This window comes from Vanellus vanellus (assembly GCF_965231255.1).
Source record: "Vanellus vanellus genome assembly, chromosome: 12".
In the NCBI taxonomy this organism is placed as follows: Eukaryota; Metazoa; Chordata; class Aves; order Charadriiformes; family Charadriidae; genus Vanellus; species Vanellus vanellus.
The window spans coordinates 1,995,053-2,066,595 of NC_138917.1; the positions used below are offsets into that span (position 1 = coordinate 1,995,053).

General features: G+C 44.5%; 1 protein-coding gene across 1 annotated transcript; it reads right to left on the reverse strand.

Moving 5' to 3' along the window:
- Positions 1-584: 584 nt before the first annotated feature.
- Positions 585-31,793, reverse strand: CDH5 (cadherin 5). The gene is made up of 12 exons (XM_082489466.1): positions 31,651-31,793; positions 14,324-14,525; positions 11,739-12,027; positions 11,533-11,649; positions 10,622-10,786; positions 10,026-10,213; positions 7,122-7,375; positions 6,398-6,540; positions 5,780-5,904; positions 4,601-4,709; positions 4,067-4,312; positions 585-3,252 (listed from the first exon to the last, which is right to left on the reverse strand). Exons 2-12 carry the CDS (start codon positions 14,510-14,512, stop codon positions 2,759-2,761), a joined length of 2,319 nt encoding a protein of 772 aa, XP_082345592.1. The 5' UTR covers positions 14,513-14,525; positions 31,651-31,793; the 3' UTR covers positions 585-2,758.
- Between the last annotated feature and the right edge of the window lie 39,750 nt (positions 31,794-71,543).

Genomic DNA, 71,543 nt, shown 5'->3' on the forward strand with positions numbered 1-71,543 from the left:
TGAGGGGAGCAGCAGGGCACAGGGTAGGATCGGGCAGTGGTGCTGGGCTGTCGGGCTTTCCTCCTGCAGAGTGAACGCTGATGGACCGCTCTAGCGGTGGGCACATGTGGAGGTGCCCCGCAGGCGGGTGGTCTGCGCTGGCCCAGGGGTTAGTACTTTCTGTTCTGCAAAGTGCTTTCCCATTCCAGAGGAGTACTCTTCCAGTAGGAAGAAAGGGCAGGGTCTCAGTAAAAACGGTGGTTCAAAATCACCCTGATGCCTGGCTGCTAAAATACCAAACATCTGCTGGGAAATGGGATGCATCCTGTAGCACTGGCAGGCACGAGTCCCCCAAAGTCGGGGCGTTCAACCTTGTCAGCTGCTGGAACCAGACAGCACTGCTGGGGCTTTCCCTTACCCAGGAACGTTACTGACAGCTTCCCAAAGACTGGGAGAAAACTGCTTTTACAGAAAGTCCTTTGGTGAATTTGTGTCTAGTCTGAATTTGCTTAGAGCGCAGATACCAGTGTTTTTATGGTTGAGTTCTCTGTGCTACAAAGCCTGGTGTTGTCTTGTGTGAGAAACTCATTAATGCACAGAACATCCAAACTTGAGATTGGCTTTTATGTAGTAAAAAAAAAAAAATACAGTACAGCAATATAAAAAGAAACTATCCAGTGCAAACATCTTTATACAGTGGAAATTGATACAGCATTCTTTAAAATAGCTTTATAAAACAGGCTTAAAAATAACGGTTACAGGTAATACTATCTGGATGATGCTTACCAAAGTACTTTACTTACTGCACTAAATAATTTCATAACTAACTTTACCTGTTGATAGCCAATACCTAGTTACTGATGAAAACCTTAAACTGTAAGTATTATTAGTTAGCAGTCTTTATAATATACTAACAAGTGGAACCTCAATAGCATACACTGTTGACTGGATTAAGCAAAATGGAAGAAAACGAACATATTAAAAATAAAACCAAGGCCGTCATCCCAAAACATAGTTCTTTTATAAAGGATGTGATCCAAAGCTGATTTGACTAATGGGCACAATTCTACTTAGTTTTCCTTTAGTTCATATTTGAAAATTTGAGTGATTGCGTTATTGACGATAGTAGGCATTAGTCTCCAGCTAAGTTATGTATTGGGCACCTTTTTATAGTTGTGAGGTCTAATATGAGACTATATTACAGTGCATTGCTATTTCCTGCCAAGAAAACATTTTTGGGGAAGGGAATGTAAATTAGAGATGACATGAATAAGTGAGAAGCAAATTTGTGAGGTTCCACTATACTGGTTTAGGAAAAAAAAAAAAGATTTAGTGTTATTTGGTTAGCTACCAAATTTAAATAATCAAATCAACTAAACTAATACATACAGCTCCAGCACAGATTCTGCAAAATTGAGTATCTGTGTGGCAGGGCTCTGTTCCTGGTGAAGGCAACGGGAATCTGCGTTGCCAGAAGCCAGAGACAGGCCATTGTCTTAAGAGACCCGCTTTTTACAAACTGTATTTGGCTGGGTAACTTCCTGCATGGGAAGTTTCATTCTGTTCATTCTGTGGCTCTTCATCAGGCGAGAAACTGAACACACGCTTCCCAGGGACATAGTAGCTGCAGCTCCAAAACCTTACTTACATTTGCAGTTCTTTTGTGCAGACAAATGTGTGGGTGTGTAGCATTCTGGTTTGGAAGTCTACAATATTTTCCTAGGTGGAAAATACCCGTTTTACAGTACCTGCTTAGAAAAAAATCAAAACAGTTTCACAGTAATGAGGCCCTTCGTTTGTTTGTCCCTGAAATAATACAATTGCTTTAATAGTGTTGAATAAAAAGCCTATTCAACCTCTTTAGAAATCTAGAGAGACCTATGTTGCCATCTAGAGAGATTTACAGTATTGGAGTCTTAACATTCCCCTGATCGTCACATTTCCTGCCCTGCAGGATATGTGCTGTTGAGTAACACTGAGATCCTATTTACAGAAAGAAAAACCAATTTTGCTGCTAGCTAGAGCAAATTCTAGCACGCCAGAAAGGTGCCTGAAATCATCATCAGGCTGTTAAAAATGACAGATGAAACCAGATTGTGCATCTAAAAATCCTGTCTAATTTTATCTTTAGTAACTCGTTTATGTAGCAGAAGACTATAAAGCAAGAATAATTAATAGATTGGAAAGAAGGAAAAAATCGTGCCTCTTTTTGAAAGTGATGGAATAATTTCTAATATTAAGTGATAGACCATATGTTCCTCCTCTCCTCTGCTGGATAAGCGTAAGCGTGGCATGTCAATAAAGATGTTACAAGAGGGCCAGGCAAACCAGCCGGCTGGAGATGCAGGAGGTTATCCAAAACATTCCTTCCCAAAGCTACCGAACCTCTCTGTTCCAGTGGATGGTGCCTGTGAATGCATGTCGATGAAAACAGTACAGGAGGAGAGGAACGAAGGAGAAGCTGGGGACAAACCCACTTTTTCAGGATCAGTGCCTATAGGGGTAGAGGGAGGAGTTGTGTCCTAGAAGACTCGAGCAGGTCCTCGAGCAGCAATCTCGGGGGAAGAACTGAATGGCAGCAAGGCTAGCAGCGCTGGGGGAAGTCAGTGTGTGTGATCTGTGTGTTTCTTTTTAACCCTACCGCTGTCAGGTTTTTTTTCATGTCTGTTTGAAATCCTAGTGTGGCTTGGGTGAAGAGCTGTGAGTTCTTCTTTGGCCATTGACAGGCTCTTCATGTCTATCTGTAGTGGGAGGGAGAAAATTCATGGCTAATTTGAACTTAATATGCGAAATCTTCGTTTGGTTCCGATCCATACAGCTCAGCTAACATTTTAAACCTGGGGCCCCAGTCATTTAGAAAGTCATAGTCAATGTCTGAGTCTGAGGAGCCTGATCCCAAAGAGCTGAGAGATTCTGCAATGGACTCAGCACCTTCGTAGCCGTAAATGTGAAGTGTGTCATACGGCAGCAAATCCCTGTCATTGTCGGCTTCGTCCTTCTTAACCTCAATCATCATTTCCATTTCTCCAGCACCAGAAGTCAGATTTCCAGGAGGCTTTTGGACTTGCGCATATGGAGAGGGCACTGGCTCTGGCTTGATGCCGTTCTTGCGGACAGAGTTGAGTACGGATACATCATAGCTGGTGGTATCCATTTCACCACCCCCTTCTTCATCGTAAGTGACAAGCTGCTCATGAATCTCTGCCACGTTCCTCCCAAGGCCGCTCAAATCCTTCTTGTGTCTCTTTCTTAGAAGAATTAGCAATATGATCACTGCAAAAAAAACTTAGATGAGCACGCGTAAATACAGAAGTAAGGAAGTAAAACAAATTGCGTTTAACACAGTCTGAAGTGGTTTTTATTCTGCAGTGAATTTTTATAAATATTTAAATGTTTAAAAATAGTGTAAAATACTGTTTAACTGTAGGATTTGTATGTTCTCAAGGCATTTCAGCCCGTACAGGAATTGTACAACTGGCTCTTGAGCTGGAGTCACAAGTACAAATGCATAGTGTCACAAGTTCATTGAATCAACTACTGCCTTGAACTGGTACGACTTTTAAGGCCAGGCATCAAGTGCTGCTTGGGTGGTAATCACAAAGGAGGTCTCTTCTCAAGGCAGAACAAATGTTGCACCTTCTCTGGTAGGGTCCAAATACAGCAAAGAGGTACTGGTCTGCTGATTCACTACAGATTTATTTATGTGTATGTGTTCACTGACGGTTTAAAGGGTTTCCAGACTAGTTCAGCCTTTGGAAACAGGAATCCTATTGTTATTGCCCCAGCAGAAATTTCCTGTTTTACAGCTGCACGTGAGCCTAGTAGCAGTAAATCAAGTATATTATGTGTAAGTGCAATAACCTTTCCAGGGACTCAGCCTTTCCAATGAATGAACAGCTTTGTAGCTGAAACCATGCTAGCAGGCCAGATAGAAAGAGCAAGTGAGGTGAATCAAATAGTTACAGTATTTCTGCCTTCACGACCATTTTATAGCCACAAAGCTCTCGTAGACCTCAGTTAAGAAAAAACAAAATGAAACAATTCTCACATTTTAAGTCAGAGAACATTACAAAAGTCAAATACTTACCAATGATTGTGAAGATACAGATAAAAATTGCCACCAGTGCTTGTATACTAACTCCAACTTGTTTAGCTCTTTCCTCACAAAAAGTGAAGTTGCCTTTTTCATTACACTTGCAGACACTGATGACAAGTGTGTTTGTGCTGCTGAGCTCAGGATCACCGTTGTCTGAGATGATGACAGGCAGGTAGTGGATTTTGGCAAGTTCACGATTAAACTGTCCATATTTGACAGTGATATTAGCTGTGTTATCTGGAAGAAGTAACGACATCTAATTAAGTGATAATCTCTCCCAGATATTCCTTATAGATTATCAGTCAGTTGGAACATCTTCCCCTTAGACAGAGCCAGCCTTTAGGGAACCCGGTGAAACCTGGGTAGCAACAAAGGCCTTTTTTTTTTCAGTAGGTTAAGCCTTTAAAAATAAATTGTTACTTGGCTCAGCTAGACCAGTCACAGGACATGGCGACAGCTTTTCTCCCCTGTGTCCCAGTGTCTCACTGGGGCTAACTGAGAAAACGCGTGGCAGGGATACGCTACCGTAGTTCTCAACCAAGGAGAAGTTGCTGTCTTCTGTGGCCAGGGAGTACTTGAAGAAACCTCTAGGTGATATTTCATCCTTGTCAGTAGCTGAAATCCTGATGATGACCTACAAAGATGGAAGAGGTGGTAATTGTCAGTATACGTTGCCTCCAGTGTTACAACAGCACGCAGTATTTAAGGTAGAGCTGGGCTGTGTATCCTGTATGACCCTTCGGTAAAGGGCAGGACGAGGATATCTTGTGATGCTCCTCTTCAGCTTCTTTCAAGGCAAGTAATTCCCTTGTAGCTCTTCAAAAAGAGCAGGCTTGCCCCTTCATTCACAGGTGGGAAACAAAGGAGGAGATCTTGCATAATTAAAGCATAAAAAAAGTCTTATGCTCATAGGCGTATAACTCTTTTAAATAAAAATTTTAAGATGGCTGTTTTCTAAAGTGTTCAACTTGCTTAGAAGTATGGCTCTCATGCACTGAATGTCATTGACACTGCCACTGCTGAATGACATGCTTGTTTTTGAAAACCTCAACCGGGGCTACATTAGATGTAAAAAATATAAAAAATGGGTATGATTATGTCCCAAAGGTATTTTGCAAATTAAATGAAAGGTGAAATAATACCTTGTGTGTTCTAACAGATTCCATTTGTCCAATCTGTGACAAAGTCTCTGAATTAGTCAAACATTATACCTGTGGGCTAAATACTTGTATCTGAGGCCAAACATGTAAACCCACAAATACTAACACTATTTGCGCGTGCAGATGCTCGCACTCCAATGAATACTACAATAATGTTATATGCTGCAGTGTTTCTCTTAGTATTTTGAAACGGTTTCATTCTCAGTGTGACGTATGAACATTTGTGTGATAAAACTGAATTGCTAATTTTTGCTCTGCAAGGCTTGACTGCACTTCACGGTTCAATTGCTAAAGCACGTACGTACTTAAAAGCCTGGAGGGAGAGGAAGTGTGCGGCCCATGTGCTTCAGCAGATAAACGTCAATATTCCAACAGGGTAAAGTCCTGCAGAGAGATTTCTGACCACTGACGTTTTGGAGATCAGTGAAGCGACCAGGTGCTTGGGTACGAATCCTGAGACTAACTTGTATTAAAAGACGTCTTTCACTTGAGCTTGCAACTAGATAGTTGGGGTTTAAGGCAAGAACTCTCCCTCCTGTCTCACCTTTCCTGGTGCAGCATTTTCACACACTCTGGGTTCCTCAGGATAAACAAGTTCTGGAGCGTTATCATTTTCATCAGTGACTATGACGTGAACTTGGGCATGTGATTCTCTGTCCGAAAGACGGCCTGAAATGACAACAGTACAGGTCTCTCAGATGTCTGGAATCTCAGGGCTGTCTACCTCACTCTTTCCACTCTTTGTGTCTACCTCTGTGCCTCCTGCGTGACGAATACAGAATGTTTCCAGCTCCATCATTCATTTAAACTTTTCCTTTGACAGATTCAGAGATTTTCCTAAACCCTCTCCTTTTGGGCTAAATCAGCAAGGATCTGTGAGGAAGGCTTATCCATGTTCCCCAGGCTGCTTCCTCTGCTCATGCCCTTTTTATTCCTTGGAACGATCTGAATGCATTTTCATAATAGCTAGGGGCCAAATCTTAAAACTATTTTTGACCCATTTGATTTGGAAGATTATTGAGCAAACCCGGCAAGCATCCCTTTCATTCGTCGCTTCATGGGAACTGGCTGTCAGGTCGTGGCTTTCCTTTTTGGTACGCTACAGTCCTGCTGTAAAGTTGTACACCGATTTCTTTCCAGCAGGGAAGAAGGAAGCGCTTACCATCTTCAAGGACTTCCTGAGCTGCGACAGTGATGTTGTATGAGGAACTGAATTCTCTGTCCAGGGGCTTGGGAAGTTGAATAATTCCAGTATCGGATACCCTAACATAGTCTCCATTAGGACTAGCTCTTCGTCGAATAAATCTGTTTTTTGTTTAAAAAGAGATATGTCAAAGCAAGGGTGATAATACCGTGTTTCACTTCAGTTCTTCATCATGAAAGGTCAGAGAGTTCTCGTGTGACAAATTACATTAATATCTTGACCAGGCGGTCTCAGAATATTTCCCTAAAATTATGCAAGCTCTGAGAGCAAAATATATCTGTTGGAAAAGTTGCCAGATTATTGTCTTTTGCTGTTTCAGAAGTCTATTTTCTTTTCAAAGCACATGCTTGAAAGAGTTATTACAATAAAAAATGTAACTATAAATTACAACCATGTAAAGATATCCAGGATTATGCATTTTCCTGTAAATGTGCAAGCGTTTTATTGGTAAGTTTATGTGGTAATTACATCGGTAAATGTAATTTATGTTCATATTTGTTCGTTACCATATATATCCATGGCTGCAGTGCCGGACAAATCAAATTGGATTTTTTTTTTTTTTTTTTTTTGGCATGCAGATTCTGAAAAGTAGGGCCAAAGTCTTAGTTCTTTATGAAATTCTTGGAATCATTAACAAATTCTCTACTTTAAAATAGAATTACTAAAGCTGGTGTCGTGTTACCTGATTTTCCGTTTAGCTGCGTCAGGGTCGTGTGCCCAAACTGAACCAAGTGTTCTTATTTCTGGATCATTTTCCCTTACTTTAAATTCATATGGTAGTTTAGTGAAGACAGGAGGCTCATCGACATCGGTGACTTCAATGGTGACTGTTGAAATGCTCCGAGAGCCACCGGCTTTGAAATAGCGAAGATCAACGGTGGGATCTGTTGCTTCGATGTCAAACCTGTATTCTGCTACTTTTTCGAAGTCCAGAGGCTAGAAAAAAGACAAACACAGATATTCTTCCTTTGGAGATGTCTAAGTAAACTTTGCATAATCTATGCAACTTCAAGCTCTGTGCTCTAATTCATGCTTGGAAATATTACCAAATTGCATCTCAGCTGGACTCTTGGGGGAGCATTTCCACATGGAACTTCTCTTTCATAAATACAATGGCTCGAGCAACTTCTGGTTTTGAACAGATTCATCCAGTATTCTAAGTTCAGCAAGTATGTCTTGGTTTAAATAGTTTTCTTTTTTTTAATTCTGTAGATACCAAAACTTGTTGAGCTCCTTTTTCTCAAAGGTTGGGGACCAGATTCTCCTGGGCTCGGCTTTCTGTTCTGAAGTCATTCAAGGCAGACTTCGCAGCCGCACTGACTGATAGCTGGGGCATTTACTGATAAACAACATCCGCTTCCGTGTTTTTCCCACTTACTGAGATTATAAAAGGAATCCCACAATGGAAGGAAGGCCAGGAGCTAGGGCGGTAAGAAATGCCCAAGCTATCTCTCATTTCAAAGTGAGATTCTTTTGCACTATCGCCTGAGATTATAAAAGTACCCTGAACTACACAGTACCTAATTGTGGTGACTCTTTGTTTTTCCCTTTGAGTAGATATTGCAAATGCTGCTGACACACAACTGGGAGGGGTGGCTGACATGCTGGAAGGCTGTGCTGCCATTCAGTGTGACCTGGACAGGCTGGAGAGCTGGGCAGAGAGAAACCTTATGAAATTCAAGAGGGGCAAGTGTAGGGTGCTGCACCTGGGCAGGAATAACCCCACGCACCAGTACAGGTCAGGGGTTGACCTCCTGGAGAGCAGCTCTGTGGAAAGGGACCTGGGAGACCTGGTGGACAACAGGATGCCCATGAGCCAGCAATGTGCCCTGGTGGCCAAGAAGGCCAATGGCATCCGGGGGGGCATCAAGAAGAGTGTGACCGGCAGGTGGAGGGAGGTCATCCTCCCCCTCTGCTCTGCCCTGGGGAGGCCACATTTGGAGTACTGTGTCCAGTTCTGGGCTCCCCAGTTCAAGAAGGACAGGGAACTGCTGGAGAGGATCCAGAAAAGGGCCACAAAGGTGATGAGGGGATTAGAACATCTCTCTTATGAGGAAAGACTGAGGGACTTGGGGCTTTTTAGTCTAGAGAAAAGAAGATTGAGGGGGGATCTTATTAATGCTTACAAATCCTTCAAGGGAGGGTGCCGGGGGGATGGGAACAGTCTTTTTTCAGTGGTGCCCAGTGACAGGACAAGAGGGAATGGGCACAAACGTGACCATAGGAAGTTCCATCTCAACCTGAGGAGGGACTTCTCTCCCGCGACGGCTGCAGAGCAGTGGCACAGCTGCCCAGAGAGGGGGGGGAGTCTCCCACTCTGGAGCCATCCCAAACCCGCCTGGAGGTGTCCTGTGCCACTGCTGGAGGTGCCCCTGCTCTGGCGGGGGGTGGCACTGGGGGAGCTCCAGAGGGCCCTTCCGACCCTGACCAGTCTGGGATTCTGCGAATGGAAGTGATAGTGCTTACCTGGTGGTTGAAATTTTAGCTCACAAAGCTGTATATTTAAAATTATGACATGTGCGTGGCCAAAAGCGTGTTACAAAGCAGTGGGGTGAACTTTGCCTGCTGTATGTTAAAAGATGAGCTGATTCCAACTGACCCAGTGTGTCTATGTGTGGGGTCTCTTATTGCTCCTCCTCTGGGCAGAAGTTGCAAGCAATGCATTCCTCAGTCCTGGAAAGACCAGGGCAAGGGCTGCGTTTGGAGGAGGAAAGCTGCTCACACCTAATGTGACCACAGCTGAGGTCTTTTCTGCTGGTCTTGGAATACTTGGTACTTTTTCCCCTCAGTTTTCTCTTCTTCTTAACACTGTTTCTAGTCTTAACAGTTACAGAGAGACATTTGGAAGTGAAAAACACATTCCTGTCAATCTGAGGATTACGGGAGGTGATTTATAGTCCTCCCTCCTCTTGTTTTTAACTGTAAGTCAATGGAATCAATGAACTCTTGGCTTAGCAGTGCTCTGCATAATGCAGGAATGTCCCTTGGTACAAATCAAGTAGGTTTGAGAATTAAAAAACAAAGAGCAAACCATAATAAAGCCTTTGGAGAGTCTGGGCCCTCTTAAAGAGTTACAAGGAATTAGTGGGGAAGCTCTGAAAACACCCTGAGGAAGGTAAGGGAGCTGTGGCTCAGGTTGGAGCAAGTGCCAAACTGTAAAGAGCACTTTTGGAAGAGTGGTCAGGTGGACTCATTCACACTGTCTGTTTTGGTTTCACTTGGGCTGCAGAAGGGAAAGATCCTCTGACCTGGTCAGTTGGTTCCACTCTTAAATTCCCTGACTCTTTCAAGCATCCAAATAGCTGAAATTTGAGAGGAGCCCAAAGTGCGTAACCCAAATATCTGGCATGGTCCCCATTGCGCTGTGCAATTCTAGGTTTTTCCCAGGACTGGCGGTTGAAGTGGGCCAGTGAATCACCAGCTCTCCTTCTCCCAGAGCTCCCAGAACCGGGGTTTCAGGGTGAACATACCTCATGCTGGCTTCCGCTCACTTCCATTTTTTCCTGCTGCTAATCCCAAACTGAATCAAACACTCTTGTCACACATGGAAAAACGAAATAATCATCTTTGTTATTGGGAAAAGTACCTTCTTTGGCCTAATGATTCCTTCATTGGTGAATGGATTTGCTACAATTTCAAAGGTGTCTCTGTAATCTCCTTTGACAAAACTGTATTTCGTATTTCTATGTTGTGGTTCATCAATATCTTCTACTTTGACTCTGCCAACTTCTCCTCCTACTGAAATATTTTCAGGAACTTTAAAGTGAAATGATGCTGTTAAAAAAACAAAAAAAGGCATAAAGCGTGTGTGCATGGAAGAGAGAACTTCGTTAAAAATTGCTCTTAGTTTATAAATGTACAGAAGAATATTTCATTGTGAATTCAGCATTATATGTCTCTACAGACAGCTCTTTAGATGTATTTTTCATAAAAGTATAATTAATTTTCAAAATTGTCAAATCTTGTATAAAGTGATGAAATTAATGCCGATTTTTATTTTCTCTTCTAGGTGCATCACCCAGGAAATGTAGCTGGGGCTGGAATACAGAAGACCTTCTGAATATGTAAGATTCTTTTGTCCATTTTTAAGAAAAGTTGAATCGTGATGAACTCTGACATAAATTCGTTATAAACATGTCAACCCTCGGTTTCCAAATGATACAGCGCTTGCAGTGTACTTACGGTGTTTGAATACAGGGAAGTTGTCATTGATGTCGGTTAAAGTGATAATGACTGTAGCTGTGCTTGAATCCCCAGAAGAACCTGGAGCATCTTTTGCTTTAACAATGATTTCATATGTCGATTGATGCTCTCTGTCTAAATCAGCCCTTGTTGTAGAAATCACACCTTTGAAAAATTAACATTGAATATGATTAGATTTTGCGGCATGTCCAATTTTGACAGTAAATTTTCGCCTTATGCCACGCATTCAGCTTTAAGTAGCATTTTTACAGTGGTATTTTTCTAAGGGTAGAAATATTAGAAGTCTTTCTACAGGACGGAACATGTGGGAGATTTTGTACAATACCTTCCTTTAAACTGATCTTTGCTGCTTAGAAACAATTTGATGATGCCTAAACTTGGTCAGTACAGCATCTAGAGAGTTTTTCTGAGCACCTCTGTCTGAGTTATTTGCTCCAGAGGACCAGTATGGTTACAAGAGATACTGACATTATTTTTAAGAGTCGGCAAAATTTAAACAAGAAAGTTTAGGAAAGCAAGGGTAAGAGTTACTGCTGCCTCAGAATTTATGTATTCCCCTTTTCCCATTTGGTGAAAGGAATGGTATCTATGCTAAACTGAAAACATGAACTGATATTAGCTCCTAGTGAGTCTTCATCAGTGGGAAAAAATGACCTTTTATCTTCTCATTTAGTTCACAGCACCTGATATCCTGACTTTATTAGTTCATTTCCAGCTGCAGACGGTGGCATTGTGTGTGTGAATGAAAAATCATTCTAAATTATGGTTAAAATTATATTTTTGAATTATTATCCCCCTTGTCCAGAATGAAAAAGGCTTTTTCATTCTGCATTTTCTTCAAAGTGTAAGGTAAGGACAAAGTGCGTAAGGACATTTGCATTCTGACCTACCAGAGTCATCAACTGTGAAGTATTCGTCTCCTTTAATGACTTGGTACGTAACTGTGGCATGACCTGTAACTGTTGGGTCATCAGCATCTACAGCTGTCACTTTGGTGACTGAGGTTCCTAGAAAAGGATTTTCAAACAGCATATTTAGTATAAATTCTGCTTTTTAACCAGGGACAGGAAGAGAAATGAGTGATGGAAGAACGTACCCACTGGTGACATTTCTGGGACAGATCCGTTGAATACCTTTTGTACAAACACAGGGACATTGTCATTAATATCGTAAACCTTGATAATGAATTTAGATGGGGGTTCCAGTGACTGGTTGTTTCTTCTGTCAATGATGAGCGCTGTCAGCTCGTACTCTGCTTTCTTTTCTCTGTCTAACCTCTCAAACGCATATACATCACCACTGGTTTCTTCGACTTTAAAAATGGTATTGGCATATTCACCTTCAATGATATACTTAGCGTTGTTGTTCCTTACGCTTGATGTGATCTAGAAGGAAAGTACAATTCAAAGAGATAAAAGTGAGCTTTGGCATCTGGATGCAACGCAATTTCTACCAGAAGATACACACGGTCATGGCTTCTTCAGACTCGGTTTGAAACCAGAAGAGCCATCAAGGCTTTTGATGTCAGCTGGAATATTACTAAACAAACAGCACCACAGCAGCTACAACCCTGCAGGGTTATAGGGTGAAACTTGCATCCAGACTGAAACTTGCTTGCTTATATATCAAGAAGCACTTTTTTTTTTTTTGATTGTATCTCGTATTTCCCAAAGATATAAATTGTTCATGCAGTTAACACATACAAATCATTAACCTCATTGTGTCTGAAATAACACGCACCACCACGTTCAGTTTGAGCTCCTCTTCTTTGCAAGTAACCTTCTGATTTTTCTTAGATTTCAGAGAATTACAAAATCAAATCTATATTCACAGCTATTATTCAGCATTAGTCTCTATTACTTAGCATTTAGCAGAATTCCTGCCATAGCTGATGGCTTTCTTGTGTTTAGTCACATGCAATTTTTTCATAGTCGGTCTTTAGGCTCAAGCTGTGACAGTAAATTTCCACCCCATAGATTTTAAATTTTAAGATTATATGCAATGAAAAAGGGATTGGGTAAAAGGAATGAACATTAATCAGTTTTAAAGTGTAATTTAATCCAAGGCCAAATGCTTTGGCACATTATTTAATCTGCAGATAATCTGATGATTCTTCCCTTTCTATACCCTCACCCATCTACGGACACTGATAGCAGGTTTAAACCACAATTTTCTGTGCGCTATATCAGCATTCTTATTTCAGCAAGTTGCTTATCGAGAATTGCTGGGTTGGGCCAAGAATTTCTAGTCTTTTGTTACTGATGTTATCATAAATTGCAGCTGTTTGGTATTCAGGATTTGATTTATCCTGCAGTTGTCATTTACTGTTGAACATTCTTTCATTTCTGTTTTCTTTTTTGAAATGCGTCGTTAAAATTGTCTCCCCTCACTCCACATACTGAATCATGCTTCTGGCTGCTGGGGCTGCTGAAGAACAGTTTACAACTCCGGAGATGTAACGTGGGAAAAAACCTCACCCTTGCCTCGGAGATAGTATAGTCTGCGCCGCCTTTCTCAATTTTTATTCACTTATTCAGTGTAAAAGGTATAGACTTCCAAGATTGCCTTCTCTAAAAGTGAGGGTGCGCAGACAAAGGGAAGTATCCAAGGTCAGGAAAGATAAAATCGAAATGTATCAGCATATTCCTGCAGCTGTCACTCAGTTCTGCCACGCCGCCGCCGTGGCCTTTTTGAAAGGGTTTATCAAGTGCTCAATGCTGCGACTGCAACGCGCCCACCGCAGCCGCTGCAAAAGCAATCAGCAGCATTGCGCTGCTGACAGACCCCGGCGCGCGGCACAAAGCGAATTACTCTTATTTAGGACAGCTCCAGGAATAGAAGCGTTCTCCTCAATCTGCTGCTGAATTGGTCTGAAATGAAACAGAGATACCCTGTGTCAGCCGCGAGCACCTCTGGCCCCTTTTCTCTGGCGCTGGCACAGTCTGCCGGCGAGCGGCACTCATCCAGAAAGGTCCGTTTCGCTTCACCCAGACAGCCCTGACAGATGCTGATTGTTGTACATGGGAGGAAAACCTACAACTGCATTTATCTGAAAAGCGTCAAAGTCCTTCACTTTGAAAGAGTAGATTGGAAGAACTTTGTCTGGGTGATACGCAGTTAATCATGGGACTTTATGAGCGCTGCCCTGAAGAAAATGGCTTTGCGGGCAGGTCAACGCTTGTTATTATTTTTAAAAATTATTTTCTTTCACTTCGTGAAACAAATGTTTTGATTGTGTAACAGCATTCCTAAACATAGCGCTTCTGTTTTGTATCCAGGCTGAGATGTAAACTGTATGGTTTTTAATGCATATGTTTTTATTAGCTGATCTCCTAGGTTTTTGAAAGAATCTTGAGCTGCCAGAAAAATACTGACGTACGTCAGCCGCCAGACTTCCTTCCTCAGTGTGCACCTGCCTGCCATGCAATTGTTTCTTCACTGCGGATGCTCCATACTTGCCATTCTCTAAAATCTATTTGTATTCTTCAAAAGAATTAGAATCCCTTTGACATTATTCTTCATTTACTCTGTGTCCACATTATTACGGTTTTAACTTGTTAGTATGTTGGTATTAAGTCCCATTTCTATTTCCTTTTTTTCTCTTCTATTCTGCAGACATTACAAGATACTCATATGCTGTCTGCATTTCTAATTATTCATTGCTAACAGACTGCTATTTACCTTGCCTACGTGGTGTGGTAATGGGGTATCAATCTCTTCTTTGATATGCATTTGGTTCCATATCCAGTCTCTTTTCAGTCGTTTATGACTGGCATTGGTTGAAGAAAAGTCCTGGTTTGTCTTCTGACGTTCTTTGTCAGCAAATGCTGGAGCCACGAACAATGAGAAAAGTAGAATAAGGTGGTTCATCTTCTTCTGGAGCCTAGAAAGTAATATAAAATATGAAATCTCTATAAATAACAACAGAATTGGATTAATCAGAGACAGCACGCATAGAAGTGCAAATGGATTTTCCTTCTATAGGATAGTTTGATTACTTTCTATATTTCTTTTCATCTCCCTTAGAATCAAAATTTGAAATATCAGGCTTCTTTCTTCCGTGAAACAGTTTTAACTAGATGATATGACAACTGTAAAAACCAACAAAACTATTTCAACGAAAGAAAAAACGGGCAAGTTTTGAAAGCTACCATAAAAGCCAGCATCCACGTGAGCTGCCACAGTTAACGTGACGGGTGGCGCAGATCAGCCGTTGCGGAGCGGCGAAGGTGCAGTGCAGCTGCAGAGCGTCGCCCGTGGGGAGAGGAGCCGTGGGAAGCAACGCCAAGGCTGAGCCAGATCAAACTTTACGTTAACTTAACTCCGAATGAAGTGTTCCAGCTTGACAAACCCAAATGCAATGTTTTGACATGCCCTGACACAAAATATGCCGTAGTCAATATGTTCATATGGAAAATATTGATTTAGAATAAAATCTGGGGGGTTTTGATGAAAAAAAATGATTCATGTGAAATTTTCAATCAATTCCAAGTACAATATAGCAAATTACCTTGCTCAGAGAGCTCATTTATTGATTCAATTCCTTGTCTTTTGAAACGTTTGAAGACACATATAAAGTTCCTTTATACCCTATTCTCAGATTTTACCCTCTAAAAATGATAATTTGTGAAATTATTCTCAGGTGAAACTACATTTTTGCATCATGTGTTAATATTAGCAAAATTCAGGCCTTACTTTCATATCAGATTGAGAAGTTATTTTAACGTAGCAAAGCTGATTCGTTTTCTTACTAAATTTCCCCTCCCCAATATAAAGGACTGTCAGGGAACTTTAATGTTCAGATAATCAGACTTTAACTTACACATAAATTACTCTCCATTAGCTTTTAGGAGCTGTCAGCATGCACATAAAAAACCCCAAACCCGTTAATTGTGATGGAGAAGTTGACATCACACAGGTTGCTGGATGCAAAATTAAATTAATATTTTCGGCAGAAAGGTGCTGAGACATTTCCAGAATGACTCTTTGGGAACCAGGCAATCAACATTTGTCCTGGGGTGCAGCATCGTTGTCAGTAAAAGGATTTTATTTACCATAAAATTTTCCTTTCCTGTACTTTTCTCTCTGCTAGGTTGTTGTACGTAAGCTGAGGAACATCCCTTCTTCTTTGCCATTGTGTAGGAAATGACCACATAAGGTGGCTTTGAAGTTGCTTTTTAATAGCTAAACTGCCTTTTAGACAGTTTTCTGGATTGATATAAAACTTTTTGATTTAGCTAGTTTTTTGTATTCTCTGCACTTACTTTGGCTCTGAATATTTTTAGAAAAATGAGTGAGATTTAGTTGCTTTGCTTTGTTTTATTTGTGTACATGAACGTTTTACAAGTGGAAACTGGTAGGCATTGATGTGAGTCTGTTGTGGTGGCAGAAGTCTGGCTTTTATTCATAAAATTACAAAATGCGATAACCAATGGAAACCGGTTGGTTAACAACAACTAGTACAGGCTGTAGTTTTGGAGAAAACAGACTGTGGTGTTTAAAAAGTCATTTTCTCTTGTTCCTCTGATACAGCGGAGATCTCCTGTATGGCTGTAGTGCCGAGATGCGTTGGGAGAACTGGGGGCAGTACTGCTCAGGAATATTTTCCTAGTGTTTGCCTCTCTGCTAGTGCTCCGTTCAGAGCCTGCCGTGCCCTCTGCCTTCTGAGATAGAAGAGCCTCTTGCAAAAACATGACTTCTGTTTTGTGTTTGTCATCTTTCGAAATGTCTCATCTCGGTGGCGGTCACGCTGCCCACCCGAGCGCTTTGCATGCTGTCTGCTCTAGGGGCGTGTGATCTGCATCGCTCCGCAGGCCGGTCTCATTCCAAGAAGACTTCCTCTATCATACCGTGCAAGTTTTCCGTTCGGCAGCTGGAAGTCTCTTGCTGTTGGATCTGTAGCTGAATTCATCACAATATTTCAGAATACCCTTCTCTGGCAGCACGTACAAAGGCTTCAGAAGCAGGACCCTGCCGAGAAGGAACTACTAAGGGCACTGTCCTGGTGTGAAGGCCACGTTCCGTGGATGTTAGCTCTTGACAAGCTGCACTAAATGCTTTCTCTTTTGCTGGCCATGATAGTTTCCTTTCCAGCAGGTCTCATTTGAAATGCCAGAGGTAGTAGCGGAAGAGAGATGTTCCCATGCCTGAGCAGGGGGGAGTGTTCCCGTGGAGTCGGGAGCAAGAAGGTTTCTGAGGAATGACAGGTAGATGACATGTAGGGATTGGCTTTTCCTTTCTTCTCGTGTCTGCAGTGGCAGCCAGGACTGAGAAGAGAAGAGCAGACGCACCCTTTCGAGTAACGACCCCCGCTCCACACGCTTCCGGAGAAGGGGACAGCACAGCGTGCGCTGTCACCGGTCTGTGCCACGCGTGGCTCTCAGCGGCACGCTGCCCTGAGGGGCCATCGCTGGTCTACCTCGGGGCAGCCTCCAGTTACCCCTCTGTCTCTAACTGATTAGACCAATACTTCAAACTTTTTTCAATTTAAGCAGAGACCATAAATGTTCCTTAAAGTTAGCGAGGGAATGGTTTATTCAAATAGTGAAGTTTCTTGCTCTGCTCTTAAATTTTCTTTCAGCAAATGATGGGTTTTTCCACCGCCATTACTCATTTTATGTGTTGAATTATTTGAGCAAATAACTCTTGGTCTGCAGGGTACTATAGACAGTTAACGGAGAAATTCTGGTATTCAAACTGATTTATGGGACACATGCCTCATACGGTGTAGTTTCTTCTCACAGATTGGGAGTAATTATTAAAAAAATGACAGGTGGAGATACAGACAATACGGTACTAATTAAAAGTTTGCATTTTACAAGTTGTTTTGCTAAGTAATCAACTGTACGGCTGGTGAGCCACTAATATAAATAAGGTGTCCATGTTATAAAAACACATTTGATGAAATATTCTTATGAACATTTGTGGTTTTTTTTCCTGGTATTTGCCTCTTACCTGGTTTACTCCTCACTCTAAAAATGTTTATTAATGCTTACATGAGGTTAGTTTAGTTAACAAAGAAATTTGTTGTATGCTTGCATGTTAAATAGAAATTAAACCAGATTTCTGTATGGAGACTTTGGTTAAAGAGCAAACAGCTGTAGCTGAAATGCTGTATTTTTCTGGTTGATTGGACTGGGCTCTTATGCTAGTATGAGAGAATTTTGGTTTTTCGGCATCCAAAACACAGAAATATTGCTAGAAATAGTGATAATGATCATTGTAAGAGAGGAATTTGCTTAAAGCGGCTATCGTGCACCAGAAAAGAAATAAATTTTAAAAGGTTTGTGCCGGTATTATTCAAATAATTTGCATACCTTGTTGTCAGAAAAACTGGAAATGAAATTATTACTGATGATTGACCTGGAAACTTAATGATTGTTTTTGCTTACAGTATCTTGGTTGGAATCTGAACAATGTAAATGAAAATGAAGAATCCCGTGCAAAAACGAGAGTTTCATCAAAGCAGAAAATATTAACAAAATGACTGATAAATCAATACTATAGGACATAATCTATTCCATTCCACCATACTGGAAATTTTGCTGTTTCTGCTTGTTAATCAACCCTCAGCTGTCACGCCTGCGCCGTGTAAATGCAGGGAATCCTAAATGCCCGAAACACTGTGTTCAGCCAGTTGGGCGAAATGTTGAAGGAGAGCGTTGGGCAGCCTGCCCTGCCCTGCCCTGGGATGGGATGGGAAGGGGCCTGCCCGCAGAGGTGGGCTGGCTGGCTGGCTGAAAGAGAAAAAAAAATCAGAAAGCTTTCTTGACCAAAGTTTTGTCAGAAAAGTTGGCTTTGGATGGCTTTAGTTTAGTTTAATAAGTATTTTCCAACTCTCTCCTGCTCCCGTCTGCTGCACCCTCCCCACTTTTCCTGAGTAGCTCTGTGCAAAAACTTCTGTTGAAACTGCAGCAGATTAAACCCTACAATACAGAGTAGACAACACTTCAAAATTAAATTTTTTTTTTTCAGATGCAAAAAGTTTACTTTGGTACATGATCTAAACACCTCCAAAATTACTATGCTCAATGAAGCCATGATAGATAGAATGGCACCGGAATCTGACCCAGTGTCAAGTAACAAAATGACCCTGAAACAACCCTGCCCTGCAGAATGCATTTTTAACATTAATTTCTCATCTAGATGACGTTTAAGACCAAAGGTAGCTGTGTGAATGTGGTGGGCAGTAAGGAATAGAAAGGTGCCATACCAAACCCAGGAGGGGGATACGTTCTCTGTCTCTGCAGTGCCTGTCGCTCAGCGGGTGCTTACCTTGCTGTGCAGAGGGAGCACATTTGGTAAGCAGGCAAAACATTATTACAAGAAAATAGTCCTAGCAGTACTTAATGCTGCCTTTCAGGGCCCTTCAGCGGCTCTGCAAACATGAATTGATAAAGCCTCCTCGTTTCTCTCTGAAAAGTACTGCAGCTGGATAAAAAGCAATGTCCCTGTCCAAAGGTGCATTTGAAGCACATTTGGAGGTGTTTGCCGTCTCCTGACGGTGGACCAGGGTCAGGAGTAACAACACGCTCAGATTTTCTTCTCCCAGTTTCTTCATCTCATAATTAAACAATATTGCTCCAACCAGCTCCTAACGAACCCCAAGAAACCTGGGCTGGTGGGAGGTGTCCCTGCCCAGGGCAGGAGGTTGGCACAAGATGATCGTCAAGGTCCCTTCCAGCCTAAACCGAAACATGATTCTATGATTCTATGATTCTGCGATTCTAGGATTCTATAAAACGCGGCATCAGAGGAATCCCGTCAGTGTGGTTGTTACCTGCACTCCAGCTTCTGCTTGGATCCAGGTTGTGAGACCGTGACCCTCCTCCGCACGCTTGAGCTACAGTGCGAGAAGGGTTGAGGGCACCCAGTGAGCGCAGTGGGAACGGGAACTGGGGTAGGGCTTCAAACTTTAGTAACATCACTTAAAAAAACCGCCCAAGTAGATTGTGCAACACGGGACTTGGAGCAATCTTTTTTTTTTGTTGCATCTTCAGATATAATTTGTTTCGGGTGGTTACTCGGTGTTTCTCTTATTTCCTACTAAAGCTGTCTTGTCACATGTCCTCAACAGTGCACAATGATTCATTTAAAAATAGGCCTTTCCTGAGAACACTGTGCTGCTTTTTCGTTTCCAGATTATTGAGCTGATTTAAATGGGCCTAGTGCCTGACGACCTGGTGTTACGGTTCTGATTGTCCTTATGTCGATTTTATGAATCTGAGAAGTGGTTTTCGCTGATGACTAAACAGTCTGGAGTGCAAATGCCTACCTGAAAACTGATTATAAAATGACTTTTTATATGCATGATAGTACCTTTGAGTAAATAGCCACTTTGATGACTAAACAATCTGGAGTGCAAACGCCTGACTGAAAACTGATTGTAAAATGACATTTTATACTTGTGACAGTACCTTTCAATGAATACCCCCTTCAGCAATAGCTTAACTAAACTTGCTGCTTCAACCCCCCCCATGTCCCTCAGTACTGCGAGAGCACTGCCGCGTGCACTGGGTGCTGTTCGGTTCTTGGTGGTGGTGCTGCAGCACTGGATGTCAAAAGAGCTGAGGAGATCACGGAATCCCAGACTGGTGGGGGTCGGAAGGGCCCTCTGGAGCTCCCCCAGGGCCACCCCCCACCAGAGCAGGGGCACCTCCAGCAGTGGCACAGGACACGTCCAGGTGGGTTTGGGATGGCTCCAGAGTGGGAGACTCCCCCCCTCTCTGGGCAGCTGTGCCACTGCTCTGCCGCCCTCACGGGAGAGAAGTCCCTCCTCAGGTTGAGACTTCCTATGGTCAAGTTTGTGGTAATAGATTGTATTAATGATTTTTTTTCCTGTTTGTTCATCTCACCAGAAAATTCTGTCCTGGGTGATACAAAATACAACTTCATCTCATGGGTGGATGGAGTCCTCAGCCAGGACAGATGCCTCTTTCAGAAATGAAGAAATTTGGTTAGAAAAGACGTATAAGTACTTCCTGGGTATACATGAAAGATTCCTTGCCTGGTGGAAAGCAGGCAGCCAAGGTCGTGTCCCAGTCTTTCTGTTACCTCAGATACGGCACTGGCTAAAAATGGGGGAGGCAGTCACTGGTTTGGCTTGGTTGGGTTTGGTTTTCTTTAAAAAGAAACAAAGCCACCTTCCGAGCTAGTGCGTGAGAGCCCGTGTGCTGAAGGCGGGCGAGCAGCAATAATGAAACCCGGATGAATGTCCTCTCTGAGCTTCCTGACACTCCTGGCTTGCGTTTTCCCGAGGGACGAGCTGACTCTGGGGTTCAAGAGCTGCGGTAAATACCCAGAGAAGGGCATTTGAATAGACTGAGTGTGAACCAAAAATAAGAAACGTGTGGTGTAAGGTGGCATTTGCTGTAAACTGAGTGATTTTAGAGAAAGTAGCAAGGAAGAAAGTTGTAAGAGGGCAGAAAGCGCTCCTTTGTTGCTTGCCAAGAAGTTTTTATGGAACAGGGATGTATAGATTGGCAGTTTGTTTGCTGAGATCACCTCCTCCAGACGTGGAAGAGCAGCAAGATGAGTCAGGTGCTGGAGCTGATCTTGCATCAGTACACTCTCCTGGCTTTACTGGGATTTGTTTTACATCAGCGATGTGCCTGATAATAGTTTAGCTGGGTAGATTAACAAAAATAAAAACGTTGGCCTGAGTGGGGAAAGACTGACTTCACTTTAACCTGTGAGCAGTACAGTGCTGCAGATGCAATCAGCCATCATAGTGGGCCAGAAATACCGTGCTGCTTTCTCTTGTCCTGACATTGCTCTGAATCTGCCCCATCACGTACAGGCGTGACCTCCCAGACAAACAGGGGAATCGTTTTGTTGGTGGCGCTACCTCTGCTCAGCGTTCCTCCCGGCACTAACTCTGGCGGATATCCCGACAGCTGCGTCAGGGGGCGCGGAACAGTGGCCGCCCCTTGGCTGGGTGCGCAGGACGTGACCACGATCTCACTTGGGCTCACAAAAAGCCTTCGCTGATCAATGCTGGTTTTGTTGGGAGAGTTCAGAGGCACGGCTGTTGGACAGGCCCAAAATCTCTTCTGTTGGTTTCTCTTAGTTTCTAATTAACCTTATCTTAAGCTGTATTTTCAAACAACTTCCAAAAGCGTGTTTGCAGTTTGGAGAATACTGTCTGCATTCCTACATGGCTCCTGTCTGATAAAGAGTAGAGGAGTTATAAAATTATTGAACATGTGTTGCTGGTGAAGATTCAGATTCAGTTTCCCGTTCACAAATACACATTTGTTTGGCTTAGATCTTGATTTACCTGTCCGTAACAGTCGTACAGCTTGGAATCAGCTCTGGCTTTGGCTTCTGTTAGAATTCAAGAGAACCTCAAACCATATCTTTTTCTGGGACAATTTGGAAGAGATGAGCTGATAGGTTGTGCCTGGTTGTTCTCTGTTCTTTAGGGACTGGTGGCCTTTTGCCGATAGTGGTAGTTTAAGTACGTCTGGGGATCTGAAGCATTTCTGGTTTTGGAAATAAATCCCATGTGTGATGGAAAAAAATGTGTCTGTATTTCTATGTACCTGTATAATATGTACATAAGTAGGCAAGTTACACATAGGTTGGAGAGAAACTAGTGGTTTTTTTTTTTTTTATGTGGCATATCAAAAATCTTGCACAGTTAAGTTACCCAACCAAGAGGGACTGCTTCTGTGTTTCATGTGCACAAGCTATGATACCTATTCTAATCTTTAATTCAACCATTTTTCTATCGATCTGTAGTAACCTGGTTTTTATCCAAGTTTCTTACTTGCAAATCTGATCGTTGAGAAGCAAATTAAATACATGTTTTAGTTACTGGGCTGGTCCCTTCATTTTTGGGCTAGATAAATCAGTAATTCTTGAATCGCTCCTGTTGTTGAAATGACAGTGCGCTGCTTAAGTGAGGGTTGTTTGCAGTGGTGAGGATGATATATGTGATGAAGGTGAAACAATAGTTGGAAATCAAAATGAGCAGCGAGACCACCGACCAGTTTCTTCTCTTCTCATCAGAACAGTTACGCAGTGTAATTGTTTTAATGGATGACTGTTTTCCGTTCATCTGAGCCTCCTGGTATGCCTAGCAAGTAATCCACCCGTCCTAGTAAAACTGCTGGCCTTCCCCCTCGCCCGGGAGAGAAATACGTATGACAGTCTGTCAGAGCCACACTGAATCATTGGGTGAGTTTTAAGAATCTTCCTCATTTTGCACTCTCAGCATGCAGATCGTGTATCATGCCAGGTACAGAATCAATGTCTGTACTCATTTGTCACAATAATGTTATTTGTCATCACAGAGGCTGTAGAGATACTTGAGGCTGATTATGACCAATTTGAAACTGAACAGATACAGTGCATGAAGCACTGAAATATACCTGTTCTGGTGCTGCTGAAGAGTTCTTACTCGGGCCGTGTTACTATAGTCATGTAATGCTTTACTACAGAAACTTTCCCTGAAGTGACCCCAAAATGGATTAGAGTTTTTTAAAGAAGCAGCAAGTGGTATTGGCCAGTCTTTCCATACATAAAGCCTTTTACTTCATGTATAAATATGTTAGTACAAAAGATACCAAGGGATAAAATGTGCCTAAGCACATTGCCCAGTATAAACCCAGCTGCTGAAATATTTTGAAGGTCATTTGTGATTAAATTATTAAGCCAATTTGTGACACTGTTTCATAAAAAATAAATACCACAAAGAGGAGATTTTGGCTTTCTCTTAGTTGTTGCCAGCATGGACAGCATAGAGTTTCAGGTCACAAACTACTCTCCTGTAGCTCTCTGCAGCTTCTGAGCTTTCAGAGCAGCTGTATGAGGGCTGAATGACCCCTAAGGAGCAGCAATATTCTGGTGTTTAGTGAGTATGCTCAAACCCACAAGCAGAGTTTGGGTCTTGGTACGGAATATTATCACCTCATCGTATAGATTCGCTGCTCTGTTGATTTAGAGCATTCAATTTTTTTAAAATCGGGAAGCTCGCAGGACCTATGACTAATACAATTTATTTGCTTTGCAGATGTTGCAGAGGTGAAACTAACAATGAAATGACAGAAAATTTGTTCTTGGCCACATGTCTTTTGTCGACGGTTGCCAAATGGTGTGGAAATCTGAGCTATTTTGGGGGGGGTTAACTTTGCATTAAATACAGTCCTGTTCTAAAATGATCTAATGAGACGGATGGGATAAACCCTGCATGCATAGTTTGGAACTGCAAACATTTTCCCCTATGAATTCTTTACCCAAAATATAAAGTTAAGAGGAAAATATCTCCCGTACAAATTAATTATTGATAAGGACAGATGCTGAAAATAGTGATGAGGTGCCAGTGTTACAGACAGGCTAAGAACTGCTTCTCTTCCTTGTATCCCAAAAGTAGTTTCAGGGATGATCTTGCAGTCAGGGGTACTCATTCCTGCAAAGTGTCTCATTGACTTGGAAGAATGATTGAGGCTCTGTCAGTCTCGGTGGCATATTTACATGGCTGTAGATCCAATCATAGAATCATCAGATGGTTTGGGTGGGAAGGGACCTTGAAGACCATCCAGTCCCACCCCCCTGCCCTGGGCAGGGCCACCTCCCCCCAGCCCAGGTTGCCCCAAGCCCCGTCCAACCTGGCCTTGAGCACCTCCAGGGATGGGGCAGCCACAGCTTCTCGGGGCACCCTGCGCCAGGGGCTCACCGCCCGCACAGGAGAGAATTTCTTCCCAAGATCCCATCTAAATCTCCCCTCTTCCAGTTTGAAGCCATTCCCCCTCGTCCTATCACTACATGCCCTTTTGCTTGGCCTGAACTGTGGTGGCTCCGGTAGGAGAGACAGAGGTGGGGGTGTCTCAGCACTGAGCCTCCCTCATCCCCAGCACCTCCCACACTCAGAGGACAGGGTTTCATTTTTGGGGAGTGGGGGTTTGGGTGAGAAGCGGAAAAGGAAATCCTCCAAAAGTTATTTGGCTCATGCCAGCGAAGAAATGGAACAGTCCGCTTATATTGGAGGCATTTGGGATCACTAAAAAATTTCTCAAGCATCTCTCTCCAGAAGCTTTGTTTCCTATGATGAATTGTGTGCGTATTTCAGAATTGATCTGTTTTGCTGCTGCCCCCTGGTTAGGTGTGCTGTACACAGAGATTAGCCGAAGCTGTCACTGAATGTTTAAGAGTTTGGCCAAGCTGAAACAAAATAAGGGACACTACGAGCATAATGTATTATAGAGCTTTTTCCACTTCCCCTTTGTTTCCAGATAAAGCCTTAATATCAGAGAGGCTTCCTAGCACAGAGCTCTGACTGAGTAGCTTTGATTGAGGAAAGCCCCCATCTTTTGAGGAACTGCATGCAATAAATACGATTTTTTTTTTTTTGAAGTACAATGTGGCTGTGTTTACAGCAGATAAGATTTTTTTGACGTTTTCCTTCAACAAAAGCTCAAGAGCAAAAGTATCTGTCTCGAACAGGTCGCTGCAATTGATATTTATTGCGCTAACAGTAATCTGAGGCAGAGAAGCCATGTTCAGCTGGCTGTGTGTCTGCATCCCTTTGTCCAGGTTATTCTGCTGGGTAACTGAATGCACTAGTATTTCTGCTGAAACTTAATTTTGTGGCAGATAGATAAAGAAAGCATGTACATCTACATAAATTTTTTGTTTTCTGGCCAGGCAAGAGGCTAGAAAAACAGGGTGTGTCTGGATGTATTTTGTTTGGTAATTAGTATTCAATATTTTTTCTCCCTTTGTAAAATGTCTAATTCAAATGTCAGTTCATTCTTCTCTATTTCCTGCCCTTATTCAACTAGACTTCCAGACCAGGCTTAATTAACTTTAAGACCTTTTCTGCCCACCCCTATAGTTCCAGTCTTTTCCTGGAACATTTCCATTGTTATAATCTCCATGTGTTGTGAGATGATACAAATGGTATTGTTGCTGCTCTTAGGAATTTACAATGAGCCTTTCGAGATTTTTACTTTCAGCTTAGCTCTTGTCAGGAAAATCTCATCTTCAAATCAAAATAAAACCGAGGAAGCAAATTTCCAGCTTACAGTGCTGATAAAGGGAAGCTGGAGGCCCTGAAAATTCAGGCCTCGGACATAGGGAAGCTTGAAAAGATGAGGACGTTGTTAAGTTTTGTGACTTTTTTTAGAGCTAGACTTTTTTTCTGTACGGATCTGTTTCCATGTGGGAGTGATTGTGATTTAACACAGCGTTGTGTTGTGTTTTGCTCCATTATCTACGCACTGGCTTAAGCAGGTCATTAGTCTGATGAATTTTACAACCCCAGTCCGGAGGCAGTGAGGGAAGGGGCACCCAAGGAGATCTCCCTTCATGAAACGGGCTGCGACCGTAGCAAGTGCCAGCTGAACGTGCGAGACGTGACTGCAGGAGTCACCCTGGTTCAGGGCAGTTCAGGGCAGGCCATGCTTTTGTTCACAGGTGGTAGGCAGTCCTTGTGAAAGTGATAAAAGTGAGAGCTGGGGGCTTTCAGCTGGCTGGCCCGGGGGCATTTCTGCCCACAGGTCTCGTCAAGCCAGCCCCCGGGGCTGGGCTGGGCTGGGGGCCGCTGCTGGTGCCCGGCTGGGGCCGGGCGCGGGGAGCAGCCTGCGCCCCCCGGGAGCTGGCGGCCTTAAAGCACTCTGACTTTTGGGAAGTTCTTATTCACAGCGGTGCTGCGCTTGTGGGTTCGCTGCTGGAATCCAAAACACAGCTGGAGGTCCTTCTTAAGCTGAGATGGGAATTCTTTTTTCTCCTTAGTTAGTGGCTGTGTAAGTGGAACGTTTATTTCTCCTACAGCTCATATTTTAATCGTGGCCGCTGAAACCCCCTTTCTTGTGCGAACGAAGCCTTTCTCTTCATTTAAAGAAGCAGAGATCAATCCTTATAAGGCAGGTAATGCAGCTCGCCACTTCACAGCAGGAAAATGACGCGATATATTCCAAAGAGAAATGTGCCCCGTTCTTCCTGTTTGAAACTTAAGTCATCTCCAAGTGCAATTACTGGAGGACTCAGTATCTATTCTAATCCTAAACTTTTACCGAGGCTGCTGCTGGCAAATCTAGTGTACAAAGCAAATGCGTTTGTTAAACGATGCTACAGATGATAAAGCTCTGCAATAGCTTTGTCACTGTCAAGTTCCCATTATTGTCTTTGTAAAATGAACCCATTACAGAAAGCACTCTGCTTTTCCTGCTCTCTGCTTTCTGCCCTCGCTTCTTAATTTTTGTGCTGGATATGTGTTTTAGGTGGTGTGCATTGGTAGTCTGGGTGGTACTAAAACATCCATAGTGTAGCAATATTTGTGTATGTTTTAATGGCGGCTTAAAACCTCCTAATGTTAACAGCACTGAGCAAATGGACAATAATACTATTTCCCTGCAGGTTTGGATTCATAGAGTAGGCGGTGAAAAGTTTGATACCCTATTAGTAGTATTGATCGGTTGGCCTAACCCTAGAATGAGTCAACTGGTTCTCTTGCAGACAGATCATATATATCTGAAAGATAATGACGATAAAAGCCAGTAATATAATGCAGATCTCTGAATTCAGGTCTAGGACTGGAGGTAGAGGGAGGGAATATCCCACAAAAAGAATGGAGAAGCTAACCTAAAACTCTATGCCAGTGGAGATGCTGCCGATGAAGCTGAACCTATCACAGGAACAATTCCCATCAATGGCAGGATTTCCTATCATTTGCATGAGAGAGTCAGTCTCCTCAAGCGGTATGTTGTAAGGTAGACTTTGCACTCCTAGAGGGTTTCCAGAACACAAATTCATAGCAGATAGCATCATAAAAGGAAGGGGAAAAGGAAGACTGATCCTACCAAAGCATTGCTTAGAAATGTGGACAAAGGCAGGAGAAGGAACTCAACCATATCCTTCAGACATGCCATGGAAGTGGAATTTCCCTTTACACTGTCATACACAATAAGGACGAGGGCCTGTGTGCGCTGCAGATAACCCACCTTGTGCCCTCTGAACTTTGCCAGGTGTCAGGAGGACCATTCCAGATGTTGCTGGTGGGCTTGGGGAGAGGAGGATGCAGAGGAATGGATGGCTTCAGCAGGGGCAGAGCCAGATGTGCTGCTGCTCATTTGTGGAGACCGATAGTGGGCTTTTAAAAAGAATGTGTAATAGAAACTGGGGGGTCTTTCTCCTAAAGTTTTGGCAAAAGGATGGTGGTGAAATCCCACAGGAACATGAAGGTTTTGACGACAGCTAGACTGACTGCTTTGGATCTTGAAAAATGAAGAATTTAAAACATTTCTGCTTTTGGTCTGCCTCAGACTATGGTGGTGCCCTGGAACGCCTTGCGTTTCAGATAGCAATGTTAGGGCAGAAGAATACTCTTTCCTCTCCACTGGTCTTTTGGAAAGGTGCCCCTACAATTTCTGCAGTGTGTCCCAGGTAACCATGCTTGTCCTTTCCCTGAAATATCAGTCATTTTCACTATCAGTTCTGGACCCATTCATGGATGATACTTGATAACACTTCCACATGCCGCTCCTAATCTTTTGTAAGACAGTCTTGCTGTCTGTCTCACACAAAAATACTTGTCTGGAGAAAAGTCTGCCAGAGTGTCCATCTGCCTGCTTGGCTCTGTCTGGGTTACTGGTTGGGAATCTTTACTTGGATGCACTCAGAGTACCCAAACTGAAGTGGAGGCAGTGTGAGCACCTGCAGTGGATGGATGAGTCTCCCCTCTGGCCTTCCCCTGTCTTTACCCAGCCCTGGAAAACACGGAGCTCCTGGACTGGTCCAGTTCTGTGAATGTCTGTGGACTTTAATTAGCACCTACGAGAGCTGGGCCCCAAATCTTCCCACTGCCCGCCCAACAGGTGTGTATGGCAGCATATGTACAAAATAGACTCACGGCACAAATAACATCCATCCCACGAGTATGTTACATAAAAAACTTACTTAAAATGTTTGGCAAAATCTTACATTCAAAATATAGCTAGTTCGTGCTTATTGACAAATTTGCAGTTCAGATCTAGATGAGTGAAGCTCAGGTTCTCATTGAATGAAGGGGCTAATTTGTGTTCTTGCACTGAAGAACTGTAAACAGGTCCTTCACAATTTTTTATTAATTTTTTTCTATTTGAAGATCGGACTTCCTGCAGAATTTAGGAGGCAGGTGGCACATGCCTTGCTGAGTGATGTGCCTTCATTTTGCACAGCATTATTCCCAGCATTACTCGTGTTGGTGGGATTCCCGGGGCTGCAGTGGGCTCTGTCCTTGGGCTGAGGACGAGCCCTGGAGCGGGATGCCTGCAGGTTTCTCGGCAGCAAAAGTGGTGTCTCCTGATCATGATGGTGGCACCAGTGTTGTCTGCTTTCTGTGTTTGTGGTGGAAATACACCTGCACAGGCCCTTCGCATGGAGCGGGTGCTGACCTGAAGTCCACAGACGGATGAAGCAAACTCTCATCAAGGACCAAACTGGTACCCAGCTCTGGGTTTGCTAAGCTCTGTTCTCCTAGTGCAAATTCCGATCAGCTCTTCAAAGGCACGTGTGGGGAATTGTTTCACCTTAGTGATGGTGAGCTGGGCATCTCTCTGTCCTAGCAAATCTCCACTTTACAGGAACAATCACTCTCTGCTGTGTTCTCGGGTAGAAGGGAAACCAGTCGTGTCAGGGCTAAACTTTGAGGGATTTTTGATTTGTAAACCCACAAGGATAACAAAGGGAAAGACATTTGTTTCAAAAGAAATGCACCAAAACATTTTAATGGCCAGCAAATTTCTCACAGAGAACCTCTTATTTTCTACTTGGCAAGAACATTTGAACCTCTGAATTAAGCTTCTAGAACCTGAGCAAAAACCTGAATTATGAACGCGTGGCAAAAATAACCGTGAAGATTCCTTACTGAAGGCTCAGCTGCTAGAAATAATCAGTTACCTCTGTTCTGCCAACCTCTGCTTTTTTAGAAAATATAAAGCGTTAGCTGGCCTGATTTAAGCCTGTAGCTTTCTAGACATGTACCCTGACAAGAAAAAAGATTTTTTTAAAAGTATTTCTATTTTTCATTTGAAATACGAATTAAGTAATTGATTTACGGATGCACAGTGAAGTCCTTTGTTCCTAAGTGCTATAAATCAGAGGAACCTCTAAACTATCCCCAGTGATTTTTACCTATATCCTGTTTTCGGTTGTTTGACTCAACAGAGGCAGGATATGAAGCAAACCTGGCAGCAAACCTCTCGCTGTTTGGGTGGAACTTTCTCTGCCTAATCTCGCTCTCTGCAAGCTGCAGATTGCCGAGTGACGTGGAGCTATTTCATGGCTTAATTTCAGTGTTAGCATTTGTTTGAAAATGCTTAGAAAGCGGTTTTATGATCTTATGTTAAAGAGCAAAGCTTTGGGAAGTACTTATTGTTGCAATGCAGTGCAGCTGTAGCACTCCGAAAAATAAAGCCTGGGTTTGTGGCCAAAGCAGGAATGATTTGTTAATTTAGTTTATCTTTTGCTTTCAAATTCATTTGTTTTATCGTTTGTAACTTCACATTCTTTCCTATAGTATACGGGACTATTCTAAGGCTTTCATATGCTAAATTAATCCTGTGTCCATCTCTCCTGTTGGTCACGCTTTATGTAAGGATAAAAAGTAACTGCTGGAGATACAGCAGATAAATTGCAAGTCAGCCTTTCTGTCATTTGTTTCTGGTATATTGGTTGTTGTTACAAGGCACAAATTAACCTAAGATGAGAAGCTTTTGTAAATCATTGGAGTATTCTTGCTTTTGTCTAATATTTTTTGCTACACGAACATCTGTAATACTGTATGCTTTTACAAATGCTGATACAATGATTCCTAATCAGTGGAGGCAGGGACACATTGATTAACTCTACCTTTGTTAACTGCAGTAGCAACCAACTTTCGGTGTTTTCAGTAGCTAAGAATGGAACAGATTTTCTCACAGAAATTCTTCTTCCGTATCTTTTTTCCTTGCATTTCTTTCCTTCCTTTATCTTTATTATAGCGTGACAACCAGCACAGTAAGGTACTGTGCACGCTGACAGTCCCACTATTGCAGAATAGAGTTCTTACAGAAAAAGCAGTATCAGTTCATCTCTTATGCATAAATGCTTTGTCTCTGCAAGCTGTACAGCAAACTTGTTAGCTCAGGGACTTGCTCCACTATCTTAAGGGTAAGATAAAAGCCTTTTCAACCAACTTTTTGTACCAAGCCGCTGCTCATAAAATACCTCATCAGAAAAAAACGCTTCTTTTTGGACCACTGAGATCAAGAAGCTTCTAAAATAAGACAGCTGGTCTTTTAGTATGGGGGCTGTAGAACCGGGTAGTCCAGGGTTAGGGTGCGAAAGTACCGGGGCCACTTTAAGCTTGAGATTTAGGAGACCAAGTCTCCGATGTGTTTATGTAAACTCCCCTCTAAGCCTTAAGCAAATCTCTTAGCCGGAGACCCGTGCCAAAGCTGGCTCGTGTACGGGGTGCCTTTCACCTCCTCTTGGCGTTGGTCACAATCAAGCCGTAGCACCTTAAAGACAGATACCAAGTCGGTCCCCGCTTTGATAAAACGCATTGCCTCAAATCACAGCGCAGCGTACACCTGCTCACTCAGAGCAGAGCCAAGCCTGTCACCGTCCGCACTGCAAGTGAAATCCTTTCCTAAAGGGCTTACAGGTGCAATTTGCAGTACCATTTCTGTCCCTTTTCCATTATGGATGAGCATCAGCAACATCATCTAAATATTACAAAACAGAACCACAAAAAAGCAGAAAATGGCTCTTCTTTCAAACAATCCGGGAATATTGTGTTATAGCCCAAGAAAGGCAGAGGTTTTCCAGTGCGAACTGTAAACAGCTCTGCTGTTGTCTGCACTTAATTTGGTTTAAGTGCCATCAGTGTGAGGCCGAAGGACTCTGTGGACATGTATAAAATTCATGGCCTGTCTGCTGGTATTTCTTAAATTATTTAAGACGTTAGAAGAGATTTTTGGTGGAGACAAAACCCCTTTGCAACGAACTTCATAGCTGAAGGACAGCAAATACGGTTTATCCCTTACCTGAGTCAGAGTTGGCGGAGCTTTGCTTTGTTCCCAAATCAGGCAAACGAAAATCAACAGTATCCCAAAACGTTAAGCAGTATACAGAAAAAGAAGATCAAATAGAAGAATCCACTTCTCGTTTTGTTAAGCAATACTGGGAGTGTTCGGCTCTCCAGTCTCCAAGGTTTTCCAGCTGGGAGTCAGCCTTTTCCCATCCTGCATCCCGGCATCCTGTTATTGTTCCAAGTCTTAGTAATACAGTGAGAAAAGGGAGTGTAGGAAGCAAGATAAACTTAGCCTTATTATTGCTATACCTACTTATTTGTTGCTGACTCTAATGAGGGAGCTGAATAAAAGGAAATCGGCTCAGAGAGAAACACAAAAGTTGGTATGTTATTTAGTGTCATTTTTATAAAGAGTTTTAGGAGTTAGCAAACATCCGAATGGTATTTTAAATAGCGCCTGATATTTGATCAGCACAGACTATGCCTGTGTTGCACAAACAGGATTTTCAAAGCAGTTTGGAGATGTCCTACATGTAAGGATTTTTATACCTGCAAGCAAAAAAGCCAGAGCCCCCGCGTGAATGAGACGGGGTTCCTGTAAGGCTCTCTCAGCGCTGGATAGAAAAAGGAAATCCAACAGTATTTTTCACAGGTGAAATTATCACCCCAGAAGCAAGACAGTGTAGGTGGGCCTTCCAGAAGGGGAAAATGTTTGTAACGTCTCGATTATGGTTAGTTTTAAGTCTCAAGACCCCTCAGGGCAGAGAGAAGGGAAGGAGAGAAGAGGACTGTGTTCCATCCCTGACTTGCTGGGCAGGGGCAGCGCGGGGCAGGCTCCCCAAAGCGCAGGCGTCACTGTGCCTTTACTGTCACCCCCATAAAACTGAAGTCGGGGTGGTGTGCAGTGAGCCCAACCTGGTGAGCCAGTGGGCTTTTCTCCAGCCGAGCCGGAGAGCCCAGACCCTTCTGTGGGACCGGGATGCCTTCGTCCGTGCCACCCGCCGTTTTCTGACCCCATCTGCAGATTAAAGCTGAAGGCAAAGAGGTGTCTCTGGCATTGTACCGTGCAAACGGAAGAGGATTTTTTTTATTAATAATGCAGAAGAAAATCTGAGAAGTGGGGGACTTAAGTCAAATCTCACATTTTTTGAACCAATTATAATACATGTAGGCAAATGTTCAATGTATCTTAAGTAGGGCTTCAAATAATAATGTTCCACAGTTAAATACTCTCTTGTCCCTATTTGTCATCACAGTCCAGCACAGGTGGAGGCATTGATTTCCTGGCTTGCTAGGAGGCTGAGGTCAGTTAGATTGTTTCACATTTTTATGATGTACAGCAGCAAAGATTAATTGCTCTTTAAAAAAAATTGATACATTAATTATTCAGAAAAGTTAAGCAACTAATGAGGAGACATTGATCAAAGTCTTACATAAGGAGACCAACTGGAGTTAAGTTTCCTTACAAGAAAATAAGCCGTTCTTGTGTCATTGCTGAGAGGAGAGCAGGGAGGATGTTGATAGGAGTTTTCCAGGGAACTGCAGTTATCTGGTCAGGATGCAGCTCGGTGATAATCTGGTACCCACAGCAGACAGCGGTCCCAGATACGATTGACTTTTGCAAATGACTTCAACCGTATTTACAACGGTTGCATAGCCTTTGATCTTCCTATCTCTGGACTTGGGAGTAAGTGTGCTATTTAGCTAATCTAAACAAAGGATGAGGATAAGGGAGCCCTTCACGTCCACTGCACAGAAAAGGAAAAGAGAAATCCCCTGTGTTCTCTCTGTGTGCCCTGGGGCAGCAGGCCTAGATTGTCAAGGTCTGTTTTGGTGCGTGCTAAATAAGCTTTGTATTAGTTGACTTGTTTTCTCTCTGCTGTAAAGTTCAAGGCAAGAAGTGAGAAGTTTCTAAAGGCATTTCAGCATGCTGTGTTTCAGGGCTCAGTAGGATAACTGAAAACTGTTTATAAGATGAGGAAGATACTTTCATTTAAATTTTAGAAACCCGATTTAATGTCTCACAACCTTCCACATTACGCTTTATAGATTTCATCGCTGCTGAACTGATTCTTTAAGTCTTCTTTCTGGCTATGAGGAAATTGAGATTTTACCGAATGCAGAACCTGTTTGCAGCCCTCTCCGAGAGGCGGCAAAGCTCCTGATGGTTCAGACCACCCCGTGCCCGCTGGGTCACCCTCAGCATTTGCTCTGCTCCTCTTCCCCGGCCGTGCATTTCATCGCGTTTTCAAAGATGCTGACTCAAACCACTGACAGGCAGGTTTTCTTGTAGACCTTACTCTTTCAGACTTCTTTCTCTTTACCGTTAGGGCCAAATCATAAGAATTTGGAAAAATTCCTTGGTGGCTGATGTCTTTTGCAAGTGAGGGGGTAATGTTTTAAACCAAATATTATTAATTCACACCAAATTTTGCTAACGAGAGACATCCTGTGCATGATGTGACAACATTGGCAGGCATACTTACCTCTTAGGTCCCTAATTTTACGTATGAAATCTTATTTAATGGTCAAACTTCTGGAAGTGAAAGGAATAGGCGAAAAATGAATAGAATCCTTCACATCTAACACCTTTCCACTACTCTGTGAGACTCGTGGATGGAGCTGGTGATACAAGTGAAATAGAGATAACTAATTACTTGGCGTTGCACAGTGTTTCTCTGCCATTCCTTTTCCCAGATGACACCAGGCCTTTTTCATTGGTCTGTTCAGCACTGCTGTACAAGTTTTCTTCCACGTTGTACCCAGCTGTCCCTGCTGGGTCATTCGCTTTTCCCCCCGAGGTTTTTTCCCCAGATGTTCATTAGCCACAAGGTCCTGACTTGGTGGCCCCTGGGTCAGGGCAGCATCTCTTTCTGTGAAACTTCATACCGTTAGCCTGTGCTATTTAAACGCTGGTGTCTGAGCTTTCTTCCAGACTACTTATGCTAGTAAAGTTTGAAATAGTCTTTCCTTTCTTGGATAAAGGGGGTAAAACCCAACTTTGCTTCGAAGGCACTTGTGCATAGTTTGAATTTGACATTTCTGGGAATCTAAAGTAGGAACTGTCATCTTGCTACTGCTGAAAGGAGTAACGTGCTATAACGGGCAGAAACAGAGCCCTCATTTACTATGCTAAATCTGTGAAATTTGACTGCTCTCACTATACACAGATACCTGTGAGTGGGTTCATCTAAGTTAATGGAATCGAAAACTGCACAGAATAAATGCGAGATTAAAGCTTTCATCTTTCTTCAGAATTATGTTTTATCTGTTGCTGAGGAGATCGGTCAGGTGAGCTGCAACTCCAGATTCATTCCTTTCAGCGTAGCCAGCAAAGCAGGCTGACTCTTACCATAATACCTTTGGTTACATCTTGTTTCAGTTTTTCACTGCAAAGCTTTTTCGCCGTCCCGTCTGATCAGTCGTCTGTGAAGTTCTCCTCAAAGAATTCGTGGAAGCCGTAGTTGTATGAACAAGTTCATTGCTTTCCTAACCAGGACAAATTCCAGCAAAGTTGACAGAACAGCCCGTGCCTTTCCCTGAGTGAGCATGGATTTTTTTTTTTCCTTGCCAGTAATTGTAGTTATGGTGAAATTCCACATGATAAATAAGCCCTTCTTAATAAGCACAGTCATCAAACCCAAGGGCGGCTATTGACACAGCTGCAGCTAATTATGTTTTAATTTCTCAACAGCAATTGTCCTAATATTCGACTCTCACCGGAGAAGGGCTTTACACTCGGCCCTACAGCTCAAGAATGCTTTTGGAGCGGTTTGTAAAGGTCAGACCTAGTCGCCTGTCTCGCTAAACCCGCTCGGCACAGGCACTGCGCAAGGGAGGGTCTGCCAAGATTTGAAATTCAGTCACGGCAGTCACAATGTGTCAGTATTTTTATGACCAGCTAAGAATTACGGTAGAGGAGAGCATGAGCTTTCCTTCGGTTATAAAAATAAACCTGAAATGCTAATTTTGAAGAGCTCAGATAATCATTGTAACGTCCCTCCCATTTTAAATGTGCAATTGGATCTGACTGCTCTCTGCGGCCTCTCTGGAAGAAACATCACTTAAAGTTTAAAAAATAACAATTACTGCTCCATGTGGAAAGCATGATCTCTGCAGAACGTTGTGTTGTTATTTCTGGGACTTTTAATCAGGGCAGTGCAGTGCTCTTAGTCATTTCCACTCGGTAACTGTTTTCCTTTTTGTCACAGATTGAGGTGCGTGTCCCGGAGTGAGTCTGACTCAGCTTCCTTTTGTCAGGTTTGTTAAACAAAAGAATGTAGCTCTGAAGTTTTTTTTTTAATGTAAGGTGTATTAAAAAAACTGCTGAGGAATTTTAGTTACAGCTGATGGAATTGGATGTTTGCTGGGGCCACGCGACAGTGTTTTTCAGAGTATCATTATGGCTGTGCCGTACGCATTTCATTAAACTGGATCTCTTGTGGAAGCTTAAATCCTGTGCTCCTTAGTGAGGCAAATCTCTCGTCATATATGAGCCCTCTGGCTGCATAAAGACTAATGATTGCAGGATTTGCGTCTAGAATGTTCGGCAGGGAATGATCCCAAATGATCTTGTCTCCTTGTTTGGAAATGACAGGAAAAAATAGATGGTAGAAAATGTGCCCGTGTTGTGCTAAAACTCTTAGTGGCACTGAGCAGGAGCTGTAAAATGGAACTGCCTCACCATTGAACCGAAAGAAAGGGCTCGTGAATCCCTTTGATTTGCTCATTGAAAACACAATCCAGAGGGATTTTAACAAGCAAGCCTGCAGCTAACTCAGGCACCCTAAGCTTGGTATGTGATGTGAGTTTGAAGAGCGAGTCTAAAGCAGAGGTGTGGAGCTGATAAAAAAATTTCCAGAACTGTTTTCGATAAACAATCTTGATTTCAGGGAAACTTTTTCACCCAAAGAACATCTCTGCTTTAATTGAAACGTCCCTTAAAATAGAAACCCAAACCAACACAATCTCTTCTTCTCCCGCTTAAACAAAAATGACGACCGTTGTTACCTATCATTCATTAACGCTGCTGATTGTTTGTAGAAGCAGCCCAGCGTTCGCTTCTGACTGGTAGTGTAAATGGGACGATCGTGTTTTGGTGTAGAAGAAGAACAGAGAAGTCTCTCTCTGTTATGGCAGGTCGGAAATGAGAGGGATAACATCCCTCTGAATTTTTGGTAACGTTTGCAGTGCAAACACTCTTTATGTCTGTGGCATTAATTTAAAAAACCAAACAGAACCAGCGTGTGCGGTGGGTGATGGGAGAGGCAGTGCTGTGGAGCTGCTGGACAGGAGGGACTGGGGAGGTCTCCCTCTTTTTGAGCCTTGTCCTGTGTTTCTCCGGACACTGCGCTCGTGTCCGGACGGCCTGCTGGGATTCCTCGCTCCGTAAGGGGTGTAAGGGAGCGGAGGGGAGGAGGGACGCGGCCTCCTCTTTCCTTCCTGCACTGTTTACATAACTGTCATGCCCATCCTGACACTGGCTGTCCTACGACATTCTCCCCGTTAATGGGTCAGGTGTCCCCAGGTGGAAGGCTTGGCTGCTGGGGTGGCCAAGGGCAGCGGATCTCTGTCCCTGCACTCGGCAACATGTGCTGTTTGACTCGTTCGGAAGTTGAATGTCTGCTAGGAAGCTCTAAAACGGAAGAAGATTTTAGATAAACTTTAAAAAAGGTTGAAATAATGTTGGTTTTTCTTTCAGAAAAGACTGAAACCTAATTTTTCTGCCTCTTACTGTTCTGTGAGAGCCTCGGGGAGATAAAAAGTCAGTTTGCTGCTTGAACTGCAAGCTATATACCAAATAACCGTTCCAGACATCGGCGAGATGTCATCCCAAAAGCTACAGCACACAAATAGCTCTGTGACGCTGGGATTCGTGGGGCTAATCAAGTGCAGAAGGAGTTTTATCTTGAGAGTAAGGTTTTACAGTATTGGAGTGAAAAGAGCAGGGTGCACCAGAGAGTCGGTCACAGACGCGGGGTTGCTTCCAGGGCGATGTCGGGGTGCCATTCACCTCTGTGACTTTCCCAACACTTGTGCGCTATATCCTCTTGTGAACGTGCCAGAGGAGGGACGTGTCTCACTCGTGCTGTGTTGTGTGCCAGACGAGTCTGCGAATAGACGAGTGCCTGGAAGGTTCCTGGGTGTTTACAGGACATGAGATGGCCCATATCTCCAGTGCTTTCCTTGATGCCCCTTGAAGTCTCCAGATTTGCCTTTTATCTTGTTACATTGAACTGCCGGCGCTCCAGTGATTTGATCTCCATGCATGATGTCATGCCGTGGACGCTAGCATCTCCTGCGCCGGGTCCCGGACCACCCCTCGTGTCCCCGCGGCTCCCTGGCACAGGGGTGGGCAGGAGCCCTCTGCCGTGCCTGGAGCATCTCCAGCAGCGCCGCTCGGGCACACACACACACGCGCGCGCTGGCCGTCTCGCTGCGCCGCAGCCATGGCCCTGCTGCGATGTGCCAGCCCCGGCTGGTTGGCAGATCCCGGTTGGGGCTGGCTGGATCTCGCTGGCATATGGCTTCACGGAGCGGGAGGGGAGGCTGCGACACCCCGCTGGCCGTGCGGGAGGTGCCAGGGAAGGGATGGAGAAGCGGGAGGCGTGGGGGCCGGGCTGCGCCGCACGGCACGGGCTGTGTCTGAGACTCCGCAGGCTTCTGCGACAGAGGTCAGATGGACCCGGGTCTCGGATTGCTGCCCCCCTTTCCCCAGGGACATAGGATTTTAGGCTGGGGAGGGGGGGGGGGGGGTTGTCGTGTTCAAACGGCGCATGGGAAAAGGGAAGGAGGTACATGTGCTTTCTCTAAAAGCTGTTTGTGGGTCTGGCCGCTGGGCTGAGCGTGCCGGAGCGCTTGCCAAGAGGAGGGTGGAGAGAGCTGCGCTGAAAGAATTCTTGCTGAGGGGCTGAAGTGGGGGAGCCAATGCACTAATGCCTTGTAAATTGGTTCAGTGACTTTTACTCATTTATATGCGCTCCCTTTATTATACCCCCAGACCCAGGCTGCCTTATTTCTGGTTTTGCTGCCAAGCGCTGTGCAAGTGCAGATGGTTTAAGTGTATCACTGACAGTCCCCCATGTATTGTTCCTGTGCTGCAGCCCGCATTGTGCCTCTTTTAGCCGGGGAGCGTGTGTGTAAGAACTCCTAATGGCTTGGAAATCCGTCAGTATAGATTTTTTCCCCCAGCCCGTTGAAACTGAGCCATCCGTGTGGAGGCACCAGCAGCCAGTATTTTCCTTTATTTAAACACTGGAGGCCGTTCTCTGCTGCGATGTTGTCTCCTCTGCAGGGAAGCTGCTCTGATCTGCACTAGTCTGAATTTAGCCCTTGCAATGGAAGGTGGAATACAAAGTTTCAGTCTTTTCCCTAGAAGGGGTAAAATAGCTTTTAATTCTTAATGGAAGAAATATATTTGTGTTGCATAAATAACTTCCCTAGCTTCCAACAGCTCAGGGACGGCGCAAACCTGTTGGAAATGCAAAGATTTGAGATTGGGTTTTCTTGTTTGTGATTTTGGCATGAAGTCCCACCCTGCAAAGAGTCAGGGAAACTAGTCGCAGAGGTTGAAGGGCTTGGTCTATAAAATGCCAAATTTCAGTGAGCGATCTTCGCAATGCAGTGGAAGAGTCATTTTAACTCTTCTGGTTACCTGTGAGTTGCTCAGTTTGGTAGTGCTGAGGCGCGGGACTGGTCTCCCCAGCTTCACGCCAACACTTCTGCTGTAAGGATCTCGCTGCAGCTCTGCTAACTGAGGGAATAATGCAGGATGAAAAATGTGTCATGAATAATGAAAAGGCTCAAGCTTTAGGAATTAATGATTCATGCTGAAATATATCTGCCCTGGACAATTTTCTTTTGCTGGTATTTCATCTTGAACATACAAATGGTTATGCCGTGCCCATCCCTGTGCACTTTAACAGAGATTAAAAAGAATAAGAGTTGGCTATGAACATCCAAACAGCATCTCAAAGGAGAGAATATGTATATTTAAAAGCACAGTGGAAAATTTAAGACAGTTAAATCCTTGCTTTGACTTTTCAGGATTTACATTAATTTTGGAAATTCAGAAAAATGAATGATCTTGCTAGTTTGGAAAGGTTGTGCATGAACACTTCTATTAGGATCTATCTTCCTGAGCGAGCTCCTGAAAAAATATGCCGCTATATTAACTTACTGTGTAAAGATATGTTTACAGTAAACAACAGGAAAGATAAATGTTCATGAATTACTGCAGGTAGATTTGCAGCTATTTTGACTTGTCACCAGTTTAACGCAGCAGAAAATTATTCTGATTTAACTTTAAAAATCTGTTTTGGAGAGAAAGCATCATTTTAAACCACTTGATTTTCAAAAAAACCCCACCTTTTATGTATTATTTGCACACTAAGTGCAGTATTTTTAACCGCACTTCAAGTATCTATGAAATGAAATGGCTGGTAATTAATATTCTTTTTGTTACGGAATAACTCATAGCCTCCTCTGACGGCCTCCTGAGGTGGACCTGGAGCAGCAGACCTGGCGTCCAGGCCCTCCATTGACACTGGGGATGTTCAGCCCAAGCGGGTCTGCCCCTGCCCCAGCCCCAGCCCCAGCCCCAGCCCCTGCCGTCCCCTCCAACCAGAGCTCTGTGGCCGTGGCTGCGCTCTGAAGCGCGGCAGCCTCTGTGGCCGTGGGGCTCTGGCCTGTTTGAATATTGCACTGCAATAGGCAGATGTCCGCGCATTTATTCCGCAAAGCTGTACGGAATAGAGTAGCCTATTTCAGTTGCAAAGGACCCACAGCGATCATCTGTATCTGGCTTCTGCAAGGCTGGGCTGAGACCTCGTTAGAAAAACTTTCTTATGACACTCCCGGGTTTCCTGCCCCCGTTGGGATGACAAAGGAACTGGCTTTCTTGAAGCATTTTGTTGTTTCCTCTCCTGACCTTGGCCCGTGCCTGCAGGTGCACAGCAGCACAATGAGAAACGCCTTCTACGTGTTTCCTTTAAATCTTCAGAAAGATGGGTGTAGGGGCGGCTCGGATGAAATGTGAGGCATTTCTAATCATCCTTGTGGAGTGTTGTCACAGCTCGGGCTGCACGTAGGAAATGAGTGCAGAAGCGTTCTGGAATGTAAACACTAAATATGAGCAGATTTAAAAAATCTGGCTTGTTGGAATCAAAAAGACACCTAACCAGTGGAATGCAGTGAGTCAGCAAGCTGGAATGTGCCCTTGGCTGCCCTGGTGCTCTTCGGTGGCTTCTGTCTGGGTGGGGGAGAAACCGCGCGTGGTGCGGCTCCGGAGAGCCATTCCCGTGGGGCTCAAGGCAGGGGATTTCCCCGTGGGTCAGAGATGCCTTCTCCAGCCCAACATGGGACAGCGTGTCTGGCGTTAACCAGAGCAGCACATCCGTGCGGCGCAGTGTTTGTTTCACGTAAGCGCTCTCTGACTGTCACAGCAAAGATTTTCTGACCTGTCCTATCTGGAGGGAAAAAAAAATAGATGTTACTGCTATCATTACAAAAAGTAGATTTTTTTTTAAGAGAGGTCAAATTAAGACTAAAATGATGGGTACCTGAGCATGATTTGACAGCGGGGCTGCATCTATGGGCAGGCTGAGGTATTTAATGCGCTACACCAAAGCGTGTAACAAAGCAAGTGTTTTTTTGGATGATTCGGTTTACACTATTGGAGCAGACGATCTCTGACAGTTACACAAGTGTAAAAACAAAGAGCTTCTACTGAGGCTGTAAACAACAGTTGTTTAAAGTTTGCAGTACCTTTTTGCAATAACTCGAAAGCGTGGATCTACTTCTTTAGCAGTGATTGACCAGTTGAGGCTTCTCGGGTTATATGTGAAAAAACGCCGTGCTTTATTTTGACTTGACAGTCTGGAGGTAGAGAGGAAATGAAGAGCGACTGTAGTCACGGAGTTGACCCATTCAGTAAGGGCTTAATGCATCACAAACCAGGAAAACGAGAAATTTCAAGTTTGGATTTGCCTTTCCAGAGCAAGAGAGCGACTAGCACATGAGGAAAGGAGGCTGCTGTGTCGCCTGCCTTTGGTAATAAACGCGAACACAGAGAGTTTGCAGCAAACCCCCACGGTTTGTGTAACCGAAGGAAACACGCGTATAGCACCACAAACAAAGGTTGGAGCTGCTGGGACCGCGTGCTGGGGAAGTTTATGGTGATGTCCGGAATGAAACCCGGACGTTTCATTCCGGACGTTTCGTTGATGTTGTGCCGATCATTGTGCGGACAGCTTATTGGTTTGAAAGCTTATTAGTTTGAAAGCCGATCATTGTGCGGACAGCCTATTGGTTTGAAAGCTTCTGTTCAGACGTGGCCTACAAAGTCCTTGCTTCTCCACTCCTGCAGGGCGTGAGGGCGCTAGGGTCACATTTTTATCGACTTACCCAGCCGTGGCTTAATTAAGTTTTAAAAGTGGGCTTACTTTAAATTATATGACTGAGTATAGCTGAAGCCCTTTGAAACAAATTTGTTTGTGAATGACTCAAATATTATTTCCTGTTGATTTCCTTATTGATTTCCTCGTTTTTGCAGATCGTATCTCCTTAAGAATGGCTTAGATTTTTCATTCTCGATTCTGATCTGTGACCCACAATTTTATGATAATACAACTAACCGTGTACCACATGTTGGGAAGAATTGTCCCATTTCCCTTAATAGTACTGCTAGCGTGAGTAAGGTGATCTGAGTTTTGGATTTACTACTTCAGGTTGATACAGCCTGGAAGCGTATCTTTCTAAAGTACTAAGAAACACAATGGTGTTTTTAAAGGCTTTTATTACCATTTAAAATCAAATGCTGCGTTCATGTTCTGGAAGGCAGAAGCTGACTTCTGGTTTTAATTGGGTTGGTAACATTTCTCCACGTTACATAGTGTTAGCTGTGGCGTTAGCTACTTTCAGGTATATAAATGGTGCAAATACTCACAAAGCACTATACAGCAGTAACAGCCTAAACTGGTGGTGCTGTAAAGATGCATATGGTACCCGTAGTGGATTCTCACCATCCCTTCGGGGAGGCGTGCTTGCTGTCAAGGGCTGCTTCCTCGGGCTCTGTTTGATGATCGTTGTAGGGACGTGTAGGGCCAAAGGGTCTCTGAAGCTCGTGAGAGCCAACTGTGGAACACAGCAGATGGGGTCAGGTGCGAGGTGTTCTCCTCCCTGCTGACCCCTCTGTCGCTACCTCCGTCTATCCGTCCGTCCGTCCACCACAGAGTGAAACGGAGCTGATGTTGCCAGGAGCTGCCCTGGAGTTCCAGTGCCCCAGGCGAGTATTTCCCGTGACACTCGTTGCATGTACTTACGTGTTGGATGACTTATGACATGTCCCCCCTCCTTGGTCACGAGAGGAGATTTTTGTTTTAAGAGAACATAAGCAACTCATTTCTCAGCTGTTTGAAGGCGTTCTGTTGCAGACACGTATCATGGCGCAAGGGGAAGATGCAGTCCGGATGCCAGTAAATGCTATCAAATACACTTTGAATAGAATAGTATGTGGGAATGGGAACTTTTTTTTTTCTTTCTGAATACAGTAGTTCTGGTTTGTTTTGACCCATCTATGCTTCTATGGGAAGGATTTCCGTTGTATAACAAAGCTTGGGACAGGAAGCACATTGTGTTTGGACTTCTGCTGAAATAAGGTATAGACGGCTGTAAAATGTTAAACTCATGCCTTTAAAGCGGACTTTTAAGTTTTGTTTTCTTCACACTTTAGAAACTGGCTATTGGGGAAATGAAATAAAAGTTTAAGGAAAGGAGAAAATTGTTTTTCTTTGTTGGTATAGTGTTTAATGCTTATAAGTTTTAGAAATAGGATGTCTTGGAGGAGGGAAAAAGGGGAGTCCCTTTACTTTTAAAAGTAAACCATCGTCCCTTTGCTGTATATCTCAGCTTCCTACAATAGCTAAGGGCTGTGTCTCACCTGGCCTACCTCCGCAATCCCCTCCTGCGGAGCTGCTGTTACCCAAGATACGGTAATGACCTGGCGTGCTGCTCTGGCCCCAGCAGGCGGGCACCCTCTGCCCTGTGCGTCTCTGCTGTCGCTGCGACATCGGCCTGTCTGTTTTCTGTACTTAAGGACAGCTTTTAAAAAAATATCATTAGCGTTGGCCCATTAAAATCAATGATAGCGCTGGTAGATTAAATAGGAGTATGTAGATTAGTGGTACATGAAAATCAACGGCAGGAGAAAGATTTCATCTGTAGGGTTTATTTTTTCTCTATGCCAATAGTGCAATGGTGCTTTTAGCTCTGAATTCAAAAAGCGTCCTGGCATTTTGCATGTATAGGCAACCCGAGTTTTAAAGCAGTCTGTTTGTTTATGTATACACAGTGCAATAGTAACTACCCCGACAGATGAAAACCACATGCCCTGAGTTTTGTGAGCTGTCCCAAAGTCACAGCTGTACTTAGAGGGGTCAAATCTTCCATGACTGAAGACTTTTAGTAAGTATGAATATCTGTACTGTGCAAAGGCAAACCCTCTTATTAATTCCCTCTGATTTTAAAAGGAAATGTTCTTAGTAATCTTGTGAACAGTTTTGTTATTTGATGTGTGTTAATTACATCCTAATTCCTTTTGGTTGTAATGTGAAAAGCAAATGGTGAGACATATAATGACATGTACGACTTCAGTTGTAGCGAAAGCTGGTCTGTATTTTCTGAAAGATATTCCTTGGCAGTTATATGGGAGAGTTAAGAGGATAAGTGTAGATACCGTGAAGCAGAAAATATATATGGAGAAAAGAAAAGTCATAGTCTAGTAAAAAGTTATGTGGAAAATACTTGTAGTAATTAGCGTGTATGAAGTCGGGTTCATTATGTAGACAGTACTGATGCAGGCAGTACCAGTGAGCAGTTTGCTGTCTGGGTGCTTCCCCTGAGTTGGCCTCAAAGACGGGAAAAACTTTGGAATTTTTTGGGGTGCTATTCCAGGTTAATGCTAATAATCAGTGCATCATAACAATGAGAACATCAGTTGAGGCTTACAGAGTTTTTGAGAGGGAGATGCAGCGCGCTGCTTGATACAAGGTCTCGTGTCTGGTAGGAGAGGTTTTTGTGCGCTGCTCCGGACTCCCCCTCGGCACTAGCCCAGGTCTGTTTTCACCACACTTTCATCTTTCATGCTTGCTGTTTTGCACCGACCGACTCTCATTCCAGCGCTTGAAAAATGTACCCCACCTACTGTGATGAATGAATCGACTTTTAAGAACAAGAGGAAAAACACATTGCATCCATCACGGGGCAGGGTCTCCTGGGAAGCCGGCAGTTCAGGAAGGATGCAAGAACGAGAACTGAAAGCCGGAGCAATCTTAAACACACTTTTTTAACCTTGAGAGGATAGCATTTAAGGTTATCCTCCCAGTGGATGGCTGTCTGTGGCCAGAAGCTACTGAATTCTGAGCAGACCACAGTGGCCATGAAGCTTATTATCGGGGGAGGTCAGAACTAAAGACAGAAACTCGGGTTTCGGCGTCTGTTGAGAAAGCTCTTCACGCAGCGCACAAAGTCATACAGCACACAGCCTAAAGCAGCTAATTGTAAACCAGCGTGCTCTCGTGTGTGATCTTTAGAGGCTTTACTAATCTGAATGATCAAATAGCTCGGGGTGTTTGGAATGGACTGTGGAGCTTTTCACTTGTTCCAGCGTGTGCCTGGGGAACAGTGTTCAGTGCCCGAGGGAAAGATGCTTTCAAGCATGCGGGCCATGTAGCATCCGCTGAACCTGTATTGGCGGCCTTTTCAATGAATTAAGGGGTGAATAGGGCACGGCGGAACTCGAGCTGCTGTCTTTCTGTGGAAAGAAGGCTCTTTGGGCAATTGCAGTTTTCCCTGGTGAGCGAGGAGAGCTTGGGCAGACGTTCCTGAAATGGACAGAAGCTCAAAGTTCAAGCGTTAGACTGCGGCAGATAAATTTGCACCTTTGTCCAACGTTAAGGTTGCTCAACATGAAAAGAAGAAAGCACTGTTTCAGTATGAAATGCTGTGTAGTCAGGATGATATTTAAAAAAATTAAAATAATCCCCTGATGGGTGGAGAAGGCCTGAACTGCATCACTGACAGTCTGACAAAAGCAGCATTTGCTCCCTCTTCTGCTGCCAGAGGTGTTTCTGTGAAATGGCGAAATGTTTACAGAACCAGGATAGTTAAGCCAATGTCCTTCCCTTTTCTGACATTTTCGAAGACTTGATAAGAATCTCTTCCTCATCATTTTTGCTCTGCAGCCTGTCCTTCCTTGTTGGAAGTTGCGTCACACTGCTGTGACGGGGAAAACATACTCCGTTCTCAGGCAGCCACGCTGGTATGGTTTGCTCCGGTTTGTATTGAAACGGGTCTCTTCATCACGTTACAGAAAAAAGAGATGAATTACGAAGTTTAGAATTTGTACGTTATCCTTCATTAGAAAAGACATTTAAAAACGGAACGCATCCCATGTAGCTCTGCTGAACCGCTTCAGAGCAACTCCTTTGAAAGGGTGAATCAAAGTCAAGAGAGTGATCTCTTTGCTTCGGATATCGTGCGACTCTGAGCCGAGCTGAAGTCCTGGTGTAAAATGCTGACAACTAAAGAAGACATTTCCTGTGTTGCCCACAAACAAAACTTGTCTGTTGGTAAGCACAGCACAGATAAATGTAACAATTATGCTGGCTTTCTGAAAATACGAGAAATTAACCCAGGATTTATTTTGACCTGAGTTTGTAAGTCTTTTGATGTCCTCGATTTTTAGCTTATTTTTTGAATTTTCAGTTCTTGGCTTTTATTACATGCAGTGAGTTAAAAGACATGCGAAATGATAGGGACGTAAAATACAGTGCGCATCGGTTTGAGACCTTCAATTAAGCGGTACTAAATGACAGGACACACAAATGAAGTAGGCCAGGCACTGAATGCAGCAAGATGAACTTCAGCTTGTTTTTCCATTTCCAATAATGAAAGATTTAAAAAGAAAAGCTTTTTAATGAACGGATTTTAAATTATAGCTTAGTATATATTTTATAATTCAGACTTAATTATTACTTACTATTAAGTTAATTTTAGACTATAACCTATATAATGAAAAGAAGTTACATAGGAAAGATGCCTCAGGTGTTGCATAGCAGTCACGTCAAGAGGTACCCCACTGGCTCCTGGAGATGGACTCATGTTTTACTCTTGCTAGAGCCACGTTCTGGTACCTCAGCTGACTTTGGGTAGCCTTGTCAAAACTGGTCCCATTTAGTTGGAGCCGCTCAAGAATTTCAAGAGACTCATTTCCCACATGAGAAAAGATGTGCATTGGTCCCATAATGCTGTTCGCTGGTGTTACTCGTAAAGCTCTAATGGTCTGGATTGGTGACTGCTAATTCATGGTAGCTCCGTCATCTTTACTGATAGATTTACTATTAATGCGATGGTTAAGTGGCACATTAAATATTATAGCCATTATTTCATCTTCTTTTTAAAATGTAGTCTAGCTTATTAAGTGTAATTTGACTTAGCTGTACTTGTGTAACACATTACGCCGGCGGAAATGGCTCTACTGCAGGTGAAGCTGAACTCTTAGTGAGGTCAAGATGTACAAAGTTTAGCTAGCTGTCAGTTTTTATGGATCTCTTCTGAAATACTTATGCCCACAGAAAGGCGGCACTTCAACAGAGAACGGAATTAGCAGCTTTTAAAAAACATTAACTAGAATATGACAATGCTATCCTTGTTGTGGGAAACTTCAGAATCTGAAAATTAAAACGTGGTGGTTTTGCAAAGGTACGAACAAAATTATGTTGCCGTTAAGAAACCACATTAACGCACTAGAACTCTTATCCTTAGAAATAATAACAAACCCAACAATAGTAACACTGATAAAGGAATATTCATACCGCCTCTTGCATTTGGGAGTGGCATGCGGCTTCTGGGGAGGACATAGCATAGCTGTTACCACAAATGCTGCTTCGCTTCTAACTAGAAGATAGAAGTACGACTCTGAGCCACCAAATCCCGTGTAGTTAGGCATTACAACTATCTGACAGTAATTCTTGGCCTCTTCTAGTGATGTCATCACAGTAACTCTTAAGTGCGTGGAAGTGCACCAGGAGCTTAAGCCTCACAACGCAGTGAGGAGGTGGATAAATAGTAACTGTCTTGACATCTCCATTTGGGCTGGGAACAGCTCAGTCTTGATCGCAAAATGGCTTGGGAATGACCAGGCTGAAAGATTAGAGAGTGGGCTAGTTTAAAGCTTCTGAAATAGGCTGAATTTGTATGTTTGGTTGTGATTAAAACCAATCAAATAAAATCACACTTCTGTTCCTAAAAGGAAAGTTAAATGAAATGACCCCAGAAAGAGATTATTTTGATGAAAATGATTTTCTAAAATGAATACCATAACTACCAAAGCTTTACCTATAGTTACTCATTTCTCTAAGAAACCAAGTATACTTTTTTTGAAATGGCATTTTACTTGAATCGGTTATTCCATTTTGAGGCCAGGCTGCTTTTACATTATCAGCACCTCTAAAACATAATGTGATATACGGACAGTCATAAATTGCCTCTTGGAACACGAGAAATAAAAGCGTAATGGATTCCCATTGGATTATAAATGGCAGTGGTTGGAAGACCTTCATAATTTTGTGGCTTTACCCCATATGAATTATAGGCATGATCTCTCACTAGCGGGCTGCATATAAATATCTATAATCATCGCGCATTCATTTATGTATTCTCCATTATGCTTGTAATGTGTCTAAGGGTAAAAAATACGGCCACGTAGCTGACAGCAGAGTTCAGCAGAAAAATATTTCTGAGATTTGTGCCACAGTGATTTGTGCCAGAAGGAGAAGCCTTTCCAGAGCATCTCACTGCCCGCTTTGGAGCCTTACCCTGACCTGAGGGGGACTGTGGGCACGCCGAGGAACGCTGCCTGCTCCTCGCAGGTCCCCGCGCTGGCGGCAGGATTAATGAGCAGGCAGGCAGCAGGCAGTGATTTACTGGCCCCGCCGCTTCCCGCTCTCAGCTTAAGGGCGTTTAAAGAACACGGTGAATGCTCCTGCCCCTTTGGTTTTTCCCACCGGGTTTTAATGCCTCTTACGTAGAAACAGGTGAGGTGGTGGGGAACAGCAACCAGAGGTAAATAAAGAGAGACACTGATTTTTTGTTCAGTCTGAAAAGCGGTAAGTTGTCAAAATGCAAAATCTACAAAGTTGAACCAAGTCCACGACTGCGATTGAAAGCCCGGTTTGCGGTTCGTCTCTTGGGGTGCTGATGCCCCGCGGGCACTGACCCGCAGTTTGGCAGGGCTCGTGCTGTCCTTGTGGGCAGCCCGGGGCTGACCCAACCTCCCAGCGAAACCCCAGACCGGTACGCAGGGTTGATGAAATGTCACCCGGTGTCACTCAAACAAGGCAGCGGCCCTGTGGCCGTCAGCACTAGCAAAGACCACCAAGATGTTACAAAGCCGGAGTTTCAGTACCCAATGATTTTGACACGTCCCATTGCTTCTTTTATAACCTGATTTAGGGAAAATACGCTTGCAGCTCCTGTGCGTCCTCTACGTGGTATGACCACAGCAATCCTGCCACGTATGTTATAACTGCTGATTAAAACGCCGGATACTTCTCTTTCCTTTTCCCCCTCTCTTTTTGTGCATGTATCTCATTATCATCAGCTCTGTATATTTTAGCTGTTTTACCTCAACAGAAGGTGATACTGAATGAATAAAAATAATTTCTTTGCAGTGCCCCGTCTCATCAAAATATCGCAGCTCAAACGGTTGCGGGAAATGGTGTTCTCTCCTCGATGCCAGCGGTGAGGGGCTTTCCTGGGCTCTTCCTCACGGGGCTGCAGACCCCGTTAGCCCCGTGCTGGCTGATGAGTTCTGACGCTTCTTTCTGCCCCAAACGAAGAAAACCTTTTCTGCATACTGGCAAGATGACTTTCTGGGTCCAACACCGCAGTCGTCCACAGGAACATGGCATTTTCAGCTTCTTGCCCGCTCCTGTCTAATGAGCTTCCTTGTACAGTTCTGTGTCGGCGTCAGTGTTTTCGGTATCCCTGAGAGATCTGGGTGAAATGACAGTGCAGACTGTACTGCATTTCCAGTCTGCTAAAGGTTCGTTCCAGTATGAAAATCTGAAATTAAACTAGTTATAAGTACAAGAACATTTTCTTTTTGTGCTTACAAGAGCCATAGAACAAAATGGTGTGCAGGGGACACTGCTGGTTTGAAAACTTAAAAAACCCGGGACAGGAAAATACTGCCCTCTCTCAGAAGGGGGCTGCTCGTTCGTTCCAGGTTCGTTGTTAAATCGCCACTGTCTGAGGCTTTATTTTAATGCAGTTACCTGTGGAGTTCCTTAAAAGCACTTTCTATTGCAAATCTCCTCAAAAGGATTCTGCAAGTGCTGCACTTAATTATTTCAAAGATGAAAATGACCTTTAATATGTTCTCCTGCATTAACCTTCTTCCCTGTAGTAAATAAGATGGTGCAAAGTATAATTTTCATACACCGGGCATTGCATTAAGCAAATAGAGAAATGAATGTTTCTACAAGTTATGCTATATAAAGGTATTACAGCAGGTTGCCACTTTAAGTAATCTGGATAATGTTTTTTCCTTACTTTTGTGCATATTACCGGCAATTGTTTGGGTCATATGAGCTGTATGTCCTTTGCAGCTAAGATAGGCAAACATTTATGGCTCCTATTTGCAAGGAAATTATTGTCAGGATTTGATGGGAGGGATAATATTGTGCCACGATTCAGTTGTCACTGTGAATTTTTTTTTAAAAGAAATACGCTGCTGTTAGTTTGACTTTTTACGTAAGAGATCAAGTCTAATCTTAGAGAAAGGCATGTAAAGGTCTTTTTAAACTGAGCCTATAGACCCCCAAGTCTTTCTCCAAAAACAACTCCATGCCAGCAACTTTTCCATCGGAATTTTCGACTAATACGAATTCTGCTGTTTCCTGAGGGCTCTTTCCACAGCCTGAGGTTTCTCGGCGGCCCCGCAGTTGGGAGGGAGCTCCCAGTACCTGCTCGCAGGAGCAGCCTTTGTCCCTGCGGGTTGGCCGCTGCGTGCTCATTACGTGGCACGGTGCTGTGAGCCCGACGGCCAACGTTCAGGGGCTGGAGAGCCGTGCGGTTCCTTGAAGGGACACGCTTTACCGTAAGCCTCAACTCTTTTCGCAGTTTTAATTCATGTCAGTACGTAGACCTTCTTAAGTAGTGTAGAAATGCTTTAATGGCTCATCTTTTTTCCTGGACTGATTGTTGTTTAAATTACACCTACGACCAGAAGGGAGGCTTTGGAAAGCTGTCCTCTGTAGCCGTGACCGGGGATTTGCAGGCACAAAAGACGAAGCGCGTAGCCGGCTTCTGTCCCCGCTGAGTGCCCGCCGGCGGGACAGCTTTGTCTGTCCTCTCAACTGGAACTGCACTGATCGACGGCGTGCCGGGATCTGGGTTACGCGAGGTTGAGGGGTGAACGGTGGGGTGCGGGGATTAAGCAATTGCGTGTGCAGTTTTGAGCATCAAAGCTAGAAGCTGGGGGTAAAACTGGCCGGAAGTATGGTCATTAGTAACTCACACAGTTAATAAACTATGTGGATACGCAGTCATCCAGCCATCTGTCTGACTGCACGTACAAAGTCCTCCCCAAAGTCCACGATACAGTACTCTCGAAATCGGTGTCATTAAGCACACTGCAATATTTGTGAAGCCATTCCATTTCATATTCAGTGCCTTCCTAAATAAGACCAATTAACTCTGTGGCTAATATAATGAGAAATCAGTCTGTGGTAGTCAAACTGAACCAAAGCTCCTGTTTCTTGGGCTGAGCAGGAGCGGGTTGCCACGCTGGCTGCTGGTAGCGAGCGCCAGCGTAGCTGCTCCCGCTCCGAAGCGCTGCCGCAGAGACGAGGAACTCTTTCCTCTAGAAGTTTCGGTGAGATTTTAAAGTAGGTTGAGGACGGCAGAGCTTGGAGCCCCAGTTCTCCCTCTCGGGGATCGTTTCTGTAAATCACATCCTCGACCTGGGAGAACACTGGTAGCTCTTAATAAGGGTCAGTTAAATTGTAATGAGTGAATGTGGGCAAGTGCGTGTGTGTGTTAATTTTGTATGAGCACAGTGCCGGCATTTTAAGTCATGAATTTAAATGCATGCAAATCCATCTAATGCGTTAAATGGAGAGTTTTTGGAGTCTGAATTTCAGAAATAAATCCGTCGTGGAAACAAAGACAGTTTTCCTCTACTGTAGCTATAACTTAAGATTTTTTTTTTAAACTGTCATGGTCATTCTCCTGTTAGCTAAAAAAAAAAACAACCCCCAAACCATCAAGTACCCTAAAAGTAAACTAAACATCCATATAAAATAATTATTTTCTGAAACCTCTGTTGAATGTTATAAAGTTTGAAGTTGAGAAAGCAAGTTGTCAGTGCAGTACGCCTGACCACCATTATGTGGTCTTTGCTGATTAAAATGCTGAAGATTTGCCGTCTATCTTGCATTTTTGCGTTGAAAGACTCACTTCCTTCCTTTCCCCTCCAACTTTCTTGAAAGTTCATAATTTCTATTCCTAACTTTAGAATTTTGCTGTTTCCTTTTTTGCACGCCTCAAAAATAAGGCATAGCTTCCAGCCAATCAGAATACTGAGAGAAAATCAGACACAAGTTTCTGTAAGAAATTAAACTTGTGCTTATTAAGCTTGTGAGTCTTGAAGAGTTTTTGGGCAAATTGCCTGCCAGAATTTCATAGCCAGCTGCTAAAAGCTTCTGAAAAAAGAAGGTGACATTTCCATGCGAGGGATTAGATTACTAATCTGAACTACCATTTCAGCCCCTTTCCTAGGAGCCTTGCAATGTCGCAGGTTGCACATATGGCAATTAAGTTATCAAAAATTAAGTTAAAATGTTGTTGTGTAGAAACCTCCTCATCGGACGTGGGATGTGGAGGCCTGTTGTCGTTCAGTAGTTTTCATTTTATTTCATAAAAGACCTAATCTGGTTGAACTCAGCTTGGTCTGTTGAGTTTGTGCCAGTCTCTTTAAGCCCTCCCGGAATGTCAGGGTGATACTCTCCCTGCCTGCAGTCAAAATATCTGGAGTTGATCTAGTTTCCCTGCTACAAGGAATATCTTCAGATTGTTCTGCCTAATAACCTTGAACAAAAGTATAGCAATTTAGTATGATGCTACTTAGTGTTCTCGTGAGAACCTCTTATTCTTCTCGCTTCTCCAGGCAGCCTTGAAAACTTAGCGTACCACCACTATCCTCCGTGTGCTTTTTAAAAATATCACAGCTTTATTTTGAAAGAAGGAAGCGCGGACAATGCCTTTTTCCAATCAGAGAAGTGAGATGGGGTAAGGAATTAATCTCTGTGCTAAATTAAAAGTAGTTTGCACCTGTAAGTTGTGCAATGGGAGAAACAAAGCATCTGTCGGTAACTCAGAATAATGGAGCCAGTGAAAATCATCGGAGCAGGATGAGCAGGAGGAACGGCCTTGTTTTCCTAAGTTACTCACTGGGAAAGACTTAAGCTGTGATTGATGAGCTGCCTTAGGACCGCTAAGCGTATCGGTCAGCTGGCATTTTGTTACTGCTGCAAGCGATTGCTAAGAGAGCTCAGGACTGGTCCGCGGGGAGGCTGACGCTTGGTGGAAGCGAGCGTTCTTCCTGTGTAATTCAACCACGGCTTTGGTGGTTTCATTTTAGTGCCTTGGAAATATGCCTTGGAAATGCTTTGTGCTTCACCCAGTCAACGCTCACGTTAGGAAGAATGGCATGAGACAGGAGAAGTGAAGAAGGAGACCAGGCATATGGCACCCCGTGGAAAAAGGAAACCTTCAGCTGCCCTCTGCATTTCATTTAGCAGAGAGTTCCTTAAAGAACAGTCCAGAATGTGACAGAATGAAGTAAAGTAACAGCCGAGACGGGATCTGCTCATCTGCAGAGGGAATTTAATTACACTTTTGTTTTGCTTATGTAATTTCCTTCTTCCTCCCCTCCTGTCAGGCTCTGTTCTCGTCAAGGGATATCTGACAAGGAGAAGATGTGAATAGGATGCAGCTGAAAGCTTTTGAGCTCCTGGGACTTAGGTAGGGAATGCAGACTCTGATCCAAAGCCTCCTCATGTCCCTGCTGCCAGATTCCTCTCCAGCTCTCGGAGAGGAGAGAGGGAAGATGGCCAGGACGGCAGCCCCGGGGCGCAGAACCAGCACAGAGGCAGCTGGGTGGGTTTGACCCTGGTGTCACTGGAGAGAGGGTCTCACGCTTCCCCGCGTGCCCGGGGAGAAGGGCAGTCAGCCTAGTGCAGCGAGGCCGGGAGGCCGTAAGCTTCACCTAAAATCCTCTGCGTAAGAAAAACGAAATCATTCTTATTCCCCACCGCTGGCTGGTGAAGAAAGTGGCCACAGCTCACGGCGGCAGAGACACCCGTGTGGGCCTCCGCTGCTGAGATGCAGCTCGCGCCCCGAGGAGAGAGACGCCACCAAAAGCTGCCCTTCTGGTGGATTGCAGGGTTCCCAGAGCGTTGCACAAGCTCAACTTACTGCATAACTGTTTTCAGCAGCTTTCCGATTATGCTGAAACATTTTTCCCTATTCCTAAACTAACGAAGGTGTCTGTATCCCCACAGTGTGTGCTAACGCTGGGGACAGGATGTGCTCTTTGGACTTGCATTCTGCTGCTCACTTACCCGAAAACTCATTTGCTTTCCCTTTCAAACAAGCCCTTTCTCTGGGTGGTTTCTGTCCAAGCATAACCTTTCCTCCTCACCTCCCTACAGCCAAATCACTGCTCAGGTAGTCCTGATTTTCCTGCTGCAGGTACTCAGCTCTGGTACGTGGTCTCCAGCTCTCACGTCATCCACACTGGTTCCCAGCTCTTCAACCGATCTGCCTTTATTTTACTGTCCGGCTGTCTTTCCATTGACACTGCTCTGGGTCAAGTGAGTGCTTGTGTCCCTGGTTTATTGCTTCCTCATCGATTCATCTGTGTTTATTTTTGTACTGCTTGTAACCAAAACTTCTTCTTTGGGGTTCCATTCCTTTTCCTGTTGATTTCTCTTTTTTTTTTTTTTTTTCCCTAGCCAGTCCCAGCTATCTCCAGCTCCCAATCTATCCCGCTGTCCCTCATTATTTGGCACTTACCTTTTCTAATTTTAAATTGTTATCCTTTGTGCCCCCTAGAACCAGCTAGAGTAAGGCAGCAAAAAGAGCACAGAGGAGAAACTTTTTCCTTGAAATGTCTTGGCTCTACCGTGTTCTAAGGAAACCTACTCAATGGACGTGAACTTTACTTATGAAGTTATGTCAAAATCAGACAGGTTATCATGAAAACTGAAGTTGCTTATGTTTTGTCCCCTCACTCCACAGCACTGGGATGCTCGTGTTCTTAAGGAAAAAAAAGCTTCTGAAAGTCTGTAGTTAACCTGGGCAAAATTAGCTCATTCTTCCATCAGGGCCCTTCTCAGAAATGGCAGAAGCGTTGTGGTTGAAATGCTCGCAGAGAATGTCTCCTTTTGTTTGGAAATGCCCTAACTGGTTAAGATTTGACAGAGTTTCCAGCTGCGGATTGCCTTCTGCAGTTACAAGCGTCGGGCAGCCGCAGCGGCAGCCTCGGCTGTGGCTGAAGGGCTTTCCGCGGGGTTGGGATCTGCCTGCGCTCCCATCCCTGCTGGGGTTCGGTGGAGCTGCTTTGCGCTGTTCCTGCTTCAGGTCTGCCAGCTACATGGGCTTTTGTATGCCATCCAGGCACCGGTATTCTGCTGCAGCGTATTTGAATTCAGTAGCACCAAGAACCATAAAGGAAATCTGTTGATAGATTTGTTAATTGTTGGTACATAATGGTGTCTTTAGGAAAAGAGCACCTGGCCAGGCCGGCGTGCGCTGCCAGTTGGCGCTACGGAGGTACCTTCAAGTCAGGACCAAAACTGTCTGCGCTGCCGGCTGTATCACACACGTTTCCACTGTGCGATGTACGTACCGACAATATCCAGCGGGAAGAGGCTCTCTGCAGCATCTGAAGGGCAAACAAAGGGGAAGGAGCCTTGATTAGTGAGCCTTGTTTGTATTACACGGGGATCAAAGGAGATAAAGCACAGTCTATTGCACTGTTTGTAAAATAAAGATTCCAATTACAGAAGGTGGTGCTGCATCTGTGGCTCCCTGACAGCTGTGAGGAGAATGAAAACAGCAGCTCTCATTGCATTAAGTTATTAATAATTAATTCTTCCTTGGAAATCTGCAACCTTAGGCTTTCCGCATAACTTGTACAGGAGACTGGTTTGGGCTACAGCTGAAATTTTCAAAGGTGCCCCCTTCCCCCTTCCTCTCATTTTCAAAGGACACGGGTTTTGGGGAGCCCAAGGGTCTGCAGTGATGGCTGCGGAGAACTAGAACAAGTTTGAGGATAGCCTGTAAGTTGAGCTGCAGCTGGGGAATGGGTACGAAACCCTCCTTCTCCAGCGTGGGCTTTTTCGCTCCTGCGTGGGGCCGCGCAGGGAATAGGTGAAGCGGCCGAGGGCGGCTGATGTGGCGGCGGTTACTGCATGCCAGCCGGGGCTGCCACCGGGGGCTGCGGGGGGCTCCATAGCTTGGCCCTTCCCTTGCGCCGGCCCCCGTGGGATTGCCTGGGCAAAGGGAAACGGGGGCTGAAGAAGCGCACCCGAGGCACGGTTTTTCTGAGGATCCCTCTGGGAAACAAGCTGCATTGAAAAAGGAAATAGGAAAAGGGAAATAGGGAGCCTTCAGGAAGGAAAGGAAAGGAAAACGGAAAAAGGGAGCTTTCAGCTCCACAGAGGCTAACCGGAGGGATGCGAGGTGCTCAGGGGTGTGCGAGGGATGCGGGGCGCTCAGTGCCCTGTCCTCACAGGCTGCTCGCCCCCGGAGCGAGCCAGGCGTGTGAACTGCTGTCTCCTGAGGTGCCAGGGGCCAGCGAGCCCTGGTCCTGCGCTGGGGCCACGTGGGGACCCGCTGCTGAGCTGCCCTCCTCGCTAACGCCAGCCCTCCTGCTGATGGACGCCCTCCCGCTGCTGAGCTCGGCAAAAAGCAACGGGCTCTGACAATGTAGTACACGCACTGCTCAAAGTGTAACGAAGATTTGGATGGGTGCTGCGTGCTGTATGGAGAACAGCTTTTTAATTTTACTGCGTGGTGCTGGGCCAGCCCGGCAGAACTCGCCCGTCTTTGAGAAATGCTTTTATTAGTTGGCTGTGATATGTTGGCAAATTAAGCCGCGCCAAATGTGCTCGCAGCCTCCTGCTGTGAGGATGCTTCACAGATCCTTACGCGTACCTTAGAGGTGTTTGCGCGTTATACGGTATTTGCAGCCTATTTGTCCTGGCTTTGATCGTGTCCTTGCTGACTGTATTCTAGTTGCATGCCCTTCCCTCTATCGGCATCGATCCTTTTTATAGTATTCTATAGCAACTTGGGTATAAATCGTCGTACAGTTCTCTGATTAGTATTCCTTTCTTACGCTACTGAGGCAAATCCTGGGTCTGTTACACCAGCTGATAGCGTGGCTCAATGTAGACTACTTAATACACGTACATGAGCAATATGCAGCGCATAATGTGTGGTGCTTGTTAAATTTGGCATTTTATACATGGTTATAGGTAGTGTAGTAATATAATAAAAGCGATACCTGGAAGGTATATTTTTGATGCCTCGGATTTCAATCATGCAAACTGAATTTGCTTATTCGTCATAGCAGAGGATAGAATTAGACTTGACGATAAACTTTAAACGCAGAGAAAACCTGGATTTTTGGATAGGTGTATTCCCCCAGCAGGAACTAATCCACCGGCTTGGGAGGGGTTCGCTGGGCCGGCTGGTGCCACGGTGAAGCCGTGGTCCCTCCCGCGGCTCTGTCAGCAGCCTCAGTCTGCGCGTTTTCGGGCGCGTGGTGTGTGGATGCTGCCTGCACGGGAGCGGGGCTGGCTCCTGCGCCTGCTGGCGGGAGCAGAATAGCCGTATGGTGTGCTTGCCAGAGATTTACAATGAATATACCAAATATCTTTCCTCAAGCTGTGCTAGGAGACTGTGTGTGTTTAGACACATGCTGGATAACAGTACACCATCCCGTGTACGCTTCCAAGTTCTGTAAAATATCCCCTCAGCTTTCATGCCTTTTCCTGGAGAAGTTACCAGATGCTTCATTATTGTTTTGCAAAACAAGCTGCATATTACCCATATGTTTTCCCCCTTGTTTTTCAGGAGGCAAACTAAACGTTGGTGCCCATTTCAAATATTCATTAAATATTTTAGATAGGTTGGAAGTGAAGAGCGAGAGCTTTTCTCAGCACGGAGCAGACGGAAAACCGGTTCAACACGCAACCGGGCTGACGGCGCAGCGTCGGCGATGGGGAAAGCTGGAGCGAAAGCTCCCGGGTGGCACCGCCGTGATGGCAGAGGATTAATAATCTTGGTACAGTTGCAAGAAAGGGGGTATTTCAGGGCCTTAGCTAAACCTCCTGGTGAGAGGTGGTAAGAAGTTTTTGATACTTTAATCTCCTTCTTGAAGGAAAGGAGATGGGTTTCTTCCTCCGCGTCTGGGAGGGGTTCTCGGGAGGACGAGGAGGGAGATGGGGACCGGCTGTGGGGTGTAGTCAAAGCCCGGGAAAGGAAGGGCGAGGGGCTGTGCGCTGGGGCTGCCCAGCCGAGGGGGCTGCGCTGCATGAGGCTCAATTCCAGGCCTTTGTTTTGTATTCTGCCGCTTGACAGAGTCCCCGTGAAGGGCGTCAAGCTGTAGCTGTATACGCCTCTTGTGAAAATGTGAATTCTGGGACAAATGCTCCCTCGATGCCGTTAATGTGGTGCAGCCATTCAGGTGAGGTTAGGTCTGTGCAGAAAATGAAGACATGACTGAAAGTGAATTATTTAGAACTTAAGCACAGCTCCCAGAGTAAATATTGGGCAGAAGCAGGGGAGAGATTCCCGTGAATAGCACCTTCCTTCCCAAGCGCTCCCTCTGATGCTAATGCAGCTGCGCTGGTACTTAGTGATTTGGAAGAATTTAGATGGAAACTGGCAGATATCCATGTTTTGCTTTGTTGAATTTTCAGGAAGAAACTACTGTTTCAAAGTTTCTGATAAATATTTTGCTGTGCAAAACTCAGCCAAATGATGCATAATTCAACACATTTCCCCCTCTAAAAATTCCTCAGTAATTTCTACCCTATTTCATCTTGATTTTGTAAATGACTTTTTGTTAAACTGCTTTGGGGAAGGGGGACTTCTTTGCCATTTTTTTGTTAATCTTTTTGTGCCTCTTCGTCTAATGCAATGCTATAATAAAAAGTTTGCCTAGCAACCCACCAATGCACTAACTATTATGGAAAAACTTATTAACGTCACTTATTGACACAGCCTCAACAATTCAGCTGTCAAAAGGTTGACACTTCAGTGGGTGACAAGTGCAAGAGATTATTAATAGCGTAATTTCTGATGTGTTTCACGTCAGAGTGGAAATATCAACTGCTTAAGAGCTAAACTTTGGCTGCTCTGGGAGCAGCTGCAGGGACCAGAAGGACACCAGAGAGCACAGGTTGGCCATAGGCACTTAACATCTCTGCTTTACTGTCAGGTGAGAGAAGGGCCATCCCCTGTGGGACTTCTTTGGAGAGGAGAAGGCGGTTCTGTGAGAGCTTTCCCTGGCACCTGGCGGGGTTTGTAGCTGTGACTTGGCCGTGGCTGGAAGGGGAAAGGTCTGTGATCCAGTGCCTTCTCTGCCTTTGGAAGGCTGCAGACGTTTCTGCTTGCAGCACCGTTTAGAAAGGAATGACCTTTCTGCAGAATACTCGAGTAACTTGCCGAATGATGCTCCATGACTTTGGCTCCAGCTGTCTGTGCTATTTTATTGTCTACATTTTATTTGTCTGTTTTGTTGTCTATATTGTCTATCTGTGCTATTTTATTCCGTGCCGTAGATTTTTAAAATTATTTTGACAGTGTCCTGATCAGCACATGCTGCTTTGTAAATGGAAGCCCAGTCATCTCAATAAAGTCACCCCCACTTTGCTTTCACACAGTCCTCAGCATCCCGCCGTTGAGCGGCGTGCTGCCGTGCCTCGTGCTGGCGCTCCGTCGCCGCTGCTGCCTTCGCCTTGGCAGGAATTGCTGCAGTTAGCAGGATGCGTCTGTGACCTCCCTCCAGTATCGGGCATAATAACGCTCCTGTTCCAGTTTGGCCCCGTGACACAAATGAGATAGGAATATGAAAATGAGGAACCGTGCCCTGACGCTGAATTCCTGTAGAAGCTGTGGGCGGGAGTGTGACCAGAATACGGCTCGGAGGATTCTTCCCCGTCTCTCGCAGGCAGCCCGCACGCTGCCTGCTCTGGGGGGGGTAATAAAGCGCACATTAAAGCTGATGAAAATTGTGACTGCTGGTGCTCAAACTGAAGGGCTGCGCTCTGCCTTTCCCGCCATGGGGGAGTTTTGCAATTTAAGGCCATGATATATGATCTGACTGTTTTATTGTGGTGTTATGCCTCAGCCAGCGGCCGCCCTGCACTCTTACCCGCTCTGGCTACTCCTGCTTTTGGCACACACAGCCCCTTTGAGCAGCTGAGAGCTAACCATGGCCAGGCAGGATGGAAAAAAACTGGGAATGTTTGCCTTTTAATGCATTTGTATGGGAGGTGAGGGCACTCAGAACTGGCCTCAGCAGACCGAGCTCAGTCATCCCCTGATTTTATGTCTGTTCCCCTTCTATAGGGCAATGCTAATCATGCATGACTGAATATTAGGTATAAAAGTAGAGGTTTGAAGTGCCTATACTGTGCAGGTCTGCAAGGGAAGTTGCGCACATGCCAGGACAGTGCACACGCAGTAAATCTCTGCCCTGCATTGCATATAAAATAAGCTATTTAATTATAAGCTACTAAGATTTTACAAGCAAGTGAATCTGATTCATGCACATCATAACTTGAATGAAAATAATGCCTGTACTTCAACAGATGAGCATATAAATGAAAATGTTAAAAATAAAATACTTTATTTCATCCTTAATTTGTGGTGGTTTACGGCAGTAACTGTCATAGACAAATTAATATGCTTTATTAGGAAATCAACATGTTGGAGATGTAGCCTCATCTGTTATGCAGGGGAATGATGCCAGCATGTAGTGACAATACATAATGTATGCAATTCCTATTGACTTTTTGCTGTTGAGCACCTCGAACGAATAGTAACGTTGAACTGGTAAGTGGAGAAGTCTTGCAGAACTCCTGAAGTCTTTGCAGCTAAGAGGAGGCAGTCTGGAAAACATGTAATTGCTTAATTACAATTAATACAATTAATTAATAACAAATTTTAGCTGGACAGGAAAATACCACAGGGATGCTAATCATGAAATATGTCGAAAGTGTTATTTACGTACCTACTCATCAATTTGGTCCACATGTACACAGACACCTCTCAGTACAGCTTAGGAGATAGCAGTTCCTCTCAATTATCCACAGCTTGTTAGATCTTTAAGCATTGCACAATAAACACAAGAAGCTCCATTTCACGAATAACTAAATGTGCAATTGTCAATTAATGGTCTTGGTCTTGTAGTCCATTAATGCTCTTCTGTATAATGCTGTGGCACAATACTTTAGGGTCTTGTATGTTTAAAAAAGCGCTACTGTTTATTGCTGGCTTGCACAGTTGAAGTAGCTTTCTTAACTAAAGGTGGACAAAATTGATTAGAACAGCTAGACTGTGGTTAAAAGACATAGTCATAAGTTCCCTGTTAATCGATGCAGTATTCCGTATAGCAGTAATGTATTCCGATATTTTTTTTCTGTATTTCAAGCGACTGGCCACAGGCCAAAGGCACAGAGTCCGTGGGGTGCAGTCTCTTTCGAAAACAGCCAACGGGATCTTAGCTGCATGATACCAATTGGCTTCTCGCTTTTATTAAAAAAAAATGGATCCATAGCTCCAGCTAGGAGTGAATCGCTAATGCTTACTTCTACTCGTTTAATACACTAAAAGCTCTTTAGAAGTGTTGGCTCGAGTCGATCATTGGCATTCTGTGGGAGGGATAGGTGGGTGATAAGAAGCAAAGCAGTCAGCAGTCACCTCCCCCAGAGGTGGTGTTCGGCCCTTTCTTGGAGGGGGAGAGCAGAGCCCCCGGGGGAGGCTCATTGTACCTGGGGTTTGCTCTGGCAGACGTGGGGCTGGGAGCTGCGGCCGGCGGGGTCTGGAGAGTCTTGTGTAAAGTACCTCTTGGAAGGCGACCCAAGAATCAGATCTTCCCAGGAGATGAGAGGCCAGCCTATGTATTTATTTTTGTGCACGTGCATACATAAATACGGGTAAAAAGGCACCACTGTCTACTGTTTGGATCGTAAACGCCCCATTCCCCACCCGCTGTCATTGCTTGGCGTTTCAAAGGCAGAGTCACGCGCCTTCACCCCTGAACGCCTAGGTTACCTTGTGCCATGGTTTGCACTTTTCCTCTTATTTGACAACATCACTGGGTTTCGTGTAGTCATTCTTCCTTTTCTTTGAAACCGAGTGACCTTTGGTGGTGTTTCACAGCAGTCGTGACGTTGCCCTGTTTAGGAGATGAAAGCCCGGCGTGAGTCACTGCTGGCGACGCGGAGCCGGCGTAGCTCACGAGGAGTCCCCCGGTCGCAGCCCAGCCCTGGCCATGCCGGACACGCAGCCGCCGTCACCCGCTCCCGGGCTGCTCCGCCGCTGGGCGAGGGTTCGCTTCGCACTCTGAATGAATGGCGACAGCGCTGGTGAGGGGAAATACCTCGGCTGTCTCGTGCCTTCCCTCGCTGCCTCGGAGCACAGAGGAGCATGAACTGCCCCGGGAAGAGAGTATAGGAACCAAGCACACAAAAGACTCCTCCTTTCCCTCTGATTTTTGGTGGAAGGAAATACATATTTCAGAAGGAGATGCGGCAGAGTGTCATCTTTCCGGGTGGCCAGCTGTGGCTGCGGGACGCCGCAGCAGCCCGTGATGAAGAAGGAGCGCGAGGCGGCCGGCTGGTCCCTGCCCCTCGGCGCTCGGTCCTCCCAGCGCTTTGCAGTCTTATTTTGCTGCGGAATTACTGCTGTTTCCAAGGCACGGGGGAGTCTAGAGAGACTTGTGAGGAGACCATTTTCTTCCTTGCGATGCCATTTATTAGGGAGCTAATTAAAAATTCACCGTAAATGTGCTTTAATTAATACATCAAGATGAGAATGTAAAGCCCTTAGGGTGAAAGAAGAAACTTCACCTTTAAATATAAAATGTACCTTACTTGCTTTAAAGTAGACCTCTGAGAACGGCAATTTTACTTATCTCAGCTTTTCAGAAAGTTGAAATCTCTTTGTAACAGGTAGATAATGATTTCGGTTGCTTTTTTGGAGGTAAGGAAATAACAGCACGTATTGAAGCTGAATACTGGTATTTTCATAGCTGGGAAATTATCCGTTTTACACTTTTGGTAGATAAATTACCTGAATAATTGTAGAAGAAATTCAGACTTCATGTGTAGTATAAAACACCGAAGAGAGCTTTTAAGGAGAAGAATGCTTTTCAAACTTTATTTTCTGGAGGTTGAACGAAAGGGAAAATACTTAAATAGATACCTTATATATAACAGGCCATATTATTCAGAAAAACACAATAGCATTATAAATTAATTCTGCGGCTTATTTCTCTCGAGATCTCACTTAGTATCTCGGCATTTAATGTGTGCCTTTTCAGATTGTCTGATGTGCTCTCTGGGTTTGCTTGAAACGGTATTGACGCTAAACCTGCCTTATAAATATTCACAGGGAACTGCTTGGGAAAACACGGACAAAGCAGGGTACCTTCGCTCCCCCCCATGCAAGCAGCAGAGCTTTCTGCTGGGTTTTGGGGACGCCCGAGGTGAACGCCGGGGGCGGAGCTGGGGCTGAGCCTGCCCTTGCCGCCCCGGAGCACGGGGGTCTGGCTGGGCCACCTCCAGCAGTGGCCCTGGGCCGCGTCTTCAGCAGCCACCGGCTTGCTCTGACCCTGTGTCGTGGCTTAGGCCAAAATCCACCACTGGGGACCTGAGGGACCCCAGACGGGACCGACAGATGCTCCCCTCTACCCCTCTTCAAAGAGAGAGGCAGAGGAGGAAAGAGAGACTTGTGAGCTTAGAAGAAACACAGACAAGCATGTTTCTCCCAGAAATACCGGTGTAACAGTAAATTTGTGTTCTTACACTCAACGCTAGGTGGTGCCCTTAAAAAGTGTGGTAGAACTTCTTTGGGCTTTTTTTTTTTAATTCAGATGCAAAGTAATTTGAACCTGAATGGAAAAATTGCTTATTGTTCCTTTTTTTTTTTCTTTTTTGGTGTTTTCTGGTTGCAACTGGTAGAGCGTGTAGGAAAAATAATGTAACTCAGAATGAAAGATAATGCAAGATACTATGAAAAGTTAGTTCATCCAGCTGAACACCGGACTGCTGTACATCCCGGGGCTACTGAGACACTGCGCCCTGCTGAGGTGATGCTAGCTCTGGAAGGTAAAGTTGCTTCAAGAGGTATTCGCTTCTCCTTTCCATCTTCAAAGAGAGGAAGAAGCTAGAGGAAGCGTTAGCTGTTCAGGGAAGAGCAGTTATATGGAACTTTTGAAAAGCTATACATAGGGAGGGAGAGAGAGAAAGTTATATGACTTTTTTGAAATATCTGTTTTTCATTACATTAACACAAGTATTTTAAGAATGCAGGAAAAAATCATACTGTTTGCAAGAGAGAGTGCTGCAGTGTCCATTATTTGTGTAAGCGTAGATGAAAACAGCAGGGAGACGGGGGGAGGCGAGAGCTGTAGGGCCAAGCAGGCAGCGGAAGCTGACATCTCGCGCTCCACAGACCCCGTCCTCAACCGGAGGCGATATGAGATCTGGAGGCTTCGTTTGATGTCGTAAAGTACTACACGAGTCATGTAAATCCCTTTGTTGGTTTTAGCAAGAAAAAGTCTTCAAATGGTTTAGGTTTTTTTTTTTTTTTCTTTTTTAGACCAAAGCAGAGGTAGAAACCGCATTGTAAGTTGTTGTCCTCAGCCCTCAAAGAGCCGTGTTCTGAGCCCGCTGAACAGCGCCGTCCCGCAGAGCCGCTGCGGTGCCGCAGCCCGAGCGCTGGGAGGAAGGGCTCTGCTCCGCCGCGGGGCTGCGGGCACTCGGGGCAGCGACCACGGCCTCCGGCTGCTCGCCGCCAGGGGATCGTGGGGCGGTGAGAGCAGTGACTCAGGCACATCACGTCTCCTCAGCCCGTAAGGGAAGAGATTAGTTGGGCATTCTGGTTGCTTTGTTGTTTCTCCTGAAGTTGTGAAGAGCAGAATATGTACCGGCGATGTTTCTGAAGCCTCTGTTCTCCAACCAGGAAAAAGCCGAGCCTGTCTGCTGCTGGGGAGGAAGGGGAGCGTGCTCATCAAATGGCATTCCTTCCTGGAACGAGCTGACAGAGTAAAACCAAACCAAACAAAAAACCAGTTAAGCCTTGCATTTGACAGAAAGCAGACCAAGCTGAACCTGGGGCTCGAGTGAATTAGGCACATTTATTTTATGCAAAGGGAAACGAATGCATTGACTATATATTGCTTTTCTGGACTTCTACAGCAATATTGGCCTACTGGATAACCAAATTTGAAAGAAACTGGGGAAAAAAGAGAAGAGAGCAGACAAACCAAAGGTCCTTTTTGGTTTCATGTATGACTTTGCCATGTACTCTGATACCATGTTTTAAAAATCAAAGGGCGTTAACACATAGTGCAGATGTAAACCTACATGAATTTTAGCATTGACTAGGTGCGTCTATGGTATTGCAAACACAAGTAGATATGTGAATTATTTTCTTTTTAGGCTTTTCCTCCATTTAGCTTGGCATAAGAGTTTCTAGCATTGACCTGTTAGCAAAAGAAGGACATACTTCTCCTCTTTATAGAATAACAAGTACAGGACTATATAGAATTGTCTGGTTAAACAATTACCTCCTCCTGCCCTCAGTGTTTCAACTCAGTTATCTCCAGTCTCTCTGAAATTTTGCTCTGGGTTTGAATGATATCAAATCTTAAAGACCGAACTTGAGTTTAATATTTTTAGGATCGATATTGAAAAATAAAACCAAAGGGTGCTGTAAAACTGCTGTGCGTGCAGACTTAGCCGAGGGTGAAGTGTTATTCAACTGAGGCATTGAAAATGTCCTTTTTTCCTGCAGACTGACGGGGGCTTGGCCATGAGCTTTGACGCAGGATTCTTGGTAACCCAATGGGGGATTTGTTGCTTTGCTTTGTTTTGTTTCAATAGAACTGGGCTCCAACACAAAACGGTGCATCCTTTCCTCTTTAGATCTACATTTGGCAACGACCAGGAAGGGTTGTTTTGTGATCTCCATCAGTTGATGATGTTACCTATAGGCCTCACGGTGTGTTTTAGTCAAGTGTGTGTCTAAATGTTTATCCTACAGAATGCACATCTTCTGCGCTCTATTATACATTGTTCTGATAATCAAAAATTGTATATATCTCAAGACAGTTTGATTTCTACCTCAGTTCTGATATAAAGTTTGTTCTTAAGTGACCCCGTTAATCTGTCTGCAAATCACTTCTAGTGTTGAAATCCCTAACAGAAGGGGAGGTGCTCAGTGTGCTTTTTATGACCACCTTTGTTCCAGGGAGAGGTATATAGATAATTAAAGCTAATGTTGCTTGGAGTATGCTCAGACTCCATCATCGTGTTATCCTCACACGGTCTCAAATACCTGCCCCGGCTTGCTAGGGGTGCCAAAATGATGATAATTCACTCTTTCACGGGCCTGAACGAGTTTTGTAACAGGGCCAGCTAGGATCTTCCTGTTTCAGCCGTGGTGAAATTGAAATAACGGATTGTTTGGTTTTACATATCTAATACTTTGCTTGGCTCAGACTTGCCTGACTCCTAGCCCCATATCCTATCCTTTTGGGCCATGCTACACAGGATAGATTTTTTTAGTATTAAAATTAAGAAATCTTTAGGTTTAAGAAATCTTTAGACCAAAAAACCCGCGTTCTTTACTGTAATTTAAATGAAGACAGGCCGATGCTCTCATGTCTGCAGCAAACGCTAGATAATGAAACAAGCTCCATGGGGTTCGTAAAAATGCTTTTGACTCGCATTTTCAAAGTTGAGACCTTATAGCGTATTCTTATGAGATACGATGATACAGCTGATGAATTACTGCTTAGATCAGAGAAGAATGCTGATAAGTTGGATTCGGTATTGTAGCTGTCATTGTGGTAGAAAACATTATCTTTACGAGAAAATACATTTTGAAGAGTCTTGCTTGCCTTTGTTTTTGTGAGTGTCGCACGTACGATAGAAATATGTATTCAGACAATCAGGATAAATGGGGCTCCCCCGTGAGTCTGCAGGGTCTGTCCCGTCAGCTCTATGGGGTGACGTCTCTGGAGGGGACACCGTGCTGCTGCTAAACAGTGAAGGCATTTAACTGAGTTATACAGGCCACTCTCTTTTTGTTCTGTCTGAGCTAGATGGCCACATAAAGCTGCTCTCATTGTCTCTCGCACACAGCACTTGCTGAGGCTTCGCTTGGCCACAGGAGGACGGACGGGCAGAGACGGACGCGCGGTGTGTGCAGCCTCAGCCCTCGGCTCTCGGCGCGGAGGGGCGGCTGGCGCGAGCGGCTCCGTCCACCACCTTCCCTCTCCTGGCAGTGGCCTGCGGCAAAAGCTGGTTTCCCCACGTTCCGCCCCACTAAGGCTGCACAGGGTCAGAGTATATACTTGTTTCTCACATAGTCTCATTCTCCTCCTATACCTAAGAATAGAGTCGCTGAACGCGGAGTACAACACTTGCACTGAACATCGCTCCTGACTCATCTCTGGGGCGCTGTGTTCAAAGCAAAGTGGGCTAATTAAAGTATGGGTCCGTGTGCGTCAAAAACTCTTTGTGGTGTAATCATGGAATGTCATCTGGGATTTTTAAAATATGAGATGTGGCGCAATCTGATAAGTAGAGAAGAAGAATGGTTTTGTATTTTATGCTTTTAATATGCTGCAGAGAGAGGATGAGCTCTGCGGCAGGAGAGCCCTTGGCAGCGTAGAGGGTAGATGTTAGCGACACCGGCAGACCCTGGGCACGGCCTCCCGGGGCGTCACTCGCCTTAGCCCCTTTTGCTGAGGGTGAAGTATTACCGGCAGTAATTTTCCTGGCGGCGAGGTGGTTTGCCGTGGGTGTGGAAGGAGGCGGGCGGTGCGGCAGTCGGCGGGAGTTTGGGGAGAGCTGCCTTGGCTTGCGGCTCAGTTGGCGACTCGGTTGCTGAAAGGGCTCGGTCTGTTCTGAGCAGTGTTGGGGCAAGGCTTCGAGTTTGGAAGGCAGATTCGGGTCCAGAATTTGCAGCCCCTCCCTACTGCCCCCCTGGCTTTAGAGATGTAAGGGTTTCTGTCCCTGACAGCTAATTAAACTTAGTTCAATATGTATGTTGTAATCCGTGAAAAAATAATCATCTTCTCTAATGGCTGGAAAGAGCTGTTGCAGTTAAAAAATATTAAATAATTAACCTTTAGTCCTTAGAAATAAGAAGTTTAAAAATCACTTCAGTGCATCAAATTTCAACAGAGGGCAGTGTGACATTGCTGTATGCATCTCCGGAGCATTTTCTGTTGTGATGATTTATGTGAAGACTCTTCCACTCAGTGTCCTCATTAAGCTTATTATAGGAGTAATAGCATTGCTGAAAGCACAGGGAACATGTAAAACAGAAGAGATTTTTACAATGGCTAGATGTGATAAAGGCAGGATAAACTGGAGAACGTTTTAAGGTAATGGATGGAGTCAATTACAGCAGCATCCCAGGATCCAGGATAACAAAAAGGGTTCTGCCATGCGCCATGGGGAGAGGTTATTGTTATGGATCAGTTCCTCATCGGGGAATATTTCAGTGAGTTTGTTTGGTGCGCAGACCTCAGCCAGAAGGTTTCGGGCTATAGATTCTACTTACGTCGAGCTGTTTCTGCTCGCCCATTATCTGGATGCCCTGAATGCCTGTGGTCTCCAGAGCAACAGCGCGCTCTGTGGGGACCCGCTGATTGAAGTGGTCCCCCCAAAGGATGCTGCGTCTCCTGTCAGCATCACCTGCTGCACAGGTTGCTTCAGACCGCTCTCTGCCAGCGAGCGTCTCCCAGCTGTTAATAACTCCTGCCTGGGAAGCAGCATTTTAGCAACAGAGGACCAGAAAGGGGCTTTCTGGGTCGGTGAGTTCAGTCTCTTGCTATCACAGAAAAACGTATCATATAATCCCCTTCAGAAATTTATCACACTTCATTTTAGAGCAGACATTGCCTTACTCCAGGGGTGACCTCGCTCAGAGGGCTCGGCAGGACAGAAACCCAACCTACTTTTCTTTTCATCCGCTCCAGTCCTCTGCCTGGCGGAGCTCAGGCGAGGAGACCCTACCCCAAAATAACTAGCAGAAAGTGTAACTATTTCAGCTGTTAAACGAAACAAACCCAAACAATAAGTCTTCCATTGGGATTTTTTGCATAAGAAAAATAATAAGTATTTGTGTACACCCTGTAGGAACGCCATGTTTTGTGCTCTGCCTGCTAGCTCTACAGCAGCAGTTAATTAACAAACACAATTCCCAGAGCTGTGTTGACATTAATCATTGTTGCTGGTGCACAAACAAAGATGTTTTGGCATGAAAAGGTGCTTTGGTAGTTGAAGTTCTTGCTGTTGCTAAACAGAACAGCAGTATTAATTTAAGCTGAGCTTATAGCATAAGGAAAGAACTGATGTTTGTAAATGGAAGAGAGCAAAGCATCATGGAGAATGGTGCCTGCAAGAAAGGGAACAGCTGTGAGCATAGGACTGAAAATATTTGGATGTTACTTTGGTAACAGCAAGTATTAAATTACAATAAGCAAAGAGCAGTGGTCCGCTAAGGTGAGATATAAAAACGCAGAATTGTTGTGTGGGAGCGGGTCACCTCCATGGTTGGACCAGTCCTCCGGCCATGGGATCTGCTGGGAACTCGGTGGAAGAGGTGGATCCTCAAGACGGAGTACGAACTTGGGCCTTTTTCTGTCTATTAGCTCTTTCCACTGCAGAAATCCTTTTAATTCAAAAGCCCTTGAACTTCTTTGATGTCAGAGCTGCAGCAAAGACTTGGTGGCCAAAAGTTGGCTTACTGTCATCTTGTTCTTCGTGACCCACGACTTCTGTTTAAATAAAGTTAGAGTGTGTATCACTCAATGATAGTGTATCAGAGAGGGAAAAGTACAGTGCTAAGCATAAAGAGAAAGAAATGAAACTGGTTTTAATCATCTCTTAAACTCCCTGCCCTCCGAAACTGAATTGCGTGGTGTCCATGTGTCCTCGTGAACCCCTGGCAGAAAGACGGGAGGGAACTTGCACCCGTCAATAGGAGTGAGCTTTTAAAGCAGGGCTGGAGCTGGAATCGGAAAGTCAAATGAGAGGGGCTGGGAAAACACGTGAATAGGGAAAATGAGGAAAAAATTATTTCGAGAGACTATTTTATGGTAGGCAAAATGAAGATAAGCAGTATTTAACTGGCTTTATTGAAAATTAAGCCTATATTTAGCCTACTAAATGGCTGAAATGGCTTTTAAGGGAAATATACTGTATACGATTTGGATCCAGATTTGTACCATTGAAGTTGGTTGCATGGTGGGATGATGTATGTGGTTACATTAGTTCCAGTCACAAATCGCCTTCTCCCTGGCAGCTGGTCTGTATACCGATTATGACTGTTCCAGAAATCACAGTAATTATAGATGTGAACGCACATGCCTTTTCCTCTTCTGGAATCACGGAACAGCTCTGCGTTGCTGTGAGAGCGTATCTTCAAAATTGCCCCTGATGTTATGTGGTTGAATAATTCCTGCGCTGCTCGCTGCGGTATAGGAGAGCAAAGCTCCCCATTCCTGTTACAGACCGTGTTCTGTCATCCTGCAGCGTGCCGGGTAAGCGCCTGCTCTTGAGAGAGAGGGTTTTCCTGCAGATTGCTGATTTCGGGTTGCTCAAATCATATTTACAAGACGGTAACCCGAGACAGCGTCGGTGCTCACGTTCCATCCTTCTGGAAGGATCGCCAGCTTCTGACTGCTGCTGGAAATCTGTGCTTTTCACTCTGCAGCACGGCGAGCCGGAGGACTGCAGCGGGCAGCGGCGCTCCTTCCTGAGACTCCTCTGCCATTTCTCGGTGTGGCTGCAAAGCGGCGAAGTTTAGCCAACACGCCTGAACTGCGTTTGTAGATGTTTCGCCTGCTTTACGGGCGCTCTCCGCAAAAGCAGCTTGCGTTTTCCCTCTGCCTGCCGCCTGCGCTGGCAGCTCGGGAGAGGGCAGTGCGGCGCCGGCGTACGGGGGCTGCCGGGTGGCGGTGGCGGTGGCAAGCCCGCGCCTCCTTGCCTCCATCCATCAGCGAATGGATGACAATGTCAAACTGTAGCATTTCATAAATGTGAACAAAATACAGTTTAACAATCTGATTTCACCCCATCTCCAAACTGCTCGCAGACATTTTTTTCTTGACAAAATGCCTGTTGAATCAAAATTCACTTTGTGGTTTGCTTTAACAATATGTTTGTTTGGTTTTTCCCTCCGGTTGAGGGGCAGCAGCCCCCACCCCAGCAGCAGCTTTCTAAATAGTGGTGTGGAATGACGGATTAATTGTTTCGTGGTATCGTACTCTGCCGTGATACTGTGATTTATTGTATCTGAGTATCTGATGCTCAGCACTGTTATTATAGTTTTATATCTTCGGCGTACGCAGTCCCTACGCTTTATGCAGTAGGTACCGGTATGAACAAAGCACCTTCTGAAGGTGTTATAAAAGCAGTGTCTCCTTGCATATTGAGCAGAAGGAGGACAAGCTATTATTAAATGATTGTAGTGGAGAAGAACATTTCCTTCCACCCTTAGGCTAATATTAGGTATTCT

Bases quoted from the DNA above. Each gene is read 5' to 3' on its own strand.
- CDH5 (XM_082489466.1), bottom strand. From the start codon at position 14,512: ATGAACCACCTTATTCTACTTTTCTCATTGTTCGTGGCTCCAGCATTT. The intron at 4,710-5,779 runs GTGAGACAGGAG...CCATCTTTGTAG, and splicing joins AAAATGCTGCACCAGGAAAG to GTCATCATCAGGATTTCAGC. The intron at 3,253-4,066 runs GTAAGTATTTGA...TTTTTTTTGCAG, and splicing joins CTGTATCTTCACAATCATTG to TGATCATATTGCTAATTCTT.